At 35.2% G+C, this 72,089-nt stretch overlaps 1 protein-coding gene and 1 non-coding gene across 2 annotated transcripts; one reads left to right on the top strand and one right to left on the bottom strand.

The window, feature by feature from the left end:
- Nucleotides 1-25,936: 25,936 nt before the first annotated feature.
- On the bottom strand, nucleotides 25,937-26,974 carry LOC135969673 (small integral membrane protein 30). Its single transcript, XM_065540206.2, has one exon. It carries the CDS (start codon nucleotides 26,822-26,824, stop codon nucleotides 26,645-26,647), a length of 180 nt encoding a protein of 59 aa, XP_065396278.1. The 5' UTR covers nucleotides 26,825-26,974; the 3' UTR covers nucleotides 25,937-26,644.
- A 390-nt stretch (nucleotides 26,975-27,364) lies between these two features.
- On the top strand, nucleotides 27,365-27,472 carry LOC123572009 (U6 spliceosomal RNA). The gene has a single exon (XR_006696361.1). It is a non-coding gene; the product is annotated as a U6 spliceosomal RNA (small nuclear RNA).
- Nucleotides 27,473-72,089: the final 44,617 nt, after the last annotated feature.

Raw genomic sequence — 72,089 nt, 5'->3', positions numbered from 1 at the left:
AGCATTTCTATATGCAAACAATGAACTAGCTGAAAAAGAAATCAAGAGGGCAATCTGATTTACAATAACTATAAAAAAACTTACGAATAAATTTAACCAAGGAGGTAAAACACCTCTACAAGGAAAACTACAAAACACTTACTAAAGAAAATTGAAGAGGATACAAATAAATGGAAAAAAATTCTCATGCTCATGGATCAGAATAATTAATGTTGTTAATATGACAATATTACTCCAAGCAATCTACAGACTTAATGCAATCCCTATCAAAATACCAATAACATTTTTCACAGAAATAGAAAACAAATTCTAAAATTTCTATAGAACTACAAAAGACCCTAAATAACCAAAGCATCCCTGAGCAGAGAACACAGTAGGTCACCTTACCAGACCTCAAAATACTATAATGCTGTAGTAACCAAAACATCATGGTACTAGCATAAAAATAGACACTTAGGCTAATGAAACAAAACAGAGAACCCAGAAGTTAAATATATATGTCTATAGCCAACTGATTTTCAGCAAAGGTGATAAGGACACTCATTGAGGAAAGGATAGCCTCTAATAAATGGTGCTGGGAAAACTGGATATGCAGAGGAATGAAACTAGACTTCCACCTTTCTCCATATACAAAAATCAGCCCGAAAGAGCTTAAAGACCTAAATCTAAGACCTGAAACTTTAAACACTACTAGAAAAAAACATGGGAAACACATCTAGACATTGATCTTGAAAAAGATGTTATGAATAGGACCTCAAAAACGTGGCCACAAAAGCAAAAACAGACATATGGGAGCATATCAGACTAAAAATCTTCTGAAAAACAAAGAAAATAATCAACAAAGTAAAACCACAACCTACAGAATGGGAGAAAATATTTGCAAACTACTCATCTGACTATTAACATACAGAATATATAAGGAAATCTAACATCTCAACAGCATAAAGGTAAACAATCCAATTTTAAATGGTCAAATGATCTGAACAGACATTTCTCAAAAGACATACAAATGGCAGACAAATATAAGAAATAATACTGGGGGAAAAAAAAAACAATGCTGGCGAGTATGCAGAGAAAAGGGAACTCTTACACACTGTTGGCAGAAATGTAAACTAGTACAGCCACTATGAGAAGAGTATGCAGGCTCCTCAAAAAACTACAAGTAGAATTAACCTATGATACAGCAATCCCACTAATGGGCATTTATCCAAAGGAGAGGAAATGAGTATACTGAAGAGACAGCTATACCCCCATGTTTATTGCAGGACTATTCACAAGACCCAAGATATGGACTCAACCTAGGTGTCCAAAAATAGATAAATGCATTTAAAATTTTTGGTATATATACACAATGGAATACTATTCAGTCACAAAAAATTAAATTTTGTGGTTCAAGGCAACATGCATAGAATTGGAGGACATGATGTTAAGTGAAATAATCCAGAAACAAAAAGTTAAATGTCACATGTTCTCACTTATATGTGGAAACTAAAACAAGTGGATCTCATGGGAGTGAAAAATATAGAACAGAGGATACTAGAAGCTGGGAAGAATGGGGGAAGGAAAGGATAGGGAGAGATTTGTTAAAAGATACAAAATTACAGCTAGATAGAAGGAATAAGTTCTAGTGTTCTATACTAATGTACAATCGATGAGTATAGGTAATAATAATATATGACATAGTTTCAAATAGCTAGAAATAGGATATGATAGGTGTGAAGAAAATGATAAATATCAATGAAATGATCAATTTTTGAGATGATGTATATGCAGAGTACCTAGATCTGATCCCTATACATTATGTGTGTTGAAACATCACTAAACACTCCATGAATAGATATAATTATTTGTCAACAAAAAATAAATGAGAAATTACAAAAAGATGGAAGCCAATAAAGAAAGGCACTGACAGAAAGCTTTTATATCAACATAAGTCATCATTAAATGTTAGAAATCAACATGGGATTTATATACACAAGGCCAAGAACTGAAAGTTGAACATTGGATTTTCCTGTTTCTGAGCCCTTTTGTTTAGCCTGCAACTGGGTTTTCACCAAATATGTGAACCCATGGAGCATCCAGTTTTGGTGATATTGCTGACTCTCTTCTCCCTTAGCCCTCATTTTTTTTCTCCTTTGCCCAATCCATCCTTCTCAGACTATTCCTAACTCCAGCTTCTCACTATAATATCCAGCACTCTTTAGCTCCCACCTTATGAACTCAGCCCCAGAAATGCCTTTGAATATACAAAACTGATCCAAATGTTTAGATGAAGGAGCCCTATTAGATGCTCAGGATTAGCAATGACTTTTAGATTTTATTTTGGGGTTTCAGTTTGCTTAAAAGGAAGATGTGCTTTTCGATAATAAAATTTAGAAAAATCAACAGGCAGCTAGTAATATTTATTTCCAAAAATTAGAATCTTTACTCAGAACATGGCCCTTAACAATCAGTCACTAAAAAACCAGACTGTTAACATTAATTCACATGGCACAATACATAAATAAAAACCCTAAGAAATATTAAAATAATCCATACATAAGAATAGTAGCTATTAGAACATTTATGTTTAATCTTTCCGTAAGCTAATCCACATGTAAATGCCATGCATCCAAATAATTACAGAGGAAAAGTAAAAATCACATTGTTAAGTCTTTAGTTGACCAAGATAACTCTGGGATGCCAATCTGCAGAGGAAGAATCAGAAGAGCCATTTTATTTATTCACAACATATATTCGTTGGTAATATTTTTCTGCCTAAAAACATAAAATAACATATTTATTCTGTTAAACACTATAAAACAAAAATTTCATCAATGATATTTGTTTCAGTGTTTCAAATTTTGATACAGATCAATCCTTTACATTGTTCTATAAAGCAAACCATTACTTAAATAAAATTTGGAATAAATATTTTCTGTATTTTTCACAATAAATACTATTGTAAAACAAGTGTTTGCTTTCTGTCCATGGATCATTTGCTATCTCTAGGGAAAATACCAAATGGCATATTATTTTGCTGCGGCACAGGGGAAAAGAAAGTTCAGCTAGCCTGTGCTCACAGGTCTTATATTTTTCCATCAAGCAGCAATTATTCTTATGTCTCCATTCCTCTCTCATCCTGACCAGCAGCTCGAGAAAATTCTAGGACCCAGTGAAAGAATGATAATGGAGTGCCTATATTATTGTCTCTCTTTTCATACCATCTTCAATTTTGTGATATTCTTCACATTTGATAAACCCAGTTTCAACTAGTGCTTCTGAGAATTATACTTTGCATACATTATATGCATAGTAATAAAATTTCATTCTTATGAACACTGTTGCCTTCTATGACGTTGCATTGGGATTTGGCCATATTTTTATTTGTTTCATTCATTAAATGTGGGGGATCATTTTCAAGTAACTTTTTGTTAAATAATCAAGTAATTATCAATTAATTAATTGGTACTGGTTGATTTTTTTTATTGTAACATTACGCGAAATGTAAACAAATCCTGGGCTGTTTTCCTTAATAAAGTCTGTAAGTAAAACAATATTTTATTTACTGAGTGACAAATTAAATTCTAGAATTTAGAAAATAAAATATCATTTATTGTCATATCTATTTAACTATTCAACTATAGTTGTGACAATTTGTATCCGGTGAGTAGAAAATAAATCTTTTTATTCATCGTATGGTAACATAAACGTATAGACAATTTATACAAGCAAGTGAGTAGGCAATTAGTGGGATGAACATGGGGAGGATCTATTTAGTTGATCAGTTATAATGAATAGGCAATTAAAATGCAAAACTCTGGTCTACAATATGCACAAAATTAAGTATGAAGCAAGAATACATATCCATTTTATGCAAACAAACCAAATTTTATTTTGAAAAAGATTTGTCAAGTACAACTAGCTAAAAGATGATGCTAAAAGATTTCTGGGATCTAGTAACTGAGAATAATTCAACTCTATCTTCTTTATATCATGCATGGTGAATCTTTTAGGATCCATATGTCAGAAAATAATACTGGTAACCACAAGTGGCAATTCATTGATTGTGATGGTAATAACCCGTTTCATTGTATTTTCTTCATGTCTAGATATTCAGCCCGAAATAAGAAAATGTGTGAATCTTTAAATAGAAAAATGAACAACAAATGACATCGAAAATTTCTGGGAAAATATGTAATTGTGATTAAACAAACCAATTATGCTAACGATTCTATTTCATTAAGCTGAGTGTGAACAAATCTTCCTTGAAGGCTTTTTATAGATCGGTACCAATATTTGATTAGACTGATGTTAAATTAAGAGACAAATGAGGATCTTCCAGAGAAGAACCAATCTGTTCACTAATAAAGCATCCAATGTAGAAAACAGCCCTGACCTACATAAGTAGAAACAACTCTTTTGCCCAAATTTGAAGTCAGTCATGTTTTAATCACATTCAAGTAATGTTTTCCTCTTTAAAGGGTCTCAGGTTATTTTTTCAACTTCTAGATGCATACTTCTGTTCTAGGTCCATAGGGAGTAAAAACATACCTTTTAAAATCAAGCAAGGCAACTGGACTCATTTATTTCATTTTTCATGGAGAAACTCAATGTCTACCAGCTGCTTTTACCAACAACGCCTTCCAAATTCTTTCTTTCCATTACCATGATAGCTCTCTGTTAAGCAACAGGGTGTGTAGACCATATTCTAATAAATAAGTTGAATGCCACTACAATCATCTCCTTTGTAAAGGAGACTTTATTCAGAGGCTGAATTCACTACTTGATAAGGTGTGGAGGAGTTTAGCAAAAATAAAATTTGTGAAAGAATGAATTCTGGATTATATGTAAAGTTAATAAAATCTATTGGAGAGGTAGGATAAGGAAGGTTACACCATAGAACATTTGCATTTGCAAAAGCGGGATGCTCTCAGCACATAGATTTTATGTAATAAAGAGGAAAGCCTGACTGAGCATGAAACGCTGGTGTTATCTTCCTAGTGACTATGGGGATCCTTATCCATTATAATGATAGCATGTTTGGATATTATAATGAGAAAAAGCATATACAAATAGAAACAATGAATTCGAGGCAATAAAATACTTGGCTTCATAAACTTCTTCATGAAAGGTCGGAGGAAAGGTATAGAAGGGATCTGTGCCACAGGGAATGACATCATGAAAAGTAAGAATTTGGTGTATGTATAAAAGGGTTGAGGTGAGAGTTCAGCTCTGGGTACTGCTGACCTCCTGCTTTTTCCACTGATAGTGGTCAAAATGGTATAGGAAATAAATTGTGAAGGTGTTTAGCTAACATGTCTGGTATATTCTACTCACCCAGTTGGCTGCCCAGGAATTGAGGACTGGGGGAAACAGCTGTTCACTTCCACCTCTGGCCCCCTGGGTAAGTCAGCTCTTGATATTGTTCTCAGTGTTGTTCAGAAGGGTTGGGTGCATCCATAAGGGTAATCAAACATATGGTCAACAGAAAATAATTCAGAAAGTTATCTTTCCCAAATTAATTAAATGCTGAAATTTTTGCTGAGAATATGAAGTTTGATTTGTTTATACCCAGACTCTCCTGAAGCACACAACTGTGACCACAGAGCTTTGCAGAGCATATGGCACCTATGAGGAACTCAATCAAGGCATCCTACACAAAATAATATCATTGTATTTCCCAAACTGTCACTGGCTTCCTATTGCTTATGAAATAAAATCAATGCACTTTATCCCCGTGGATTAAATTAAGCACTAAATTGACTTTCGAACATTGTCTCTCTCACTTTTTGGTCTTGAAATTTTGTTCACAACTCTCCTAAAATAATGTTTAAAAGCCATGTATAACCTCATCCATTTTTAAGTTGGTATTGAACAAATTTTACTGTGGGTTTAAAAAGTTACAAAAATGTAATTCTAAATATTTATGTCTTTAATAAACATTATAATAATTTACCATATTTTTATATTACTTTATAAGTACTCAATGAAATTTAAATAGTATAGTAGTTTGATAACCACTATAACTTATTTTAAATGTTCTTAAACGTTTATTATCTTAACAGTCAGAATTTTTACATAACTCGTTTTTCTCCTTGAACTCACATTTTCATTATTCTCCCTCAGAATTTTGTCTTAATGTAGTTTTCTACTTGAAAGTCTTTTATTGATCATTTCATATGCTTCTGAAACAACTATCCATCCAGATGTATTTTTCCCTGTGGTCACAAGAGACAAAGCATTAAATATTAAAGTAGTCAATAATCTGAAATTTTTTGGCAAAAGTAAATGGCAATAATCTTCTAGAAGTCTGAGTAAATTTTCAGTGAAATAGAATAGGCTAAATTGCCTCTCATATGTGTTTCTTTTACTCAAATATGTAATAAGCTATTGGAAGTAAAGTTTTAGTTAGTTCTCCCTTTTTTTGAAATCATATAAAATATGTCCCTGGGATACAGAGAGAAACACAGGTGGCTGAAATCATCTACCAAGTTCTCAAGACAGATTGTCAAAAGTGTGAAGAAAGCACTTTAAAGAGACTGGTATTTACCAGCATGTTTTTTATGAATCTTAATTATTCTAACTCAAAAGTAGAGAAATATATTGAGCATTGTCATGACTTTTTTGTCTAGATAAAATAAGATGTCACAATCTTCAGTACTTCTTACCATCAGAACCAATCCTCAGGAGAAATGCAGTATTTAACAACATTTAAGATGAAAGAAGCTTGCTTATTAAACAAAATGTGCCATCAGCAACTCTGTTGGCCAATTACACAACATTTTTGAATTCCTATCATCTTCATCCAAGTCATCATATCCTGCTTCCAATGCCAAGCTTTGCCTCAACCCAAATATGTATAAGATGGGAAGAAGATATGGAGCCCAACCACAGACCGAAGATACCTTGATTACTGGAGGCTTTGCAGACCTTGGTTATTTCGAACATTTTTGTTTTCTGCTTGGTATCACAGAGTATTTTTACCCCAGGGCAGCATACTAGTAAATCAGAGTGAAAGTGATGTGACCTTTCTTGTCAAAATGGAAGAAGGGTGATTGTTCAAGAGGAGGTAAGAAAGGAGAACCAACACATTTTCAGGTCAGTTTCAGGAAAGACATAAGTGTTAGGTATCTGAGAAATGATTCCATAAAATCTGTGGCTGTGAACCCTTGGAAAGCCTCAGTCTACAGCAGGAGCACATGTATTTCAGTTTAAAGGCCGTGATATAATCTATATTTGAGTGTATTTTTTGTTGTTGCTGTGTAACAATTTAATACATACTTAGAAGCTTACAACACCGCCCACTTATTATCTCACAGCTTCTGTGGGTCAAGAGTCTGGACACACTTTAGTTGAGTTTCCTTTTCAGGGTCTCTGGTCAGAGTTGCAGCTCATCTAAGATTCAGAGTCCTCTTTTGAATCCACATGGATATTGGCAGAACATATTTCCCCTCAGTTGAAATATTTATGGTGATTTGCTTTTCCTAGATCAGCAAGAGTGCTTCTGTACTGCTCTGTTTCTGATTGTTAGACCCACTTTTATGGGACTCACTTGATTAGATAAGACCCACACAGCATAATCTCTTTTGATTAACTAAAAGTGAACTAATTAGGGACTTAATTATCCCTTCACTCTCTCCGTATAATACAAACCAATCACAGAATGGCATCCATCATATTTGCTAAGTCTCTGCTGATACTCAAGGGATAGGATTACATAGGGTATGAACCCTAGAAAGCAAAAATTTTGGTGCCCAGTTTAGAAATCTGTTTACCATGCACAACAAAACAGAACTTTCTAAACGCCAAAAATGTTCTCTTCATTTACAAACAGGTTTCACATATGCTCTCTTTAAGTAAGTGCCGCTTTTCTATTTGCTTTTAGGACCTACTTCAAGTCCCTTCTTTACAAAGCATTGCAAAACTCTCCACCCAACACAGGGAGATAGAAGTCATTTTTCCCTTTTAGAAAATTAAAATACTAGTTTTGTTATTTGTATGAATATTTAATTTCATTTTTAAACAAGTAACTCCTTGAATCATGTCTAATTTATCTTTGCATTGTTTACAAGATCAATACATTGTCCTTACATAAAATGCACACAAATATTTGATTGAGTAAAGGGATAAATTAAAATGTGCCATTGTTTTAACTTGATGATGCTTCTAGCTTTGGCTTCTCAGCCTTTCTCTATTCTTATATCCAGCTGTGCTTATGAGTAGGTTATAAATGAATAGACTATAGAGCCAGTGTCTTCTCTATCTTTTCTCATACATTTTGTTACAAATCTCTACATGTATGCATGCTCATAACCGAACAGCCTTATCTCACTGGTACAAACTGACCCTAAGATCAACCAAGCATTTGTTTGATGTAGTTTATGGTAACATGCTTTGTCATTGTTTCATTTTGAAATGGAGAAAATGCATACTGGCCAAGTTTCTGAAGGAAAAGTTAAAGGTGGCTGGGATTCCATGTCTCTAATATTTGGTAAGTGTCTTTCTACTACCAGATTTTCAAGGGAAATCTGAATATCAGACATGCTACTACAAAATATCATTCTCTGTGTTGCTGTGGCCACAAATCCTTCCCTAAATTTCCCAACTCAGGTGAGATGGGTCAAATCACTTGCAAGCCACAATAAAAATATTAGGCCTTTAGTCTAAAACCTAGAATAAAAGGAAAAAAAAAAACCTTTCTTAAACACTTTATGACAGATCCACATCTTAATTTTGGCCCTCAAGATCTTGCCAAGGGGTGGCCAAAAGTAATCCCCGGTGGGGGAAAGCATCAAAGGAAAGAAAGAATTTTCCCTTTGGGCTTAGAACAGAGTTCACCTAATGAACACACTGCTGAGCCTTCCTAATGCAATAAGGTCCCCTCTTTTGGGGAGTAGCCCAAAATTTATATGTCATACAAAACGAGAAGCCAACAATCAGATCAAGTAATGCCAAAAGGAAGATTCCAAAGGGAACGAGTGATGCAGACATATATACTTTGAGACTCTTTTTCAGGAGAGAAAGGTAACCTACTTGCCCTGAATTTATGGGTTGATATAAACTTGAACTTGCCCCATAGCATACCTCACGTCCTGAGGCAGCAAGCGGGTCTGAGGGACATCTCTGAGAGGTCTCCTACTTGCCTACTGGCCTGGAATAGCAGGAAATCTTTCTAGCTACTTTGTGGATCATGCTTCATTAGAATACCTACTGATTTTGGTGATTGGTTCCCTCTCTTTTCTCTTTTCTGAAATACCTGTCAGATATACATTAAAAAGTGAATACATCTGGCATTTAAAAAGCCTAAATTGAGATCCTTTAAATTAAAAAGGCCACTCTGCTAAAGGAAGGAAGTTGCATTACAAGTAACACTCCTTGAGGAAAAAAAAAAAAAAAAAAACAGGCATGCATGCAGAATTTAATTTCCAGAGTCTAATTAGTTTTAGACTAGTGCTACAAAACTTAGAGAGGAGCAAAGATAAATATTACAGCTAATTTCCCTATGTACTGTGAATAAAAGAGTGAAAATGATTCTCAAATTTGAATGTTATGAAGTTATTTGCAAAGTATATTAAGTCAGTTCTTCCATGTAATGAAGTGTCCTTTACAGTTTAAGAGACTTTCTAGGAGCTGACATTTCTGTCATAAAGAACAAGGCTCTTGTGGATTCATTATGACTTCTTGAAACAATCTGAACTATAGACCTTGCTGTCTGCCAGCCGAGGGCACATCTGCACACTGACTGTGTCTAAAAGCAGCACAGTGCACCAAGGCTCAAAGTTATTTCCACTGTCATGACCTAAATCTCCGACTAGGTGATACCATGTTGAAAAGCCTCCTTAATAATACCTAATTTCTTTTTTCTCTTCACACTTACCTAAAGAATTGCATTTTTTTTAAAAAAGAGATCATATTGCATGATAGAAGGTCACTAGATATATGAATGTCATTATGAAACCAATCAATGTATCATTTTCCCTCCTTTGATCAGCTTGAATCCCTTCATGGGAAGCCCCATAACTCCTTCAAAAGTGGTCTCCTGTGCATGATTACTTTGATACAATCTAGATGATGCTGTATTAGGGAGGTGAGGAAGAGCAAGTATCAAAACCAAAATTACTATGTGTAAGTTTGAAAATGAGTTGATGATGCCCGCTTTGCCACTTTCACTAAGAAGGGAAATATATTGATTTGGAGTTGCAGAGATTCTGTTGCTCCTACTTTTACTTTAGTGGCTGGTAAATCTATCCAACACATAATTTCATTTTAAATAATACCTATTTTTTAAATTGGATCTTTATGGCTTTTATATTAGTTTGTAGGGTTTATCCCTATATTTTTTTTTTTAGCAAAAAACTGTTTTCTCCTCTAATTCAAAAGGCATCCATGGTTTATTTTATCCTAGAATAATATGTTTGCTTCATAATGAAAGCATTTTTAAATTATGTATTTATACATTAATCATTGGTTGAGACCATCTTTCTTCCAATGCACAATTTACTATTTTTGTCTGAGGAAGAAAACAGAAGCACCTCCTCCTAGGCTACAAGTTCCTTGAGGGGCAGGAATCTAGTTCCTAGCACAGTGCTGGGACATAGCAAGATCTGAGTAAATTTTTGTGAATAAATAAGTGAATTAGTGTAATAGAAATACTTAAGATAGCATATATGAATATATACACAATGTTAACAAAGTGAGTTTCTTCTACTTAGGAATTCACTGCATAGATTAACTACTGATAGTAAGTGACCCAAGATTAAGCCCTCATATATTTGGAAATATGAAATGCGGTTTAGAGACAATCATACGCCATTTTCTGTGATTTTTTTTTTAAATAGAGAAAAAGTTAAGAAAAATATGTATAACTTCCAATAATGGAAGTGTATAAAGTCATGGCATTTACTTCCTAATACATATACAATTTCATTTTTATAATTTCATACCTATGGCTGCTTTAGGCAAGTATTAATATAAAAATTACCATAAATCCTGAGATAATATAATTAAAAGATTTCATGTTAACAGCATTCATTCATTCATGCAACATTTGTTTAAATTGTATCAAATTGATTAAATCATATTAAAACAAGTTGTTTTGAACTGCTCTTCAATCTTGAGTGACTGTAATTCCAGGGTTCTGTGATTACTTTTCTCTCTGAAAGACATTCTATCATAAAATAATGAACTTTTAAAGACCTGGAAACACATGTCATTCATCTTGGTATTGTTTTCATCTTCCACCAAAATGTTTACGGAATGAAAAACCGTGAAATGTTAATTTCTAAGAATCAATAAAAGTACTCTAGCCTTGGGATATAAATGTGAAATTAGAATTTTTTAGCAATTCGTAAATATGAAATCCATGTATCATTATTTATTGGTTACCCAGAGCAGTATAAGGGTTATGACCACTGTTATTTCATTGTTATGGAAACCATTCCATGGAAGGCAGCCTGTGGGTCAACGGGAAGAGTACTAGCATGGGGGCCTAGAGTCCTGCAATCTGGTTAGAGATTTGACAGTAACTGTGTGACTTTTGCTTTCTTGTAATCTTACCACTTAATCTCTTTGAGCCTCTATTTCCTCAAGGGAAGAATGATGAATTGAACAGATCCACTATTGTCAATATTTTAAAAGTCACAGTCATTTTTGTTCAACCAAAATCTTTCTTGGAACTTACATAAGCAAAACAGATAATGGCTGAGATTCTGCTGCTTAAACAGGGTGAGTGTTCTTCCACTTCTTCCAACTCACTCCATCTTTACTCATCCATCTTTATCCTACCCCAACTTCCTATGGTAGCCCCTTGAGGAGTCAGGGATCTCAAGGAACCCTCATGAACCAAATACTAGACTAGTTCACTGAGTCACTAAAATTCTTCTTGTTCTAAAAGCCTGATTTTAGGAATTAGTGTTAATGTTAGGATAGACTATATCTTCATTAAATAGAATACAGCCAATAATACTACATGATTATCCAAGCAGTTTTTTTCTGAACCATTTATTCTTACACACTACATTTTGAGTGTTGTTAGTGGAATAATGAAGGAGTATTTAGTAGAGACAAGTGATAAAACTTAGTTCCCTTTTATTAATTCAATTCACTGGTCAGCAATGACTGAATATCTTCTCACTTTTATTATTGTAAGAATGGCTAAAACTCTCCAAGTCAGGTCACCATTAGGGGATGTTCTGTTGTAATAATAAGCAGAGTCTGGCATCCACACCAAGAAATAAGAGACACTAAAGCCAAAGGAATAAATAAGTATAACTGCAATAGTTCCAAGGTCCAAGGTGACAAGAGAGCAGGTCAAAAAGATCAATTAACTTTGTGAGACCAGAGGCTGAAATCCAAGAGTAAATTATGAAGTCAACATTCAGGACAATAGAGAAAGGAGTAAAATAAAATAATTCAGAAATAAAAGAATCAGAAGAAGTTTTCGAGTTATTCCAAAGTCGTGATCTAGCATTTGTGTTACAGCAGGCTGGGCATGCCTGAAAAGGACTGGTTTGAAGAACCAGGAATGGAAGAAACAGAATAATTTTTTTCTATGGCTAAAATGATTATCAAGGGATTCTAAGTGTCTTAATTTTCCCCTTTCCCTGTTACCACTGATCCTCAAGAATTAGTGCTCATTAAATATGCCAGTTTAAAGCTCAACCAAAACGAAGCCATTACCAGCGGACTTCCAAGTGGAAAAGGGGAGCCTGTGGCTTCACTGTTCTTTCAGAGGTCTTAAAAGGCAAAAATGCACATGGTTCTCTGGAAATTCTGTCTCTGGGATTTGGAGAATGAAAGTAGCTCAGTACTGATTCTAAATTAGGAAACGCAAAGTCTGGATACTCTGAACTTTTGCAATGGATTCAAACCTAACTTTTCACTCTTTTGTTAATAACGACTCCATAAAATGCGTATAGGACTTCACCACTCCTCAGACATCCCTTAACATTGCAGAAATTTGACCAGCTCTGTTAAAAGTGTATATTTTAGACTGGAATATGTATTTCGCCCCTCAAGTTATAACAATGTATTTGAGATTCAAAAGAAATAAAAGTGGATTGCACAAAATATAGCTCATTTCCCCAGAAGGTAAATGTTAAGGGATTTATTTTTTAAGCAGACCAAGTGGTCCTATATATATATATATGCTCTGCAAGAGCTTTTAATCTCTTCAAGCCCGAATTTTCCTGGTTGAAAAATAAAAAATCAAAATTAAAGTAGTAAAATCTTTGCCTCAATAAGATGTGGAGGTTTCTGGCTTAATTTGGTACCAGGCTAGCATGATGACTGCCTTTGCCTGATTCAGTCTAGGCACACACCCACACACAGTCTGCGATGGTATCCAAATGCAGACACCTACAGGCAACCACCAGAGTCATTCTTTCCAAGAATAAGGCAAATGTCAATGGAGAAAAAAATTAGTGCCTATTTTCTTTCTTTTTTTTTTTTTTTAACTTCCTAAAAACAGAGCATTCTCATATTCCTGAAAGAAGGTAGAAAAAAACACCCATTTCTCTCTTCCTAGATAAAAAGTCCAAGGTCTCTCCTAGTGGCTCTCCATCCTAGCTATATATTGGAAGCCCATGGGGCTGACCTGAGGTCGATAGACTATTCTAAAATTGCCTCCCCCTCCACAACATTGCCATGCCTGGTCACCTGATCAAACATTAATCTACATACTACTGTGAAAGGATTTTGTAGATACAATTAAGGATAGCTACTAATCAACTAATTTCAAAGCAGAGTGATTATCCTGGATTATCCAGGTGTGCCAGTGTAATGACATGGGCCCTGAGAAGCGGAAGATTCAAAGATAATGTGGTAGAAAAAAAAACAGGAGAAGTAGGGCAGAAAAGGAGGTCAAGGAAACCTGAAGCACTGGAAGAACTCAATCCATCATTGCTGGCTTTGGAGACCAAGTGGCCATGATCCAAGGAGGCCCCAGAAGTCGAATATGATTCTCAGCCACAGCCAGGAAAGAAACAAGGACCTCCCTTCTACAGCTGCATGAAAACGAATTCCACCAACAACCTGAATGAGCTTGGAAGCAGATTGCCTCTGAGAGCCTCCAGGAAAGAACACAGCACTGCCAACAACGTCATATGGACCTTGAGAATGAGCAAAGAAACCAGCTGAGTCCACTGGACTTCTTGACTTCTGACAGACAGAGACGTGATATAATAAATTTGTATAGTTTTAAGCCATTAAGTGTGTGGTAATATGTTACAGTAGCAATCCAACACTAATATGTAGCTTAACTAAAAAAAAAAAAAAAAAAAAAAAAACCTTGGTATAAGGCTAGGCATCAATGTTTTTTCAAAAGTTCCCTAGGTCAGTGCTTATCAGATTAAGATTAATGTGCATAGGAATCACATTAATTTGATAAGAATCTGCATCTCTGACATTTTGTGAAAATGCAGATTCTGATCAGCAGATCTGAGATGAGGCCTGAGAGTTCAAAGAAACTACAGGTGAATGCTGATGTTTCTTGTGGACGGACCACACATGAGTAGAAAGAAGCTAGATGATTGTAAATTAGCCAAGCTTCTCACTACTTTGTGAATATCACATTCGGAAGTGACCAAGGTACTATCATTGCAGTATTCCCATCTTTCTACATCCATATCAAGACTACAAGTTGATGGAGTGGGTCTGAAAGCTGAGTGGTATAGAAAATGCAGACAAAATATACCTCAGTGGCTGTGGCTTCAACAAGCAAACCATAGCAGGTAGGACTTTAAAAACTGACTTCTAGCAGGGTGCAGATAATTGTTTTCTATTTTTTAAGTCTTTAAATTGGTATATAACATCACAGAAAGAGAGAGTAGAAGTAGTGAAAAAATCTCACCACTGCAGAGCAAGATAACAATAGACTAACAGTTAAATTCTTTAGATAATCAGCTGAAGACCTGAGAAATGGATTCAGGTAGCAGGTGCTTATGAGAACTACAGGAAATCTGCCTAACCTATCTGAGCAAACTGGCTTTAGATGATTGTTGCCTCATATTCTCAAAACAAGGCAGGGTGGGAGCTGAGGCTATGATAAATTACTGATGAAAGAAAGGAAGGAAGAATCATGAAAATTTAGTAAAAGAGCATAACTCTGAAGATAAGAGACTGCAGGACCCTGGAGAAAATTCAGGAAAAATATTCTATATGCCCCCCCAGGATATGATAGACATGGCACCTATATTTTTAAAAAATGATATAGGAAAATATTATGATATGTAAAAACAACAAGGTAACTTTTGAGGGGAGCAGTGATTGGAAAGGAACATAAAGGGTGTTTCTGAAAGATGGTGATGTTCTGAGTTGATTTCAGAGCTGTTTACACAGGTGTGGGCAGAATGTAAAAATTGATCAGAATGTATATTTTGATAAATACACTTTTCTGTACTTATATTTTAGTTCAATATCAAAATACAAAGGGACAAAAATGACTAAAAGAGGCAAAAACGAATCAGCAGACAAAAAATAATAGGAAGAGGTACACAGAGGACTCAATGTGGGAATGAAAAATTGCAATGACATGAACGGCAACAGCAAAAATAAAACCTGAAAATAAAATATTGAATAGTAAAATTAATATTCAGAACTCTAGTGAGTTTTATAAAGTAATTTTTAGAGCCCTCTCAGAATGCAAAAACAAATGAAAACCTTACGGTTTCTACAAATTTTGTTAGGAAAACTGATACATAAAATAAAAACACAACTAAGGATCATAGGTTCTCTCAGGGAGAGAGTTTGAAAAATTTAGGCATAAGTAAAAAGCACAGATCAAAGCTGAAAATACATTTGCTTTTGTCAATTTAAGCAAACTACCTCCACTTTACTCTAGGCAAAATTTATGAACAAATAGCTCAAACAAGTCATGTTCAAGAAGAAAATAAATATAATAATCAAATTTAAAATCATGTAGGCATTTAAGAGAAAAACAAATGTAACCCCTTGAGGACTGAAATGTTTGTATGTTTTTTTCCCTCCATGTCCCCAGTGACAAGATTAGAGCTTGGCCTGAGGCTTACACTAGTCATTCAGTAAATGCTTGTTGAGTAAAAGTTATATTTTAAAAATTGCCTACTATTTTTAAAAAACAAAAAGGAACAAAGCTTCCGATTTTTTCTTTGCATAATAAATAGAGAAGAAAATAAAGTTATATATACTCATATTTGAAGGAGGGAATCTCTTTGCAAAGAATTTCATCTGCAGTTAAGTTTTTCATCATAGATGAAGTCAGTAGAGACACACTTTCAGATATAGAATGACTCAGGAAATAGATCACTCGACTCTTCTTGAAAAAAATTATTGAAGGTGTATTCAACTCACTGAAAGGTGATCAACATAAGAATGCGAGGCTATGCTTCTGTTCAAAAAGACTGTGATAAACACTCAAGCATGTTAAACATAGAGCTGAATCTAGTTACAATTTTAATATATGGTATAAAGTAAATATCAATGGATTTCTTAAAATAAAAGATGGGTAATGTAAGAGTGATATTCTATGATAATTATCTGGGTCCTAATTATAACACATAAACATATTATAAAGTGAAGCAAGGGAACCATCAGGAGAGCAATGGTAGAGAGAGGAAGAAGGAATTAAAGTAAAATAAATTTCTTATTTTAATTATATAATATTTTTAAATGTATCATTTAATTCTTGAGTTTGATGATTTCAGAAATATAGGATGACAAAAGGTGACTTGCTTCAAAATTATAAAACATGAAACTTTAGCAAGTCAAAATCACAAAAGAAAGTAAAACTATACAAAATGTAATCCATGTATAAAAAGAAAGTAATAAGGAAAGAATATAAATTATATAGCATTTAGAAAAATGAACAAATTAACCAAAATATCAGCTAGACAATAATAATTGTGAGTCGACTGAGCAACCTGTATAAGAGATAGAACTTTCCCCACTGGAAAAAAATCAAAGCCTCCTACAAAATGATATGTAAAAATTAAAGTGAGAAAAGAGAAGGAAGGCTGAACACGGTGGCTCACTCTTATAATCCCAGCACTTTGGGAGGCCAAGGCGGGCGGATCACGAGGTCAGGAGTTCAAGACCAGCCTGACCAACATAGTGAAACCCCATTTCAACTAAAAATACAAAAAGTAGCTGGACATGGTGGTGCACACTTGTAATCCCAGCTACTCAGGAGGCTGAGGCAGGAGAATCGCTTGAACCCGGGAGGCGGAGGTTGCAGTGACCCAAGATTGCACCACTGCACTCCAGCCTGGGCAACAGAGCAAGACTGCAACTCAAAAAAAAAAAAAAAAAAAAAAAGAGAGAGAGAGAAGAAGAAATAATAAAATATTTATCAACAAACTTAGGAAAAAAAAAAGGTATAGGGAGGAGACATTAATTGAGACAACATGCAATTCAAGACCAAAAGATAATTAAATTTGAAAACAGATTTGATAAATAGAGTAACTGTGAATATTTTAAAAGCAAATAAAATAGCAGCAAATTTTATAATTTAGAAACTCAAGAACATGTTGAAAGGAAACAATTGTACCAAACATTAAGTTGAAAACAAGTAAAATAAATTTTGGTTTACTTTGCACACTACAAATTGAACTCAATCCCACACAAAATTTATGGTTGCTCATGGCCTAGATCTTAAAGCAAACCATCTCTCCACTTCAGACTGATAATTTGCCTTGAAACATGTTGCTATTACTGCCATAATGGGGTTTGACATTCTAGAACCTTCTTCAATGCATACTAATTTTAAGGATGAATTTGCTACCCTCATTAATCATTGGACATTCATTGAGGGCCTGGCCTAAAACCCAGAGCTATGACACCTTCCTCAAACACGGTTCCCTTAGGATTTCTTTCTTTCCTATTGGCTTATGCAGAGAGCTCCATTATATAGATATATATATAGATATATAGATATATAGATATATATAGATATATAGATATATAGATATCTCCAGCCTGTGTCTGCCTGTGTCATGATCAAGATATAAGAGGCTAGGGTTGTATATTTCTCCAAAGCAGACATTGAAAGATGGGAAAAGCCAGTATAAGAATAAGTCTGAAGAGGTGCAATTGCCTCAAAAAGAGAGTATACTTAACAAGAAGACACTAGAATTGCCAGAAATAAGTTTACTTATAACAACAACAAAATCTACTTCATATTGAATAAAACACAACTCCTGCCCTCAAATAACTTCCAGGAGAAAAATAAAACCACTTAACCTTATCACTTAAGGTTTATAAAGCATTCTTTTTGTTTTTGTTCTTTCATTTATTTAGAAGTTGCCAGCACAGGAAACACTGGAAGATCTGAGTGTCATTGTCATTATTTAATATTTTATCAGAGCATTATTCTCAATGAAGTGAAAAATATTTTTAGGAAACAGAATGCCAGTGAATTAATTGAAAGTAAGAACTATACCTAAGACTGCAGAGTTATATTTTAACTTCATTCCTTTAACTATTAATTTTAATTATTTCTCATCAGAATTTATATGTCATGTCTATGTGCAAACTGTAGTATTGACCATTTTTCATTTTCCTTTCATCACTCTATATACCTCATTTTCATATGGCTCATAATAATTGTATATTATGTGTTCCATAATATAAAATAGGATACATTTACTATTATTACAATATTTACATGGAAATACCGTAGGAGAAACTACATAGCATTGTGTATGTCTCTGTTTCTTTCAAGTTACAAATTTCATTTCTGGGAACCATAAAGCATTCTTAAGTTCATGATAGGTAGGTCAATAGCTATTGTTGTTCCCATCTTATAGATGAGGAAAACTGAGGCTCATGATGGTCGAGCGACTTATTCTGATCATATAGCTAAGTGCAGAGACAGGAATTGAACTGAAGTCTTCCAAATCTAATATCACTGCCGTTTTAATTTCTTCGTGCTGCCTCCTAAAGTATACCTCAGGTACATTGGTTGCCTCATTCATTCCTGTTTGATTTGCATTGTGGTGAATCAACTTTTGGAGCGAATTCAGTGTGGCTGCTGCAGACAAATGCTATAGCAGCAATTGGTCATAGAGTGTTAACTTTGTAACAGCTCAAGTCAATGACAGGCACAGTACCATGAAATAATTTCCCCAATCTTTTAGAATAAGTAACCTTCCCCTGAACTTCAGGGACCACAAGGGATCCCACAAAGATTCATTCCAGGTAGGGATTAGTCTGCTGGCCTCTGGAGCAGCAGAACCAATAGTTATTACCTGCCTCTTTGCTTCAGTTGAAAGGACTAGCTGTGCTTGTTACTTGTTCTGTCTACTACCGTGACAGTAATATTAACTCCAGGTTCCATTTCTGTCTCAACCCCCGGCTCTCAATCCAGCAGGAGTCTGGGCACATGAATACTGATTTTCAGTACACATTGGATTCTGAGTATTCTGAACTTTTTCAAATTAGGAATAATATTATAAATTTAAAATAATATAAGTATCGGCGACTGAACCACCCAGTGAGTCTGCAGCGTGGAAAAAGGTAGAAATGGCAGATCTCTTGGAGATTTGATTCTCAATCAATATCAGTCAATCCTTTTAAGCAGTGACTCATTTATAAATATCACCAAAAGTGGAAACTGTTTAATTAACTGTTCTAGATAGAAGAGAAATATTTGAAAGATATAAGTCCCAGCCAGGTGTTTGAACCCAAATCAATGACCGCACTGTGTAAAGGTCCTAAGAAATAATGAACTGCCTTTAATCTTGCCTTTCAGCTTGTTGTCCTGAATATATCTTAAGTAAAAAAGGAAATTTAATTTTTGAATTTTTGTCTTTTCATAGTTCTTTAGAAGAGTAAAGTGGTTCAGTTTTTATATAAAGTCTCAGGGAATTTTGAAAGAGAGAAAATATCAATACATTCTTTGTTTTTATTTCTAAGCAAAGTAAGTTGCCTAGTTGATACACCTTTTAGATCAAGGGCATGAAAGTAGCTCAGATTAGCTAATAAAATATTCCACAAAATATTTGTTTCCAAACTACTGTGTTAATTATCAGAAAAGAAAGAAACATTGATTGTTGAATATGATTTCTTTCTCCCAATATTCAAAGCAAATGTACTCACATTTGCTACAGGAATGTAATCTAGTGAACGAAGATGGCCAGATGGGACTAATCCTGCTTTACATTAAAGAGGGCTTGGGTAAAATGGGAAGAACAATTATTCAAGACTCACTGTGATAAACATATGGTATTAATAAAGTATATGGAGTCAAAATAATCCTGTTAATATTCTTTTCCCTTTATACTTCAAGATGAGGCTTTGACCCAGGTGAGAGGGGCCCTTCTCAGAGTCCCACACTTCAGGGAGCACTGCGACATACAACAGAAATGTACTAACCTGTAACACTAAGGCTAAAGATCTGCTCCTGTAACGCTGCTCGGTCCCAGAGAATGCTTCTCTAGGGCTCTTCACCTTGGCCTCAAAACAAAAAGCAAGTGGGCTTAAATTCCATGAATGTTTGCTGTGAGGCAGAGGTAGGGAACAGACCCTGCTAGGGAATACCAGGAAGAGTTGAGTGGTGGCAGCACTCAGATAAAAGACAATAAAAATTCATTCTTCCCCTCAGATAATGTGAATAAAATAGATTCTGGTAGAATGTGAAATAGTTTCCAACTAGCGCCAAGTGTCATTTATCAATCTCTCATGTTTTTCTAAATCACGTTTCTGTAATTGCCATCAAATCATCATGGTATTTGCAACAGGTGCATATAGTGTCTGAGAAATATTGAAATATTTTACAATATTAAATAATTTATATTTTTATAAATTTTTGAAAATATATGTATATAAAAACAGGTTACTAATTCTTTATATGGGCAAATAGAATTGCAAATAGTTTTATTTATAAAAATATTTTATAAGGTTAAATTTTAAAATTCAGGTGTTAATCATTTTGACTTAAAATTCTAACCTATATTAAATATGAATTTTATTTTACTTTAATGGAAATTTGAAATATTTTTGAAAGAACAATTTTGATAACATGAAACTCCTTTTACAATTTCAACTTTTTGCATTTGCTTTAACTTACATTTTGAAGAATATATATTCACATTCCGTATACTTTGAATTAAACCATATTACTATTTTCTAATTTTTGCGATCAATGTGAATTAATACATCGAATCATAATTGAAATAGAAAATACCTTTGAGCTGAGAGAAGGAAAAAAACTAAATACTTAAAACCCCAAAGAAATTACCTGCTTAACTGTTTAAAAACTGAAAACAATAAATTCAAGAGGCTTCTGATGAACATAAATTATATAACATTTTTAAAGCAAAATATTACAAAATATTTTTAAATGAAAAGTAAGGATCAAAATAATGACAGTGAGAAGGAATATTGTTTTTGTCAAACACAAAACTTGAATTGATCATGTAATTTCTTTACTAAACGAAGATTTTGACTACTGAGCAAAACAGCGGGAATAAAAAAAAACATTATTCATATCAATTTCCCAACTCAGAAGCAACAAATACAACCACGGCCTGCCCATTAGGACAAACTGCATTCATGAAATCAGAAAATTTTACTTTTAAAAAACTTGGGATATTTACTATTTTTTTAGAATATTATCCCAGATAATTACCATTGCATCATTCTGACGATATGAACATTTTCTAGAAAAACACAATATGATTCATATCATTTATCTTGATTTTCTATTGGATGAACATTGCAGAAAATTGTGTTTGGCACTACAGTTTCTTCAAATGGAAAAAGAGACTATGAAAACTGCCCTTTCTCTTTCTTTTTTTTTTGAATGACAACAAGATGCGTATTCTTTTGACTGCATACTAATACCATGGGAGCATAGTATTCCATGTTGTATATGTGCCACATTCTCTTTATCCAGTCTATCATTGATATGCATTTAGCTTAATTCCATGTCTTTGCTATTGTGAATAGTGCTGCAACAAACATAGGCATGCATGTGTCTTTATAACAGAATGATTCATATTCCTTTGGGTATGTAACCAGTAATGGGATTGTGGGGTCAAATGGTATTTCTGTACATGGATGGAGCTAGAGGTTATTATCCTTAGCAAACTAACACAGGAACAGAAAACCAAATACTGCATATTCTCACTTGGAAGTGGGAGCTACATGATGAGAACACATACAGAGGGGGAACAACACACACTGGGGCCTTTTAAGGGGTGAAGGTTGGGAGGAGAGAGAGAATCAGGAAAATTAACTAATGAGTACTAGGCTTAATACCTGGGTGATGAAATAACCTGTACAATAAACCCCCATGACACAAGCTACCTATGTAGCAAATCTGCACTTGTACCCCTGAACTTAAAAGTTTAAAATAAAATAAGATAAAATTGCCCTTTCGATTCTAATTTCACAAACAAAACATTTTGCTCTTATTCTTACCCACTTCACAACCAATCTTCTCAGATCGGTTTGGAACAATGTAATATTTGTGACTAAAAACATGTAGGTTGTTGATAATACAAACACACACACACACACACACACACCACAAAAACATGAAACATCATTTGCATCATTTGCACATAAGTATTTGTGCAACTACTAGAATGGAAATATTTGAATAAATAGCAAACAATTGATAGTTTTAAATAAAAACAAGTAAATGCTGATATAGAACACTGAAATGATGTTTGAGGCATATTTCCGTGTCCCTTTTAGCACAACATGACATGAAATAGTGGAACATTTCTAGATTTTGTAAAAATTATTTCAAACAGTGGTACTAGAATGGCCAAACACAGCAATGTAAGAAATAATGTAACAAATGTCACTACAATTGCCAATGCCTATTGATGGAATTGGCTCAATTTATTTTCCTCCTCTAGGGCTCGCTATGAATTGTGGAAGTTAAGATATATACCTTTAAGATGTATCATTCAATAACAAATAACAAATCATTATTCACAGTTCAATTATATAATTGCTGTCTTTACAATAACTGTGAAATGTATTTTATGGAGGTAGAAATCAGCATATAGAATTTTGCAGTATATTTATCACACCTGGGAGGAAATCCCTGGAATATTCAGTTCTTTATTTTAAAAGATATCAATTCACAAGACAGATATAAAAATAACCTTTAAGCATATGAATAGATGTTCAACCTCACCAAGGATATGAGAAAAGAGAAATGCAAATTAAAACAAAACTGTGATGCCACCTCTCACCTACCAGATCAGTAAAAATTAAAAAGAATAACAATACTCTTGCTAGACTGTGGGAACACAGGCACTCTCATATATTGCTAGTGGGAAAGAAAATTGGTGCAAACCTTAGGGGATAAAATTTGGCAATATCCAAATGATTACATATATATTCACATTATGACCCAATGATCCCACTTTTAGGATTTTTTCTGAAGTTGCACACCCAATGCTATGACGATACATACACACACACACACAGACACACACACACGATCATTCATTGTCATCAAAACATATTAGAAGCAATGTAAATGCCCATTTATAAGACAGCAGTTGAATAAACTATGGTAGATCTACACAATGGACATTCTTTCCTTTAATAGAATAAGGAAGTTATTTGTTGAATAATGTGGAGCAATTTCTAGGATATTGTGAAGCACAGTGTTGCATTAGGCAATTAATAATGTTTGTGGTAGGTTTAAGCTTCCTTAAAATGTATAATTTATTGTGATTACTTTTCTCATCCTTAGTAAATATTATTTTTTAAAAACTAATTTCATCTTCATAATTATGTTCTCTTTTTCTTAAAAAAAAGAAAAAAAAAAAAGTTCCCTGATTGGTATAAACTTCTGGCTACACAAAACCTGCACTTCCTTCAGAACTGTGGACTATGGTATGTAAATACATTATGTACTGTCTGCTATTTGATTGTTCTGATAGGTTTTCCACCAAAATTACTCTAAAATATTTTTCTAAAGCAGCAGTTCTCAAACGTAGCTAAGCATCAGAATCAGCTGTGGACCTTTACAAAAACAGAGATTCCTGGGCAATACTTCCTTAAGTCTGGGGTGCCGCCCAGAAATCACTGTCTTCCAAAAGCCCTGAAGCTGATTCTGAGCATCATCCAAGTTTGAAATCTCTGCTGAGAGTAGGTTTGCAAAATAGAGAGAGAATAAAGTTATTATTATTCTGCAGTTTTGAAGAAATTTATGATTATTATCAATAATTTCTTACTTTCTTAAATTCTTCATGATTTGGCCAAGAGTGTCTCATTCTGAAACTGGAAGGACTTTAAGGAAAACTAAACCTTAGGGAAGAATTCTACTTGTCTCATGAAACACAGTCTAGTAGGATAACATCTGGACTTGGAGCTATTCCACAGAAATCAGTTCCTGACGCCGATGTAACCACGGCCTGCAACTCAGCAAGGTTGTTAATGTTGGTACCTGGTTTCTCTTCTGTAAAATGTATATAGTTTGGCCTTTTTTCACAGAATCGTGGGGACCAAAGAAGATACACAATGTAAAATGTTCTTACAGACTGCTAAGTGTTATAGTTCTGGACATAACTCTCATTATGTATTTAAAGTCTAATTGTATGTCCATTTACTATAATTTTTGAAGTTTTAATTCTATATTTAGGTGTTATTATTTTACATGTATTAACTTTCCATCTATCTATCTATCTATCTATCTATCTATCTATCTATCTATCTATCTATCTATCTATTCATCCATCTATGCCACTATTCTCTCTGTGAATTAACAGGAGACATAAGTAACTTCACTTATTTGGGAATATTATGGTCTTTTTTTTTTAAGTAAGTTAATTTTAAGTTCTAGAATACATGTGCAGGACATGCAGGCTTGTTACATAGGTAACGTGTGTCATGGTGGTTTGCTGCACCTATTAACCCACCATTTATGCATTAAGGCCCGCGTACATCAACTATTTATCCTGAAACTCCCTTCCCCAGCCCCTCGGACAGGCCCCAGTGTATGTTGTTCCCCTCTCTGTGTCCAAGTGTTTTCATTGTTTAGTTCCCACTTATAATTAAGAACATAGGGTGTTTAGTTTTCTGTTCCTGTGTTAGTTTGCTGAGGATAATGGCTCCCAACTCCATACATGTCCCTGCAAAGGACATGATCTTGTTCCCTTTTATGGCTGCGTGATATTCCATGGTGTATATGTATCACACTTTCTTTATCCAGTCTATCATTGATGGGCATTTGGGTCAATTCCATGTCTTTGCTATTATGAATAGTGCTTCAGTGAACATATGTATGCATGTATCTTTATAATGGAATGATTTATGTATATACCCAGTAATGGGATTGCTGGGTCAAATGATACAGCATGATGCAAGTTATAGAGGATTTGAAGTGGAGTCATACACAAAAATCTAAGACACTTTGGAAATCACTCTTCTGAGGAAGAACAGGAATTCTGTAATCCTTTAAAAGGCATATGAGAATTATATTCCATATGATCTAATATAAACATTTACATATGTTAAACATATATCTTTCATAAAATCTGGCAGAATCAAATACAGTTCACAAACAGTTATCATATAATTGCCTTATTTTCTGATACATATTGTGTGCTATCATTTCAGAAAACATACTAAGTAAAATTATGTTTATCTTAGATAAATACATCCTGTATATTTTCAAAAGAGTGATAAAAGTCACCACAATAATTTTAAAACTACATATGGTTGAGAAAAATGCCAAAGGGGGAGGAAATTAATTTTGATTGGGATAGTATGTTTCCTGAGTTGGAACAGAATCTTGAATTGCTGGTGGCATTCACACCTCTCCATTACTGCTGTTAGCAATTCTTTATCTACTTCTGAAGTCTATAAAAGCTTAGTGTATCAAAGTGATGCCAAATTTATATATAACTCCTAATACAATGTTATGAAAATGATTCATGAATAAGCAATACACAGACTTCTATGATGAAGCATGGAGTCCACATCAGTCTATAGAAGGCTGTTCTCAATCTTATTTTTTTTTTATAACATAATGGGTTTGTATTTAATATAGTACTTCTCATCAGGAGGATGTTACTCGGTTAATATAAAGTTTTTTTTTCAAAACATTAAATCTCTTCCATGTCAATGTCTATAGTTTTTTTTTTTTTTAACATTAGATTTTTTTCTGCATTTCAGTATTAGATACACTGAATACACTTTTCTAAATGTTTTTTTCCCCAGAGATAAAAGTTTTCCTTTTTGGCTGACTCTCTGATACCTAAATATAATATTAACTTGGGAGACAACAACAACAAAAAAAATCTAATAAAAAAAAGGAGAAAAGTCTCCTCCACGATTCAGGAGGCAGTGATTATAACCAAAGAGTGGTGATTTCCTAAGATTCTGGGCAAGAACTTCCTTCTTCCTATTTCACATGCTTTGAGAGAATTCTAAGATTATGAAATATTACTTATGTAAATTTCAGCCATTTTACTTCTTTGACCTCCTTTCTAACTAGCAAATTATAGGCTGCATTTTTCTGTGCATTATTTGTTGGAAAGAAAACATTTTTTTTTTCCATTTATAAATGTATGTTTGTTCCCATTTCATGGAAACAATGAAAAATGTGAAACTCCCTTATTTACTGATTCTTGGAACCTTTCACACACCAGAGCTCAGGTTTAGCCTCTATAGCACAAAGGTTTTCAAGGTGAGGTTTGACTCAGTAGGCCTTTCAAAGTCACATTTGTCCATTTCTTTTTCGTGCATATACCCCCAAGCAGGCACAAATGCCTGTAATGCTGAGAACCACACCTAATAAAAGGGCGATTGCATCACCGGCTTCTACTGCTTCCACAACAGGCAGCACCAAAAGCAGTGACATGAGGACTAAGGACAACTGTGTTGAAACTGAGGTCATGATGTTGGAATCTGGAGGCTGAAGGTTCCAAAGAAATGGTATATATAGAATTCTATCTGACTTGAAATTTTCCCGTCCTGGAGCTCTGGATGCTGAGATTAAGAGGTTCCACGTGACACGACCTTCCAGGAATCAGCCTTTACAGGAATCCTCAATCTTATTTTTAAGTATCTTAAAAGTAAAATCATGACTATAGTACCTCTACACATTTTGAGCTGAGAGCATTATGTTAATTTACATATCATCTAACTAGATTCTACATTCTAGTTCTCTGGACAGGTGGCCTTTATACTTTTTAAATCGAGAACAGCTAGTATGTCCTGATTTAGTGCACATAACCCCTCTCTCCCACAAAAACACACAAACAGAAATACAATACTTAAAATAATACATTTCCCTATTATTACAATTTTTACCTATTTTATTTTTTTCTATTCCATGTCTTTAAAAAATACTGGTCAACAAATTAGATTGATTTAATGTCCCACCAATGTGCATCTGAAAAAATTGCCTTATCAGTGATTTCAAACATAATTTGGAGTCCTTGGCTTTGGCAGTATGTGTTCTCAAATTGGAATGATATAAAGAAAGTTAGCATGGCACCTGTGCAAAAATGATATGCAAATTTGTGAAGTATTTCATAGTTTAAAAATGACTTGGGGAAGAGTAATCACCAGATAAATGGGTAAATTACACGTGATCCATACATACAATGAAATATCATTCAGTCTTAAAAAGAAAGGAAATTCTGACACATGCTACAACATGGATGAACCTTGAATTCATGACGTTCAGTGAAATAAACCAGTCACAAAAAGACAAATAATGTATGCTTCCACTTATATGAGGAACCAAGCATAGCTAAATTCATAGAAATGGAAAATAAAATAGTGGTCGTCAGTGGCTGGGGAGAGAGGTAAACGGAGAGTTATTGTGCAATGTAAATCGAGTTTCTGTTTTGTAAGGTAAGTGTTCTGAAAATGGATGGTAGTGGTTGCACAGCAATGAGAATTTACTTAACATTGACTGCACACTTAAAAATGGTTAAGATGGCAAATTTTATACTAGGTTATTTTACCATGATTACAGAGAATTTTTTAAATCACTTAGGGAAATACAAATTTTAGTAATATACTTCATATTTACGGAATCAGGAATGGGGACCTTAAATCTGGGATTGTTTAAGAGTCTTCCAGGTAAATCTGATTCAAAGTGACTTAAGAACCACTACTTTAAAATACAACTATGACTTTTCCTCCCAAGCACCTAAATTCTTTTGCTACTTTGAAAGGAACAAAATTGTGAGACAAGAACTCACAGAAGCCTAACCTTATCCTTAATCAGGATTTAAAAGAAAACAAAAATAGGCTAAGAATTTTTCAAGAGGGAAACTAGTCATACAATACATGTTTATGATGTGGATATTGACTACAGAGAAAGAAACATTTCCAGATAGACACAAGATAATATTAAAATACACAAGGTCTAACACTGGTTCTCATACTTTTTTGTAGTCATATTCAGGGTCTTCTCTCAATTAAAAAAAAAAAAGCTACCTTATTTTGCCTTTTATATGCTAAGATCTTTGCAAGTATTACTTCATCTAACATGGCAATGTCCCAATGAGGATTAATGTTTTTATTTTATTCATAAGGAAACTGAGGCTTATAAATGTCAATTCCTTGCCCAATGTCACGTAGCTCATATGTGGTGAAAACTACATCTACCTGACTCCAAAATCTTTAGTCTTTCCAATGCTACCTTGCCTCTCTGAATGATTTCCTTCCATTCTTACACAGCACACTGGAGTACACCTCATTATTGTCATTTTAAAAATAAGAAAAAAACCTCAGGGAGATGACTTTATGAAGGTCACAGTAAGCCTTCCACATTTTGATTCGATTTTCATCCATAAAATAGAGCTATTTCACCTCTGAGAAATATATTGAAGAAACCAAATAAAATTGGATGTCATAAAAATAATGCGAGAAGGAGTAAAATCTTGATTAATAGAAAGTACCAGGCAGCTATGGTTAATTGAAGGTTAACTAGAGGCTTCTTTTTGTTTTAATCTTTAATGCTGAAAATCCTTTCAAAATAGATTGAGCCACATCCTGGTTTATGTAAGTTTACTGTGATGAACACAATTAAATCTTTCTTTGAGAGTTTTTTTTTTTCTAACTTCTTTATATCCTCGTTGATGTAGATTATACAGGAAATTAATTTGAATTTTTATGGAGGCCAGGAAAAAACTTAAATGCGATTCTTTTGACCAAATCTTTAATAGGAGTTTGTATGATCTCTTTCATTAAAATAATGCACCAAAAATAGTTCCAGGTTTGCTTTTATGACAAGAATTCAAAGAGGTTGGATTGCAGAAGGTACAGATCAATATTTAATGCCTATCTTTCTCCAAATGGGATTTTAGGCTGGAGAACTATTAGTATTTTTTGCTTTTAGTATTCCCTTACATCAAGGAAAAAGATGTATTTATGACTTATATAGATTGTTCAAAGGCAATAAAGTCCCTAAACTTCCTCATTTATTAGGGAAATATGAAAAGTGCAGGTTCCTCAGAGGATCCAGTGAAATCCCCACTCTAAAGAGCTGACCTCAATCTACCTTTGCCCAGACTAACTGTTACCTGCAAGCCTTCCTTTTATCCACCACGCATTACGTTCACTATTTTCAAAGACAGACACTTGCTGAAATAAAAAGATGAATAATTTGAAATGAGCATAAATCAAGGCATAATTTAAGGGACACATGCTAGAGGTGGCTACTACAAGTGCTTTAAGTATCTTTACTGGCCAGTCAACACCGTAGCCTTTGTAGGTTAACAAAATATTAGCAATAGATTTCCATTGTTGAAATTAGTGATTAGTGATTTTTTCAAATAAGGGCAAAAACTATGTTAGAGGCATTTAGTCTGTTGTAAGACTGTAGTTTAAGAATCTAACCAGCCTTTCAAAATTTAGCTATAAGATTTGCACCCTAGATTTGATTTCTACAGAGACCTCTGTCCAGACATTAGATTGGGGGATGGTTGGCCACCCAAGTCTAACTAGAACATCAGCTGAGTCCTACTGCTATAATCATATTGCACTTGCTACATTTGCCTTCAGGGGAATCTACCGTCCTTGGTACAGTCTTAGCACACACACACACAAAAGTTAAAGCCAAGAATTGGTAGAGCTTACCAATAAAGCCAAGAATTGGTAGAGCTTATGTTGTGTATACTTGCTATTAAATGTCTATATTTGAAGAAGAATTTTATTTTCAGTTACTTAGAAAGATGGTATAAGAGCAGGTAAAAACTATTGGCTATTAATTTCTACTCAAAGGAGGCTAATAGTTTTACATCTAATTTTTTTAGGTCAGTTCACAACAGTAGATATCAAAATAGAGCTTTCATGGTCATTCCTAAAGGCTAGATGATCAATAAAAATCCCTTCCATGCTAGACACAAACCTCTCCATATGAGCTCACATTTAGAACATTCCTAGAGAAGTAATCACTTATCTGGAACATTTTGATAATTAGAAATGACTTGCCAAGGAGAATTTGCTTGCTCCTATAGTCTTGGATTGATGATCCCTTTAGAGAAATTGATTTGCTGTAACTCAGGCAGAATGTATGTGAAACACAGAAGCTGTGATGATAACCCAAGCCCAGTATTTCACATGGCAGCTCTTGTAAGAAGAAAGTCCACCCATGAGGCAGTGATAGAGCATGTCTCCCTAAAGACAAGCTGAAGAGCTTCCCCAGGCAGGGTGAAAAGAGACCTGAAGTTCTGATGTATAAAATCCTTTTAGATAAGGAAATAAGTCTGACCTCATTTTGCCTCTTGACATTGCTCTCAGTCTCCCTGGCTGCCCTTTCAATATTTCTTCTTTCAGACTAAGTTCAACATTTACATGAATCTCTCATTTATAAGATTAAAAAATTGTGGATGAGATGCCAAATAATCTAGTAGAGATTCACAACAAGGCAACAAGTTCAAATAGGTTTGGCAGACATAGGATTCCCATTCCTAATACATTGTCTGGGAAACGAAGTGCCCTCCATGTCTAGTTGCAAAGAGTTAACAAATTCATGTAAAACTTAAAGCTTATCTTTTCCAGGAGAAAATCCAGCTCTGTGTGTGAGTGTTATTCATGTTATTAAGAGGACTAAATGTCACTTATATTTGTTACCACATTTGTGGAGTTGAATATCAGATATCTTATTCTGCAAAACTGTCAAATTTTGTGGTTGAAGACATATTTTACCAAATCACCCCTTTCTCTAACACATGTGAAAGTGATGACAGAGAGAGAGAGAGAGTCGCCTAACCTAATGGCAATTTCCCAAATTATTCTACATCATATAAGTGAGGCTGAGTCAACACCTACCTTTCCTGTTGTCTTCCACCTGCTCTTCTTTGGCACTTGCCCTATTTGTAATTTTACTGATATGCTAGCTACCTACTACATTGTCCAAAATAGAAAGAAAATATTTTCTATTTACATTTTAAATAAAATAGATTTAAGTAAGTAAAACTCAGTGTCTTTACAAGTTTATAGTTCCGGCTATATGAGGCACAGAGCCTTCCTCTACATTTTCCACTCACCATCTGGGCAGTGTTTCTTCTGGCAAGACTTTAAAAATGAAGGGGAGCAAAAGCTTTAGGGGAGGAGTTGGGGGGGTGATTGGGCTAGAGAAACAGTGAAAACATGGTTTCAGAAGTTTGTTAAGCACCTGCCAAAGTACTGGCATTCACTTCAAGATTGCTTTTCTTTAAAGATGTTAAAAGATGCAAAATATTGCTCTTTTCCTTAAAAAGGAAAGCCATATAATCTACAAAATGTTGACTTTTCTTTGGCCCATCAGAAAACTGAGATCGCAAGGTATCTTAAGTCCATTAGGACTGTTATAACAAAATACCATAGATTGGACAGCTTATAAAACAAGCATTTATTGTTCACAGGTCGGGAGGCAGATAAGTCCAAGACCAAGGTGCTGGCAGATCCAGTCTACAGTGAGAATACTTTTCCCGGTTTGCATATGGCTCTCATTTCATTGTATCCTCATGTGGTGGAGAATAGAGGAAGAGCAAAGTGTCATGTCTCTTCATGTAAAGGCACTAATCCTACTCATGAGGACTCCACCCTCATTACCTAATCACCTCCCAAAGTACTTACCTCTGATACCATCATGTTGAGGGTTAGAATTTCAAAGTATGAAATTTTGGGAGATACCAACACTCAATTCATGATATAAGACAATCAAATAAGTTTAGACAAGCATATAAGTTTAGAAGAGCTGGTAGAATCAGATGTAGGGAAGCCAACACTCACATTTTCTATTCCACAGACTTCTATCAGATGCTTACAAGAAAGACTGGAGGATGAGCAAGTTACAGGGCAGAGTGCCACTTAGTGGCACAGGCATAAAGGAGATGATTGGCAGTTACTAGTGACCAGGCCAGAGCTGTGCCTACTTCCCTGAACTGTTCTTTCCTACAAAACAAAAGCCTTACTATTTTAGAGAAGGGCAATGAATTCTCTCACTCTCAGCTAATAGGTAAAGATGCATTGCTTCTGGTATAGGAGTAGAATAAAACCAACCTTTTTTTGGGAAAGGAGTAGAAAAGCTTATCATCCTTAGGACATAGCCTCCATTCTTACTGAGATGGAAGTAAAAGAAAAAGTCCTTCCAGTTGGGTGCCATACACTGAATGTTTGTATCTCCTCAAAATTCATATGTTGAAACTTAATCCTCAGCATGATGGTGTCTTTGGGAAGTAATCAGATCATGAGCGTAAAGCACTCAGAAATGGAATTAGTGTCCTCATAATGAAACCCCAGAGAGGTCACTCAACCCTTCCGCAATGTGGGGATGCAGAAAGGAGATGACCTTCTAGGAACCAGGAAGAGGACCCTCACCAGACACTGATTGTGATGCCACCTTGATTTTGTACTTCCCAGCCTCCAGAACTGTGAGAAATAAATTGTTGTTTGTAAGTCACCCAGTCTATAGCATTCTGTTATAGCTCCCCAAACGTACTAAGATGTTGGGGAAAGGCAAGAAATGTCTTGAACCTAGCATCCTACACTCATAACACAAAGAGATCTGTCATTACTGGAAGAAGAACAGGAAACTCCTGCCTAAGACCACCAAAAAATATAAAGCAGTGTTTGGCTGGGATGAAAAAGAAGAACAGGGATGTAGAGAAATCCCCACCCCTGAGGCTCAGGCACACAAATCCTGCCTAAAACTGACCAGGAAAGTAAAACAAAACAAAAATGCCATCATTTCATTACAAACCTAGCACTGACTAACATGCAACAACAGTATCAAGAGCTAGGAGAGAATCGCCCTTTGTGGCACAGCCATGCAGGGTCGTTCTACCAAAACTGGAGAGTACAACTCAAGCCCTGAGAAAGATCCTCCAGGACCCCAGGCACTACACTAAGCACAAGCTAATGGAAGCCAAATGCTGGAAGATTTAAAGCCAGTGCTACATTAGGACAGCATTTCCAAGGAAAATAATCCAAGCCCAGATCAACAACTAACTATATTAAATCCACTCACCATGCTAAGAACTTCACCAAAGAAGACGCACATCCTTTTCCAGACATAAATACTATTAACCTCAGACCCTATAATTCCTTTTCACACAATGGAATCATTCAATTGAAACTGCAAGGCACACAAATGAAACCCAACAAAAGCTATAAATTGTTAATAGTAAAAGCAATCCACAAAACCAAAGAAATGACCCAGATTTTAAAGCAATCAGATGAATAAAATAGCCATTATTAGTATGTTGAGGAATCTAGTAGGAAAGACAGATTATATATAGGAACAAATAGTAATTACAACAGATAGAAACTACCTTTAAAAAATCAAGTATAGGCCAGGTAGTGGTGTAGTTCTAGCACTTTGGGAGGCCAAAGTGAGAAGGTCACTTGAAACCAGGAGTTTGAGACCAGCCTGGACAAGATAGTGAGACCCCATCTCTACAAAAAATTAAAATAATTAGCCAGTCATAGTGGCATGCACCTGTAGTCCGAGCTACTCAGGAGACTAAGGTGGGAAGATTGCTTGAGTTCAGGAGTTTGAGGCTGCAGTGAGCTATGATTGTGCCACTGCACCCCAGCCTGGGAGGCAGTACATTCTTGCACTGCTATAAAGAAAAGAGGCTTGGCCGGGCGCGGTGGCTCACGCCTGTAATCCCAGCACTTTGGGAGGCTGAGGCGGGCAGATCACAAGGTCAGGAGATCGAGACCATCCTGGCTAACACGGTGAAACCCCGTCTCTACTAAAAATACAAAAAAATTAGCCAGGCATGGTGGCAGGCGCCTGTAGTCCAAGCTACTTGGGAGGTTGAGGCAGAAGAATGGCGTGAACCCGGGAGGCAGAGCTTGCAGTGAGCCGAGATCGCTCCACTGTACTCCAGCCTGGGTGACAGAGCGAGACTCCGTCTCAAAAAAAAAAAAAAAAAAAAGGAAGAAAAAAAGAGGCTTAATTGGCTTACAATTCTGCAGGCTATACAGACTTCTGCTTCTAGGGAGGCCTCAGGAAATTTGTAATCATGGCAGAAGGGAAAGGAGGTGCATTTTTTTTTTTAAGGAGTTTTGCTCTTTCCCCCAGACTGGAGGGCAGTGGTGTGATCTTGGCTCACAGCAACCTCCACCTCCTGGGTTCAAGTAATTCTCCTGCCTCAACCTCCCAAGTAGCTGGGATTACAGGCGCCCGCTACCACGCATGGCTAATTTGTGTATTTTTAGTAGAGACAGAGTTTTGCCACGTTAGCCAGGCTGGTCTCAAACTCCTGACCTCAGGCAATCCACCTGCCTCAGCCTACCAAAGTGCTGGGATTACAGGCGTGAGCCACCCTGCCCCACCAGGAGACACATCTTACATGACAGAAGCAGGAGTAAGAGAGTGAAGAGGGAGGTGCTTTACACTTTTAAACAACCAGATCTCCTGAGAACTCACTCACCATCATGAGAACAGCAAGGGGGAAATCAGCCCACAGGATCCAATCACTTTCCTGCAGACCCCTTCTCCAAAACTGGGGATTACAATTTGACGTGAGATTTGGGTGGGGACACAAATCCAAACCACATCACACAGTGAGACCTAGGATTTTTTTTAAGTCAAATACACATGCTAATAAAAAGAGAAAATGCTATCAAAGATGAAGATTTCCTTTACAGAACTTACCAGCAGACCATAAACTACTGAAAAACCAATCAGTTAGTTAGAACATAGGTAAATAAAAATTGCCCAAAATGAAACAGAAAAGAAAGAAAACAAACAAAGAAAAACAAGAACAGAGCACCCAAAAGCTGTGAGATAGTATCAATTGGCCTAAGGTACGTGTGATTGGGGTCCCAATAGAAGAAAGACAGAACGAGGTAGAAGACATATTTCAAAAGGTAAAGACTGAGAACTCTTCAAATTAAATGAACAAAGCAAACCATAGGTCCAAGAAGCTCAGAGGACACACACACCTAGATATTATGTCAAAAATGCTTAAAATTAAAGAAAAAAATATTGAAGGCAAACAGAGGAAAGAGAAGCATTACATGCAAAGAAACAAAGATAGGAATGCAGCAAACCAGAAGACAAGACAGAAGAGTGACATCTTTAAAGTGTTTTAAGAAAAAATTGTCAACCCAGAACTGTATACCCAATAAAACTACCTTTCAAAATGAAGACAAAACAAGTATTCTTCTTACATACCAAAATGAAGACAAAACAAGGATTCTTCTTACACACCAACAAACACAGAGAGGAATCTTTGCCAGCTAGCCTGTGCTAGAAGAAGCGTTAAAGGAAGTTCTTCAGGCAGAAACTTTGGTACTAAATAAAAACTTAGATTTCCAAAGTAAAGAGAATCGTTAAAAACAGTAAAAATGAACACAAATATAAGATATTTTTCTTTCAAAATTCACTTTAGAGGATACTTGATTGCTTAAGGCAAAAAGTGAAACAATATATTGTACCATGTGTAGAAGCAAAATATGCTAATAATAATTCATAGGATCAAAGAAAAGAACTAGAATTCGATTATGGTAAAGTTCTTACATTAAAAAATGTGATGTTATTTGAATGTAGAGAATGATAACATAAAATGTATAATATAAACCTTAGAGCAATCGTGAAAAATACATGTAACTATTAAGCCTTCTTATGAATGAAGGTAAGATGGAATTAAAATAATCCAAAATAAGGCAAAGAAAGGAAGAACAAAGAATGGACAAGACCAGCAGAAAACAATTATCAAAGTGGTAGATTTGAATCCAACTGCATACATAATTATGTCAAATAAAACATTCCAAAAATCACATTTTAAAAGCAGATATCATCAGACTGGATACAAAGGTATACTCAACTACATGCTCTACAGAAGTTATCTTTAATATGAATGCATATATAGGTTAAAAGTGAAGGTTTAAAAGTAATTTCATAAAAATATCAATAAAAATAATACTAGAGTAGGTATATTAATACCAAAAAAGTAGACTTCAAATCTAGAAAGATTACAAGAGACGACGAGGAACATACATATGAATAAATAATTAATTAACAATCCATCCAGAAGATATGACAATCTTACATGCAGATATACCCAGAAACAAAGAATATAAATTTCTAAAACAAAACCAGTAGAACTGAAGGATAAACAGACAAATCAATTATGCTTGGAGACTTCAGTGCTTCCTTCTCAGAAATCAGTAGATCAAGTTGATTTTTAAAAAATCAGTAAGGTTATAAAAGACCTGAACAATACTATCAACTAATTTGATCTAATTTATAGAATATTTCCATGCAAAAGTAGTGTACATAATTTTTTCAGTGCACATGCAATATTGAGAAAGATAGGCCATCTTTTGTGTCATAAAATAAACTTCAACATATTTAAATGAATTGAAATCAAACACAGTATGTTCTCAGGCCGCAGAAGTTTTAACCTAACAACCAGTAATAAATATATGGAAAATTCTCAAATATTGGGACTTAAACAACATAATGTCATGTGAGTCAAAGAGAAAACCACGAAGGAAATTAGAAAAGATTTTAATTTAAATAAAAATGAAAATCTAACTTACAAAAATGTGTTAGATTCAGCTAAAGCAATGCTTAGATGAAAATTTATATTATTAAATGTGGACATTAGAAAATAACAGAGATTTTGAATCAAACTCTTCAAACTAGAAAAAGAGGGGCAAATTAAATCTAACACAAAAAAAGAAAAGAAATTTTACAATTTTTTCAAATAATACAAACGAGCAGAAATAATTAGAATCTAGAACATAAAAACAATCAATAAATCAATAAAGCCACACTGATTTCTTGAAAAGATCAATAACACTTAAAAATATAGCCAAACTTATCAAAACCATGGGAAAAAGAATGAGAGAAGAAAAATAAAATCAATATAGGAAATAAAGAGGGGGACATCACTATATATCCTACAGAAACGGAAAGGATAATAACAGAATACTATGAATAACCTTGTACCAGTGTATTAGTCAGGATCTCTAGAGGGACAGAACTAATAGGATAGATGTATATAAAGGGGGGTTTATTAAGGAGTATTGACTCACACAATCACAAGGTAAAGTCCCACAATAGGCCATCTGCAAGCTGAGGAGTCAGGAAGCCAGTCTGAGTCCCAAAACCTCAAAAGAGGGAGGCCAACAGTGCGGCTCTCAGTTGGTGGCCCAAGGTTCAAGAGTAGAACTTGAAGTCTGATGTTCAAGGGCAGGAAGCATCCAGCATGAGAGAAAGATGTAGGCCAGGAGACTAAGCCAGTCTAGTCCTCCCACGTTCCTCTGCCTGCTTGTATTCTAGCAGTGCTGGCAGCTAATTAGATGGTGCCCACCCAGATTAAGTGTGGGTCTGCCTCTCCCAGTCCACTGATTCAAAGTTAATCTCTTTTACCAACACCCTCACAGACACACCCAGGAACAATACTTTGCATCCTTTAATCCGATCAAGTTGACTCTCAATGTTAACCATCACAACCAGTCAATTTGATAACTTAAACTAGCAAATTCCTTGAAAGACGAAAATTACCAAAACATTCTCAAGAAGAAATTGATATATTGAATAGTTCCATATATCTTAAAGACCTTGAATTCAGAGTTAAACTCTTCCAGTAAATAAACTGCTGGGCCCAGATGGCTTAATTGGTAAATCTTACCAAATATTTGTTCCAAAACTTAACAACTTTTTCAGAGTATAGAAGAAGAGGAAACATTTTGATATTCATTTTATGAGGCCAATATTAGTCTGATATCAAAACTTAACAACTTCAAACTATTAAATATTTTATTTAAAATTATTAAAGCAGCTTAAAAATAAATCTAACCATAAACCAACATAAGATGGTTAAATGGCAAGCAGAAGTGAAAAATGCTAAGAAAAAGTAAATTAGGAAAAGACTATAAAGAGTGCTGAAGGAGCAGGTGTTATTTGGATACGGTTTTAGGGGAAGCTTTTCTGTGAAGGTGAATTTAAGCACAGACCCTAAGTCAGATTTGAGGATCTGAGGAAATCACCCAGAATGTCGTAGAGAGAGATGGAGAACAGAATCAGAAGTCCAAAATGTATCTAATAGGAATTACAGAAAGAGAGAATAAATAGATGGATGCAAGATAATATTCAATTAGATTTTGGCTGAGAATATTCCATAACTGATTAAATAACTTATATCCATGTATGAGAAAAATACAAGCTCTACGATACATCATATAAACAGAATATATAAAAATAAGGCCCTACCTAAACACATTTTGATGAAATTACAGGACACAAAAGACAAACTTTTAAAACAGTAAATGATATACAAAGCATTGGAAAGAGCATATAATGTACTCTTTCAAAAAATTTAGCTGCAAAAGAAAGGAGAAAGTTAGGTGAACTAGAATGGGAAAAGGAATTAGTTGCCCTTTTTGGCTTTAATTGAGAAATTAGAATTGGTTAAAGGCAGTTGGGGAAAATACTGGTAAGAAGAAATGCTTAAAGATGGGTGAGAGAATGTGATAGGGCTAATTTTAGTGGAAAGAAATGTGATTCAGACCCACAGTGACTGAACTAGTCTAATGTTGGTGAACAGGCACTTTTTCTATCTTTATTGAAGGAAAGAAGTAAGTATGGGAATACATACAGATGATAGTAGGTGAGTATTGTAAGCTTTCACATAGCTCAATATTAATATCTGCCCCTCAAACCTTATTTTTCGTTGCTTTTATGTTTCATTGTTTCATTGCTTTTATAAAATAAAAATGTTTCATTGCTTTTATAAAATAAGTTATGAAGAACTGAAACCAAAATAGAAAAGTTGCTCAGTAACAGCACATAATAATAACAAGCACTCCATCCTTTATAAGGCAAAGATCTGAGAGAGACAGATACTCTTTATGTTAACTGACACCCATCAGAACCAGAAACATAACGTTTCTTGGTACTCGGAGAAGCATATTTTTATAATCTTAAAAATATATATTTCTTGAAAAAGATAAATGGTTTTATGTACTTTGTGGGTCAACATCACAATGTAAAAAATTTTACATTTTACTTTTAGGTTTTAAAGCCCACTCACCCAATCAAATAAGATACTTGTGGCTAAGCTGTGTTCATAAAAACCTCCAAAGAGTCTACTATACTATGTAATGGATATTTTTAATTCCTTTCTTCAGATAACCTGATTTCTTTTTCAGATTTTCCAAATGAAGAATGGCACATCATTGTTATGGCACAATGAGGTAAGGCTTCAAAGTGTGAGTGGGTGTTAGGCAGAAGAATACTGCTAACAAATAAAAAAAAAAAAAAATGTAGGTTGGAGTCCCACATACCATTTTTTTAAAAAAGCCATGTCTGTTGCTCTCAATCACTTATTGCTAAAAATGAAATATCACAGGATATAAAGTGTCAGAAAGGCAGTCAAGAGACTTCCTTCAGATTTTTCATTGCATAAAATTAATTGGTTCAATTGAAGTTGGAGGATTGTCTAGGGGTTTCTGATAAATGCTCTTTAAAAATCATGTAGCAGTAGTTTTTGAAGTGAAAGGGAGATTTATCTATTAGTATAAGCTGTTCTATTAGAGGCATTTTTAATTTGGTCAAACTAATCCTAGAAATAAATGTTTCCATCAGAAGTTGCATGCAATTGCCAATAAAATAAATGTGAGATAGAATTAGTGCACAGAGAATATTGCCCTTGGTAGAAATACAATTTTTAAGGTAATATCAGAAATTCTAAGTAAATCTACTTTTTCTCTTATGGTACAGAGTAAATATAAGACTTGCACCCTGGTCACAGAGGTCCCATTAAGAGTAAATTAATGACTGGGCATGGTGGCTCACGCCTGTAATCCCAGCACTTTGGGAGGTCAAGGTGGGAGGATCACCTGAGGTCAGGAGTTCAAGATCAGCCTGGCCAATATGGTGAAACCTGCTCTCTACTGAAAATACAAAAATTAGATAGGTGTGGTGGTGCATGCCTGTTATCGCAGCTACTCAGGAGGCTGAGGTAGGAGAATCGCTTGAACCTGGGAGGCGGAGGTTGCAGTGAGCCGAGATCACCTCACTGCACTTCAGCCTGGGACACAGAGCGGGACTCCATCTCAAAAAAAAAAAAAAAAAAAAAGAGAGTAAAGTACACCCCTAGTGTCATGTGGTTCTCCTTCTTGTGGCAGAGTTTGATAGATGCATGTTGTTTGTCTTCAACTCTTATGCCAATGACAGGTTGAACATTCCAAGACATGTCACAGGAGCAAGAAATTTTAGGAGTCATGATTTTACCCTCTCACCAATAGTTTATAGTGTATTATACTACAGTATCTAAAATTTAAACAGTCCTTTGGAGTTTGACCACCACTGCCACAGCATGAGTTGCTTGGTTTCAGTGTTGATTCATGGAAAAGTGCCCTCTTTCTGGAATCACCTGTCTTAGTTTGCACCTCAACACTAAAGTTTTTGAGTCAAGTGGGCCAAGCTATCTTCTGGAGACCTTAACCTGTCCCTGTACAAAAAGGGAATGATTAAAATGACCTCCATCAAAGAGGTGTTGAGTGAGTTACCCAAGAGAATGTATTTTAGAGCAATCTGTAAACTGTCAAGATCTGTATCACTTTAAGGAATTTTTATTATTGGGTAAGAGCAGGCAAAAGTCAAAGCTACTCTAGATAGCAGGGCCAAAGGTGAATGTGAGAAAAATCCCTCTTGGTCTTGTTTTGGGAAACTTTTTCCATCAATCAGAACAGTTATTTATTTAATAGCTTTAATTCTGTGTGCTTCTCCTGAGCGCTTGACCAAATAATATGAATTCTTTTAAGAAGCAGATTTCCCATGTTAATGACTTGCTAAGACTTAATGAACCACAGTGATCAAATATGACTGATCATTATCATGCTCGTATGTTATTGTGGGTGAGTGTCTAACAAAAAGCTTATTCACTGGGACAAAGAGAATTGCACAAGCTTACTTATCAGACCTTTACACCTTGGTTAGGAATGGAGCAGGAAGCACAACCAATCAGGCCCAGTAACTGAGGGTGATAGCCAGGAAATTACAAGGGTGCTGTTGTGTTGTTTTTCTAATAAACATTAGGTACATGTCATCAAATATTAACAACTTTTAAATACATTCTATAATTCTTTTTTGCACTTTTTCTTTTTTAACTTTTATAAAGTTACATCCTTTTATTTATATATATATATATATATATATATATATATATATATATATATATATTTTAACGTTTGTCAAGACTTTGCTAGGACATGACAGAAAAAAAAGAAAACTCCACAATTTTGTAGTGTAAAGACAAAGAGAGATATTCTTTCATTTCCCCCCATTGAGAAGTTATGTATTGGCATGTGGCCGTATTCCTACACAAAGATTTAGTTGCAATAAAATAGTTAACTAACTTAAAAGAATGTGCTTCAGTCTCCCTCTGAGGGAAAGATAGAGCAGGTACATTAAATAAACATTTGTCATTACCAAAGATCACTAGCAAGGGTCCAATGTTGTAGAGTTTGGAGCATGCCCTGGGCGGTTCAGACAAGCGTTCAGGGAAAAAAATGAATTTACTTCTGACTATTTTGTGTTAAATGGGTTACTCCAATTTAATAAGCCTCTGTTGTGCCTTGGCTATGTGTCTGCACTATTCTGGGCACTGGGACCTCACTGTTAAACATGACACAATTCCTGCCCGCCAAGAAGTGATATCAACCCTGATGGAGGTTAATAATATATTATGATCTGGACACTACTACAGAAGATGGAGTGATGGAGAAACAGAAAATGGATGTCATTCTCAACCTGAGTGTGAGGAATGCGTAACTCAAGCTAACAACAACTGAGCTTGCTATTAAATGGTAAGTGGTCATTAGCTATAGTATAGTCTCCAGACATATCTAGGAAGCACTGATAAAAGAAAAGTAGACAGACAGCGTGGCATAAACAAATGCAATTAGCATTAGCATTGCAGGAACCCAAAACATGAGAGGGAATATGACTAGTTAAAACTATGTAACTAGATATGCATATCCAGAGATAGGCTTGTAGAAATAAGCAGCAGACTTTATGAAGGGATTGTTTTTTCTGTTAAAGAGTAAGAGTATTGAACGTTTTTGTCTTTTGTGTTCTGTGATTTCATCAAAATGTGTCCAACGAAGGCTTTATTTTTATCATTAACTTTCACTGGAAAGGTTCTTTTTCTGAATACGAATTTCTGCCCCATCCCTTACCCTTTAAGTAGTTAGGTCCAGTTGCCAGGTCGGCTTTGAAGCTCTCATTTTTTTTTTTTTTTTTTAAGCTGGAGTCTCTCTCTGTCGCCCAGGCTGGAGTGCAGTGGCGCCATCTCAGCTCACTGCAAGCTCCACCTCCCGGGTTCAAACCTTTCTCTTGCCTCAGCCTCCCGAGTAGCTGGGACTACAGGCGCCCGCCACCATGCCCGGCAAATTTTTTGTGTTTTTAGTAGAGGCAGGGTTTCACCGTGTTGGTCAGGATGGTCTCGATCTGCTGACCTCATGATCTGCCCTCCTCGGCCTCCCAAAGTGCTGGGATTACAGACGTGAGCCACCGCACCGGGCCTTGAGGCGCTCATTTTAACATCACCACTACTCATTCCAAAGCTAGTGCCTTTATCTCATGACACTTCTTTCTTAGTTTTATCCTCTATTTTACTGATGTACCCTCCTCAAATAACTTTCTCAGAAAGGGTAAAGGAAAAGTAAAATTTATGGATTCTTACAGTCTAAAAATATCTATTTTGCTTTCACTCTTGATCAATACTTAAGTCTCAAAAATTGGGCTTAAAACTGTTTTTCCAAATGGATGATTTTTTAAAATTTATCAACATTATCAACAATGATGCTACTGGTAAGCATGATTCCAGTAGCATCATGTCTTTTTTCATTAATAGAAGAGTTAAAAGTAGATGTGCAGGGGAGCAACTGTCCAAAAGACAGCATCAATTAGCCGCATGCTTTTAGTCTTTTAATCTCTCTTGCCTTTACCCTCAAAGGTAGACTCTTGCCTCTGCTGAAATTTCATTGTGCATGTTGGGAAATATAGTTTAGTTGGCTTCATTTTGCCTTTAAACATGTCAATATATTTCCAACTGCTTTCAGCCTTCCAGAAATGTATTTATCTCTCTCCCTTCTCATGCCCCAATTTTGTCTCATGGTTCATATTGTTATTTAGGGTTTATACTTTAAAAATCTCAATGCTTATTTCTACACAGAATCAGAAGGAATGGAAAGTGAATGAGTTTTCTCCACTTACTCTCTGAAGTAAGAACTCCATGCCGCTTTTTAAATGAATAAATAAACAGATAAGTAAAGGACATTTCATTATAGTCACCTACTTATTTTAGGTATCAGTTGTAACATCATCATAACATGTCCCAACTTTGCCTTAAGATTTCTCACTCTGCTTTTTTTTGAAGCTATTTTGGTTTTGGGTTCTGGATATATAATGAATGCAGGTTTTAAAAAGATGGTTTTGTCCTGATGCTTTCTATACCTACATTTATAAAATATAATCCACACCAGAAGCTTGTTGTTTTTCAAAGAAGTTGTACTAAAAGGTATTGACCGGAGACTCGGCAGCATAATTTTAATTTTTTGAATCTCCATAAATTCTTCAATAGAGATGAATTTCTAATGCCTTTAATGATTGGCACCACAGGATTGCAAGAACTTCAGAAAACCTACTGTCATCAATCTTGCATGGCAGTTCTTTATCCAGGCACATGTTAAAGGACTTTACGGATTCTTATGATGTGTGCACCTTGAAAGTTCTAAGTTTGATTTAAAAGAATGCACTAGGATATAATTAACTCAGAACTTAAAACCTTGTGCATAATTTAGAGGCAATTACAGTTCAAGGAAATAATAAGCTAACTTTTCAAATTCAAACAAAAAACAATCTAGGAAAAAAAATAGAATTAATCACTGGCAATTACTGAGTTAAAATATCCAACTTATTACCTGAAATACTCCCACATAATCATGCATTCAACTTTAACTGAGCCCATAATTGTAATCGTAATTAGGAATGTGCCAGCATTAAAAATCCAAAAGATCATTAAACACACGAAGCTACTATTTAAAAAAAAAACTACTTAAACTTTCCACCTACAAAATTAGTTTAAAGCTTTTAATTATACCTTACAAATCTGAAACTTATGAAAATTTGAAATGGTTCTTTGACAAAATGTAATTTTGTGTGATATTGAAAAATAGGTCTGAAAAATCAATAGTAGGAATTCTATTTGTTTCTATGACTATTTTAACACGTCTTCTGAGCTCGTGTTTAGATATTAATGGCATTTTAAGGCAATCAATATGCTAACTACAAATCCTTTGCTATATCTCATTAACAGGGCATGGAGTTAGCCTGATTTAGTCACCACTACATTTGGAAATAATAAAAATTATTTCGGACTCTTATTAAATTCAAACTAGCTTCCTCTCCTTGTTTAGTCCAAATAGATGGACATTTTACTATACCTAACACTAGTTTTAAAGCCACCTCTCAAATAAATGAATACTCATTAACAATATGAAATGACATTTCTTCCTATTATCTAATGGCAAGGAAAATTAAAAGGTTTAAGTTAATTTGTGAAGGTTTATTCATAACAAGGCAACATTCATTTTATTTTTTAAAAAATTCAATTCTGTGACTGACCATGAATTAAAGAAAGTAGCATCCGTGCTTTTCTCTGAGGTTCTGTGCAAGTAAATCTCCAGTTTAGGTATATCTGAAATGCTGCCACTAAGTCAGTACACTGTTTCTTGTGTTTCTCAGTTATTCTACAAACCTCCCCAAATTGAATTTTGAAAGGTTTCTTTGATTGTCATAATTAGTAAAAATTAAAAACAACAGTGATACCAACACCTAAGTAATGCTTTCTACATAAAAATTAGCCCAAAACTGAAATGAGAAGGTGTTTTTAAAATGTCAGGTTTTTTGAGCATTAGGGTAACATTTGGCATATTGTGGGCATCAGTAAATGACTCCAGAATGCTCAGGTGAGAGCATTGTTCTCAGGTGAGAACAAAATAACAACAACAACAAAGCCAAACTGAAACAAATCAGTAGAACTGTGAGAAATTTGGGAAATGCCTAAGTCTATTACAAATTGATTAAGTTGTTTCCTTAGGATTTAAATCTAGCCATAGCGAGTAGAATCTAAATAATGGTTTAGGGGAAAAAAAAGAAAGAAGATGTGAATACAAACAAGTGGCCTACATAATGTCCAGCAAAACGTGCGATCACCAAGATGAAGACTGAGTCAGAACAATCCAGGAAGAGATGTTCTGTTCATTGGTTGCTGTATCCCTAAAGTGAAGAGAGCTAGATCACAATTTCATAAGCCTGATGTCATTAATTATAAAGGCCATCCAACCGCTCCCTTTGCTTTTATTCCAGGATCAGTGAATACATTTCTTATAATAATTTGGTTTTGCATATACTTTCCTAGAAAGGAAAGGATGTGCTAACCAAAATATGAATTGTTTTTCACATTGTATAAATATCTCTGCCAGGTGCAGTGGCTCAGGCCTGTAATCTCAGCACTTTGGGAGGACGAGGTGGGCGGATCACCTGAGGTCAGCTGTCGGAGACCAGCCTGGCCAGCCTGGTGAATCCTGTCTCTACTAAAAATACAGAAACTAACCGGGTGTGTTGGTAGGCACCTGTAATCCCAGCTACTCGGGAGGCTGAGGCAGGAGAATCGCTTGAACCCAGGAGGTGGAGGTTGCAGTAAGCAGAGACCGTGCCACTGCACTCCAGTCTGGGTGACAGAGCAAGACTCTGTCTCAAAAAAATAAAATAAAATAATAAATATCTAATTTTAAAGAAAAACAAATATTATTTTAATAACCATCTCTTGTGACGCTAACTGTGGAAAACCATCACCAAATCAGCTTAATCAGAATACTGCCAAAATTTGTGTTTCTTGGCCTGCGGGTTAAGGATTTACACCTAGATCATCATCTTGTAAGGCTCCAGAACAGAAATTAGCTGGACTCCCTTGTCAATATTTCAGATATCCATACTATAGCTTTAATTTCATAAGTATTACATGGTGTAATCAAATGTTCACTTTTATGTTTATATTCCTTATTTATTTAATCGACAAAGCGTTATTGAGGAATTAAACAACTGTGTTAGGCATTATGCAAAGCACTGATATGCCAAACAAATTTTGATACATGTATTGATAGAATTTACATTCTATAACTAGTAGTTTTATCATCTATTGAGCATGTACTATGTGTCAGGCACAGTTTTAAGAATTCTTGCAGGTATTAGTCCATGTAATCTGTAACCACTCAATGAGAACTTCTTTTTTTCTTCTCCTCCTTTCAGATCTTAAAACTAGCGATAATGTTTAAATAACTCTGAGAATCACACCACTGGGGCAAAGAATCAGAGTTCACAGAGTATGTATATGGATTCCCCTGGTAAGAAAGGGAGAAATTGGTCACACAAAAATATACAAATGTAAATGGTGATTAGTCCTGTGAAAGAAATCATATAATGATATAGGAAAATGGTGTAAAGTAAGACCAGATTTATAGGCAGGGAATAAATCCTGGAGGAGTTTTATACCATGTTAAGGAGAAGCCTCTTGCAAGTTTTAGCAAAAAAAAAAAAAAAAAAAAAAAAGATCGGCTATTTTAAAATATCACTTTGGTTGCAATGTGGAAAACATAATTGAAAGAGCATGGGTGGATGTGGAAGAAGGAATTTTTAAAAGTCAAAGTGAGAAAAGACTGCATTGGAGGTAGTAAAGATGCAAAAGAGTGGATTGTTTAGCAGCATTAGGACATAATATCAACAGAGCTCATGGAAGCCTGGAAAAGAGGGGCCAGGGGCCATTTCTAGGAATCCCACTTGCACAGCTGAATGGATGGTAAAACCATCCCCTGAGACAAAGAAAATAATCATATCTTCTAAATTATGTCTACAAATCCTTCTGAACACCACATTTCTTCAATGTATCAAATAACAGCCAATTGTTTCTTCACTAGCTGACCATCAAAACATGTATTTCAATTAAGCTTTCTTCAAAGTCTCACTACAGGTGTAAGTTCTTACTAGAAGGAGTGAGTGAGCAGCGAAGGATCTGTCTCAGTCTGAAATACTATCCCCATTTGTCGTTTCCTGAACCCTGAAACCTTCTCCTTTCTTTTATTCCCGACTAGATTTTTAACTTCAGTCATATAGCCGATATTTCTTGGGGACTTAATATTTGCCAGATATTATACACTTGAAGTCCAGATCACTATTCAAGATTCTACTCAATAGCATCTCCTTCAGGAAATCCTTATGCTTCTTAACCTTACTTTCTCACAGATTTTTCTTTCGACATATTTTATAAGCATTACTTCATTTGTTTTGAATTATATTGCTTGGTCTACTCGCCCTCTGCCATTCTTAAGGATCTGTTGTCTCTATTTTTCTTGTACCAAGTGCTTGTTTTACACATAATAGAGGCTATGTTTGTTGATAAAATTATATTGATTAGAGGTCCATAGTCAATACCATGATACTTGGGTAAGAATGCAGGAATCTTACCCAAGTATCGTGGTATTCACTATGGACCTCTAATCAATATATTGGTTATGGGTTCAAATATATAAGAAATCTCTACCAAAAAAATTGTAATTGGAAAATTGTAATTGTAGAAATGAAAGATAGACATTTTTCTAGGTGCTGATGCCCCTTGTAATATGTTTCCTTTTTGAACATTCTAAATATTTCCACATCATTAAGTGGCTCAATTTCACAATGACTCAGGGAAGCATTCAACCAATGCACAAAATTATGATTTAATAAGGAAAAGAGGAACTTGATCTTTATTTCAGATTTATGCTCTACGTTTCCTAATAGAATGACTGTTTTCATGGCAGCTATTTTCCACGGTTTCATCAGTTGATCTTAAGTAGTACAATTTCTTGGGGAAAAAAAAAAAAAGCTACATTTCCTGAAAACTATAAAAATAGGATTAAACATCAGTCAAAACTAAAACAATCATATGTAAGAGTGGTATCATCTGCCTGGCACTGGAACTATTACTGGTCTTTGAAATACACAATTACATTAGTAATTCATGATTATCCCTGAGGAGCTAGCCATGTTCCCACAACTGATTGAAGTGGAGCGGAAGCAAATCAGAGAGGGCTGTGAAGGACACAGTTTTCTGCAGTTGTACTTTATATTTAACTATAGTCTTATCCAGAATCTCTTGCTAATGAAGCTGTGTGACTTCAAAAAATCAACCCATTAATGGACATGAATCCTGAAACTAAAAAGAGCAGGAAAAACTATAATGATGTTGCAAAGGGAATAGAAAGTATGATGTATACATAAACACCACTTTCCAATTTAGAGACCTTGGGCAAGTTCCCTAATCTCATTGTGCCTCTATTAACTCCTCTATAAAAGGGACTCTAAGAGTCCCTACCTCACAGTGTTGCTGTGAGTTTTAATGAGTTAATACGGGCAATTACTTTGGACATTGGCTAAATTTAGCAAAGTAATGATCGATACTGTAACATCAATAAGTGTTTCTGTTGTAGTTGCTATTACCTGAGAAGCCTTCAATTTAATTTAAGTAATTGTCTTTTACCATCATCCAATCCATGTAGGGCCTACAGTAAAGTAGAGGAGAACGGCTCCTCTACTCTTTCAACTCATCCTCCTCCATGGCTCCTCAGTAATTGTGGGTGCTTTTGTCTCTGCTTTTCATGGCTGCTGTTCTGGGAGCATGTCTTTCCTATTCATTACAAAACTATCCTATTATGCATGTCTTCTCTTCCCTTTAATCCTTCCAATCCCTACTCTCCATGTTTGCTCCTCACTTCCTACTTTGAGGTGATACTCATTTGGTTCTATGGGTTATTATCATCTATCAAAATAAGCCTGGTGGTTGGAAGTGGGGAGGGCAGGTGAACATCAATTAGAAGACTTTCCCTACTGTCAAGATGCACTTTCTTTTACTGTTCCTAGAAACATCTCTGGTTCTTCTTCAAAATAAAAATTCTTTCTTAATTTTGTTGTCCTAACTTTAGGGCCTGCCAAGCCCCCCAAAAATGGCCCTAGGAAAAAGAATAGCTTAAGGGAGCAAACAACCCCTCTTCTAACAAATCCAAAGTAATCCTGAAAAACTCAAATCAAATTATGCCACTCACTGTTTAAAACACACCCATAGCTTCTCTGCATTTAGAGTAAAATTCAAACCCCAACTCTGGCAAATCACACCCTGCATGACCTGGCATCTACCTACTGGTCCTGCCACATGCCTCATCACTCTCCTCTGCATGTCACTGGCCTTTCCTCAGTTCCTGGGAAGTTTAATCTCTTTGCTGCCTTAATGCATTTGCCTGAAATAATCTTTCCTTATTTCTTTTCTTGAATAACTTTGTCTTCATCGGGTTTCAACTTAATTGTCACTTCTGTTGCAAAGCCTTTCCTCTCATAACCTCTCCATATAAATTCTTTTATGCATTTCTATAACACACTTTGCATTTTCCTTTAGAGCATTAGTCATAATTTATGATTATATATTTACTAATTTGATAGATTTCTAAATGTTGTAACAGAAACACCTAAGAGTATGATTTTAAGAGTTCAACAGACCTTATCAGCAGTGGGATCTGGAACTATTGTTTCTCTGAGCCTCAGTTTTCTCATCTGTAAAATGTAGTTGCATTCTTCAAAGTCTTATGATTGAATCTGATGCACAATCTACAGCATTGGATCAGGAGCTTAGTAAACCCTCAGTAACTCTCATCTGACACTCCTACTGCCACTTTTGTCTCCCATGGTCTAGTTTTACAGCCATCATGTTAAAAGGGAAGTTGAATCACATTATTCTTATACTTGAAACTCCCCAGTGTCTCTTCATTTCATTCCACAGTCCTTGGAAACACACAGCCCTGTGAGCTGCCCTCTCTCCTCCTCCATCTCTTCCCTCTGTCATCTAGTCTCCTCTGCCACCACCCACTGCCTCCCTCTCTCTCCTCCAGCCACGCCAATCCTCTTATTAATCTTCCATACTTGCCTCCATCATTTGCATTGGCCATTGCTTCCATTGGGAAAGCTCTTTTCAGTTATCAGAATGGTTGGTTTTCTTACCCTCTCCAGTGACTATTCTATGTAATTACAATCACTCCTTGCCCCCAGCACTCCAGACACTCCTAGCCTGCTCTACTTTTTGCCATCTTACTTATTCACCCCTCAAACCATGCTATAAATTACTCATTATGTTTATTGTCTGTCTCACCCCACTAGAATGTAGAACTCTGAGACCAGACATTTTTGTCTGTTATATTAACTGCTATAGCCTCAACACCTAGAGCAGAACCTCACGTTATAGTAGGTGCTTAGTTAACACTTTTGAATAGATAAACATAACTACCATATTAGGATTATTATCATTATATGGAGATGAAATCTGTTTTCCTAAGATACCTTCCTATTGGATTCTAGTCATATTTTTGCAATAGGAAAAGTCCGATTACTTGTTATCATGATACTTTCAAAACAGTTCATCCCTCTCAAGAGTTAATTAAGGGCAAATAGAAAAAAAAAAAAAAATCGATGACCTTGCATTCTGAGACAACTCTGGCTTTTTGCCATTTGGTCACTCTTACTTGAAATACCCAGTTTTGCAAAATATTTTTTGAATCCTCACTTTCTAATTTGGCATTCTATTCTTTCCCCCAATTTCTATATGTTATCAAAACTAAACATTATTTGCATTAAACCATCATAAAGAAAGCATCTACACCTTTTCATTTTCCCCTGCCCACCAATCCTTGTCTTCAAGTTCCATTCTGTGATTAAGGGGCTTCTCTCCTTTATCTGGGTGTCTGGTCCACTGTGCCTCACTAGATTTTGATTTCCAACTTTGCTTTACATAATCCTTCTGTTTCTTGGTTACTTTCACTGATTTAGTCACTTGACCTGATTAAGACTTTGATTGGCATCAATATTTGTCTTTTAGAACTCTATTTGTTCTAGCTTTCCCAATCTGGTTCTATTATATTTGATATAATTTCTAATTCCTCTCTATAGATGTCTTGGGGCTTGTTATTGGGAGAAGGAGCCAGGAAGGAGTCATAATTGCAATGATGTGGGTGATGGGAAGATAACTTTTGTATCAAGGAATTAATTTAGGTCTTAAAAGACCTTAAACTCTTCCCTGATGGGATTGTCACATGAGAGAAATGAGACCCTTTGGGGATACAAATTTATAGAGCAGAGTAAATGTTGGTGACAAATGAAATGAAAAGTTGGTGTTTTTTTTTTCTATTAGTTCCTCCAGGTCAGGGAGACCATATATTACTTTACTTTTTTATCCTAAGCACTTAGCATGCTGTCCAATACACAGCAGGCATTTGAACAAATGTTTTTTTTGAAAAATACAATAGGGCAGCAGTGCTTATAAATCTGCAGTATGTTATTATTCTCACTCTGTGGTTATTACTTTCCACAAGAATTATGTTATGACTAAGCACTTACATATTCTTCGCATATGAGAAAAATGTGCAAACAATGTTCACAAGGTCACTTACCTTCTATGGCAAAGAGAAGTGGATGTGAGTGAGATAGAGCAAACTACCTCCCTGGTGGGTAAATCTTTAGAACGAATCTATCATGGTTCCAATGTTGTAAGGCGGATTAACTGCATTAATCTATTCATAGCACTTAGAAAGGGACTGCCAGAAGTGTTTGCTAAATGTTAGCTATTGTAAATGTTATCATTTTTGCCACCTATAGAGATTTGGAAGCATACTCCTGATCCTGATACCCAAGTATCTCATTTAATAAGTCCAGACTCAGGCAGCCATAACTTGTAGAAGCTCCTTTGTTGGTTCTAAAGCCAATCTTTGACTTACACCTCTATGCCCCAGTGGGCCTGGAGGACTGACAGTGAGAAAACGCATGGCTGAGGAACCCTCAGCCTGGTCCTACCTGGTCATCTCTTGCACGAGTCCCAGGGCCAGAGAGAAGCAAGAGCTATATTCCTTTTCATGTTCTATGTCATTAGTCTTAAAACTCTCAATGATTTTTGTCCTTCATGTATTCCAAAGGTACACAATCCTAGTGTTTACAAGCATTTTTGTTCACCTCACTTCAGACAAGTTTCCCTTTGCTTCAGACATCAAGTTTAGACCATGGAAAATGAATCTAACAACATTTTCCTGATTCTGAGTAGGATGAGCCAGAAAGATAGTGAGCCTAAAAAAAAAGATATCCAAATGTTAACTGCCCCTGGTGCCTCATAGAAATTTCCAATTCAATGTATCCAAAATGAATTTTACTTCTTGCTTCTACTGCAGTGTTCCCTTTCTTGGCTAACTGTCCCCATAATCCATCTCCCAAAAACATAGGGTTTGTCCCCATCTGCTCTACCTTCCACCTTAATTACTCCCAATCAGTAGATTATTCATATATATGTGAATAATTCTTCCACATACATTCAATCAAATTGCCACCCCTGCTCTTATGATTAACTATGATACATAATATGTCTCCAATTTATCTTTCTAGGCCTATATTTCTACCCCTACTTGTCTGTGTCTCTCCACTTCTCTGCCTATCCTCCGTAGTCCATGTACAAGAAACTTCTCACCATTTACTGAACATGCCCTTCTCGATCTCAGTTCCAAGACTCTGCCTATGTCATTGTTTTTGCCTGGATTTTTCTTTTCTACATACTCTGGTTAGCAAATTCTAATTCATTGTAAAGACTTAGTTCAAATAGCACTTATATGAAGTTGTTTATCTTCTCCTTCTCTTTATAACTGTGGTCAGTTCACATTCCCATTGCAGGTATAAAGACAAAGTATGAGGCTGCACTGGGCATGGTGGCCAGTGCCTGTAATCCCAGCTACTTGGGAGACTGAGGCAGGAGAATCACTTGAACCCAGGAGGCAGAGGTTGCAGTGAGCCAAGATCACACCATTGCACTCCAGCCTGGGCAACAGTGCAAGACTCTGTCTCTAAATAAATAAATAAATAAATAAATAAATAAATAACCAAACAAATAAAAAGTATGGTGTTGTCAGGGATGCTCTATTTTATCAAAGGTTATTTAACTTCTGAGGCCGGGTGTGGTGGCTCACGCCTGTAATCCTAGCACTTTGGGAGGTCAACGCAGGCAGATCCCCTGAGGTCAGGAGTTCAAGAACAGCCTGGCCAACATGGTGAAACCCCGTCACTACTTAAAATACAAAAATTAGCTGGGCATGGTGGCATGTACCTGTAATCTCAGCTACTCTGGAGGCTGAGGCAGGAGAATCGCTTGAACCCGGAGTCAGAGATCATGCCACTGCACTCCAGCCTGCATGAGAGAGCGAGACTCCATCTGAATAGAAATAAACAAATAATAAAATGAAATAAAATAACTTCTCTAAGTGATAAGAAAAGTAAACATTTCAAAAATAAAATAGTCTATAGAATTACTATAATTTCGATTGCAGTTAAGGAAAGACCTCGAAGAAAAATAATGATTGAATACAAATCCCATCATTTTTACTGAATCTCAAAAAGAAAATTATTCCATCCCCACCCATTTCATTTTTGTAAGAGGGTTTACGTGGGTTTGTGGGCTATACAATATCTTGGAATCTGATTCATCAACAAATACTCTGCATGTATTATCTGCAACACACTGTTCAAAGTTCTAGTCAGATCATTAAAAGTGCTATGCCTAGTAAAACTGCATTCTGTCATATCACACTGACAGATGGTTTTCTCATAGGAAATGATGATTTTCAGTAGCATTCTTCATAGACACACATTTTGGATAACAGCAATGTGTCAGCATATCCATTAATGATTTTTTCATGTGTTGGCATGATGTCATAATTTGGCATTAATAACAGATTGGATTCTATGAGGTATTCTCCAAAATCTTTGCTCATAAGTGATTGATGACAATTGTGAAGAAAACATTTCATTTGGTTGTTTGCCATTTGTAGCAGTGGATAGAACAAACTCAGCTGTATATATTATTTTTGCTTCCTTCACCTGTACCTATGGACAAGGGATTGCCTTCAGGAAACCAGCAAAGGTGGGTGCTCATCAGTATAGTACAGAATCCCCGGTACAGACAGGACCTTCTCAGTTATCCAACAGGCAGAGTGATGGTTTAGGGAAGTTCCACTGTAGACAATTTTCCCTCAATCATCATCCTAATATAAGTGCTTGCCTATTTCTTCCCTCTCTCCCTCCCTCCCTCCCTCCCTCCCTCCCTTCCTTCCTTCCTTCAATAGAAAAGAAATGTCTGCCTAAGGAATTTAAAAATAAATGATTTTCAAGATTACTAAAGGTCATTTTCTCATTTCTTGTCAATCTGTGATAGAGGAAGACCATTTTAAGGAGTTTCCATGTGTTGAACTATTTTTCAATTGTCAAGGATTTAAAAATAATTTCTGATGTTTTAGTAGTATCTACCAGTAGCTGATTATTATTATGGCCTCAAGAACAAGCTTGGGCTTTCTGGGTTGTCAAATTTGCACATGTAATAAAGTGACTCTGGAAAAGCTACTGACTCCATAACCCACTGTAATATGAGATTTTATGGCCAGCAGCACAGTTGCTTCAGAATGGTCCACGGCCATAATAGCATAAATATCTGTTCTACTGTTATATTTATTTAAAACAATAATAGCTTTTTTTAATTAAATACCTGTTTTGTGCTAAAAATTATATTATATACTTAATATGTCTAATATTTTCAAATATTTACTATAGCTCCATTGAATAGAAACTGAAGCTTCCTAACTTAGAAATCGGCTGAGGTCACACAGCTAGCTGGTAAGTGATGAAACTGAAATTAGAACCCAAGTATACTGGAGTCCAAATTCCCTACTTCTCTTCCTGGCTTCCTGCCTCCTAAGGTGAAGGGAATTTTACTCTATTCTAACAGGAATTATTTTATTTCATTTAAAGAATCTATTATTTTATGTTTTGTTGTAGCCAATATTCATTCATTTCTTTCTCCATGAATATTTTTCTGACGTTAATTTCAGGGAAATAGAGATTAAGGACAGAATATAAATCAAGCAGCTCTACTTCAATAAAACAAATGTTTAAGATCTCTATTTTTTACAACTTTTGTTTATGAGAAAACAAGAGCTTATTTATTCATAGTTTAGCTTCTGTGCTTTATATTGTGAAATGAGGTAGAAATCTAGGAACTTAAAACCCGAGTATGTTTCAAGTGGAGAGCTTTATGTAGTACAGAATTAACAAATGTTTGTGGATGATGATAATAATGATGTTTTGGTGCATGCTGCCAGAAAGGACATTTATTGAATAACACTATTTTAAAATGCCTTGATAAATACAATCTCTTTTAATATTGTAATAAATTTAAAAACAAGGTATTACTATTTCTGTTTTACATATAAGAAAACTAACTCAGATCAGTAAAATGACTTGCCTCGGATCACATGGCTGATAAGAAGCAGAATTGGAATTCTAATTCAAGTATGTCTCACTCCAAAATCTCTTTTTCCATAATATTGAAATGTTGACCCAGTCAAAATGAAAATTAGTTTATCAGTTATCAATGCCTTCAGTTAGTGGTAACAAAATTTATCCACAATGACTCAACTCATTAGGGGCTTATTATTTACCTAGACTAAGAAGTCCAGAGTTGAGCAGTCCAGCACTCATATGGTGGATCAAGGAAGTCATTACAGAGTGAAGTATAATCTCACTCTGATTCTTTCTCTTTAGAATGTGGCCTCAGCCCCCATGGTTCCAAAATGTGACTCCCCTCACTGGTCATCAGTTCTTTTCTCCAGGCAAGAAGTAGTGAAAGGTGAAGGACAAAGGGAATGTACTTGTGAATCTGTATTTTATTGAGTAAATAACAGCTGTCTCAGCAGTGTCACCTACTAAGTTCCACTTCCTTACCAGGACAGTGTCATATGAGCATCCTTTATTACAAGGGAACCTGGGAAATTGGTGTGGATTTTAGCTGCATACATTGAAACCACAGACAAAAAACTGGCATTCTGTTAAAACGGAGCAATAGAATTAGCAGACAGCAGTATCCAGCACAAAAACAGAGACGGGAAAGTGAGAGCTAGAGCTCAGTTAAAAATTAAGAGGAATTTATGAAGCCTAGAAAGAGATGATTCATTATTTCTCATAGAAAATACATTGGACAACTAGATTAAAAGGATCATAAGGGAGTCATTTGCTCAACAACTTAAATATATTTTCTGTTAACCTCCCTATTGGTCTAATTACTTGAACACCAAAGAGTAGTATCCTACTGGTGTCTAGGCTATCTCATTTACTGTGAGGAAAGACACACTTAGGATACCCAAACAGCATAAAGATCCAATTGAAGTAATAGTGGCCTTCTGGGTGATTTTATAAGTAATCTATTGCTCTATCCATATCCAAGCCATCAATAAAGCAGAAACATCAGGGCTGTAGACCTTAGATATTTTTGCTTTGGTGATCAAATATTTGCAACGCTGGACTTTGGAAAAAATAAAACTTTCAGATGACTGAGTTCATATAAACTCTTGCTAAACTGGACATGGTTACACTGACAAACATAAACTCCTGAGCCATCGATTTGAAACATGTTGGACTTTTCCTGTTCATAAAAATAAGTCGTTTTTTCTCCCTCTCAAGTATAGACTTAGAGATTCATTATAATTATTGTTTACCTGTTACAGACATAGGCAAACGTATATCTATATGCATATGGAATGTTATTAATAGAAGTTAATGAGAAGAAATTACAATCCCTTTCCATCCCAGGATCAAACTTAACAACACAGAAAGAGCAGGCGTTATAACACATGTGTTAAAATTGGAGATTTGCACAGCCCTGTGTATAGAGCCTGTGCAAATTCATGAAGCTCTCTAAGTTTTTCCAAGATTACCTTCTGAAGCTTTGTCTGACCCTGTGCCCTCATGGCAATTAGTACATTCCTGTATTAACATTTGTCTTGTTGTATTTAATCATTAGTCTATTTATTTAGCTTCTCTACCAAGCTGTGAGTTTCTAGAAGACAGAGCCACATCTTGTATATCTTTACAGCTGCATTTTCTGGCATATAGTGGCCTCTCTGGAACTGCTAAATTAACTCAATAATGTTCTCTTCTCTTCCTCCTAATCTGTTTTTAACTGTGACTTTCTCAAAGAGGCATTCCCTGTAGAAGTATTTTCCAACCATTCCCATCATCCCTAATATTTCTCTATCACTTCATTTCGAGCACTTTCTGCAAGCTTTATTTACCAGTACAATGCTTGACAATGCAAACATGTTCTGGCTTAATGTAGGCACAATAAGTCAATGTTAAATGAATTAGTGAAAGACAATAATATATATAATACATTTACATTATGATTTAAATTATCATAAATTATGGTTCTGAAAAGAAGTTACCTTTTTGTAGTCAATGAGGATAGTGTCACCTAAGTCAAAAATAGGGGAAAGATAAACTATAAAGGAGATATTAAAACTGTCAAAAACACTTGGCACTTGATGACAGTGAGCAGTTCTCACCTTTCAGTGCATGGAAGCTTTCTAAAATACTGATGGCCGAACCCACCCCTAGAGATTCTGGTTTAATTGGTCTGAGGTGTAGTTTGAGTGGAACGATTTCTATAGCTCCCACATGCAGTCGTGATGCAGTGTCCTCCCATGCACAGCGATTCTCAGTTCATGGACCCAACATTGCTATGAGAGACCTTTCAGTTGCAAGGGTTTTGTGATGATTTCTGGAAGTGAATAGTGAAGAGATGACAGGGTCTTCATTTGAAACTTCAGTGTTTGCAGGATCACCTAATACTTCCATTCCCATGAGAGTACAGCTTTCAGTAAGCCTTGATTTATTTTTTCTACCCTCGCCTGCCACACCCAAAACCAAATTGTACTAAGGCTTAAGGATTGTTCACTATGTAAGTGAACACTAAGAATACCCCCAAATTGCCTAAATCTGGTCCACCTTCTAAGATATTGGATATTGAGTAATTATCCAAGAGGGTTGAGATTGGAATTGATATCAAATAATATTATAATTCCTAAGGCAAATAACATAAGTAAGGGGCTGCTAATTGGGCTTTCAGCTGAAATAAATAATGCAGGCTTGAGACTATTTTTTGTCTCTATAGAGCACTTTGAATTCAATCTTTTGCTTCAGAAAGGCATTCATAAAAATAGAACAACTCAGTTTGGAACAACAACGACAACAAAAATAAACTATGAAATACATTGCATGATGATGAAAAACAAATACTGGCTTGCCAGTCGGAAGAGATGAGTTCATGTATCCACATCACCACCACAGTAGCACTGCAAATAGGGGAAATTTATTTTCTCCAGGCCTCAGTTTCCAGAGATTAGATGAGCTATCAAGTTTCTTCTTTTGGCTTTTATTGATACACTGACAAAAAAAAACTGGCTTACATAAAATTGGCTTTTCCAATTTTATGGATTTTGTTCTTTGTCTTCCAAACAAGATAGAAGCAGGCTAGAGGTGGCCAAATGCAACAGGAAAAGGCTGGAACAGAAATCATCCCAGACTGCTAATGGTGTTGTTCTAAAAGTCTGGTGGTACTGTGATCTGTTCATGGGAGCTAGGTGTTCAGTGCTCAGGAAGACAGCCTTCTACTGTACCCTAGAGCAGTCACCCCTTCTCAGGTGAATTGTCCCCATCATTGATCTCTGTAATCTAAGGTGGCCCAGAGCAATGAAAATGATTCTGGGTTTAGAAAAGTGTAATATATCTGGAAAGAAAAGGAAACTAGGGTTATTTACGAACAAAAAGAGAGGGCTAGAAAACAACTCTCAAATTTTTCTCAGTGCAATCAGCACTATTACAAGAATTGAAGATTGACTGTTCTCCAAAGAAAACTGAAAACAGAACAGAATATAATCAAAGCAAGAGAGAGTTTAATTAGACCTAAGGACCATATAGGAGATTGAACCTAAAAACAATATACAAAGGACATTCTGAGTTCTTCATCTCTAAATCTTCAAAAATAGTTTTGTAGGCATAGACATATTTAGAGACAGGAGGCTAAACCAGATGACTCAAGACTCTTCTGGAAAAAAATGTGTAGATCTTAAAGTTTGCATTAAAAGAAATTCCTTTAAAAATAAAATTAAAAAGCATCTATTCGGTTATCCAGAATGAATTAATTTCATTTTCTTTTTCTAATACTTAATTGGCTCTTTTGCCCAAAGCATATGTAAATCCTGAGTCTCCATAAAGTTACAATGGTAATCATAAAAGATTCAAGAGTATTCATTTCTCATTTCATTACTGTAAAATTACTGCCTAAATTCTACCTATTTTTACAGGCTAAAAAAAGCTACTACAGGAGCAGTATCTACTGTACTAATCATCACTAATAGCTCTTGACAGATTTGAGACAATTGAAACACCATCACTGCTGAGTACACTGAGTAATGTTAAAAGGAATGTGTTAAAATGTGTATTTCAGAATTCCTATCTTAAACAGACATAGAAAAAGAGTTAAAACTCTTTCTGAAGGTTGTGAATTCAGGAGGCTACAAAATGATGCCGCCCAAGAACTCGAAAATGAGAGACGAAGACTGGCTCTGAGGGTTAAGCTGAGAGATCAAAGTACAGCAGAACAGAAGTATGCAAAGTTACCTCATAGGAACAGAATGACTCCTAGGCCTGCAGGGTTTGACTAAGGCTGGATTAAATGTATGAACATTTCTAAAGATAGAATATTTTACTAACAAGGAGGTTGATCAGTTACAGAAGCACAGAAAAAGGCAGAGCCTGGGGGTCGCTAGGGCAAACTGGCATTGCCAGGTTATCCTTAGCTTCCCTTGCAGATTAGTAAGGTGAGAAAATGTGCTCATTGTCCCTATGTTGATTAATCACTAAGTCCTCACTCTGGTGTGCATTTCAGCCGTGTGCACTTTTAGGCCAGAGTGAGTTTGTCTGATTCACCTCTATCCTATTCACCTGTGATACTGCCAGTGCTCAGCGTGGTGGTAAATGCAGTGAAAACACGGTAATTTTTTTAGTAAAGTTATTAGCCCTGAGAACTGATAAGGGAAAACCAATGGACTTTTGAGTTCAGGAATCTGGATTTCAGAACCAAGGTTGTGCTAATTATTAAGATTGCCAATAGAATAATTTGGGCAAGACCTCCAGCAACCCCATTTTATTGGAACAATTAAATTTCTATCTTCAGAAGAATTGTCTTACCAGAAGAGTAGCTTCTTAAAGTGAACAGTTCGCTATAAAACAGAATGTAATAATTTGTTTTTTAAACGAGGGTGACTCTACATTAGAAGTAAGTAAATCTGGGTTGAATTCTTCCCAATAATTAGCCCCGTGAGCTCTGATGTATTTTCACCACAGTTTACTCACCATTAAATTCAGGTATTGAAATAGATCATCTCTGATGTCCTTTCCAGGACCAACCTATTCTTATTTAAGGAAAACAAAAAGAGAGCTACAGCAGATCTCAAATCAAGATCTCCAGCAGCAACTAGGACAAACTGGCAACAAGATGTCTAATGATGTTAAATGAAAATTTTGTCATATGAAAAGCTTGATGATGGTTCCATACATATTCAATGAGTATTTTAATAATTATACTTAAGTATATTTATAATTAAGTATATTTATAATTATCTTTAATTAAAATATGTATATTTAAGTAGTATGTATTTATATTTAAGTATATGTAATAATAAAATATAGATAATATGTATCCAAAGACATTGCTTTATGTACACATAATATATATATTCTGGCTTCTGTAGGCTAAACTATGCTAATACCTTTAACATTTTCTGATCATTTTGAATGTTTATATTTTGAATTATTTTTGTTGCTGAATACAAATATTCCAGCTTTTTAAAAAATTATGAAGTTCGGAGCTAGATACAATTTTTGGTAAGAACCTACACAGCAAAGTACGGAAACGAAGATACAATATTTTATTGTTGTTCTTATATGCTATATTTGTATCAGAGTATCCAAGTGCCATACTAATTTACATCTTGTGACTGTTTTAAATGTTATCTCTTGTACTTCCAACCATCAATGGTAGATTTTAACCTAAATTTTACATTAAGTGTTATAAAAGAAACATTTTCCCATATTGTTATAAGTGTCTAATTGTTTAAATGGCTTAATATTCCATTGTGTCAATGCACCATAATTTACTAAACCATATTCCTTTTTTCTTATTGATAATTTGATTGCTTTCTTGGTCTTTGTTACTGAAAATAAATAAAAACATAAAATAGTATAAACAATTTGTGTAGAGCTCTTTTCAGTTGTGGATTCGTAAGTGATAAGAAGGAACAATGCTGTAAGCCCCTGTATAATTACTGACAAAATTATCTCGAACATGTTTTACTTACAAAGGTATTTATGATGCATTGTTAAGAGATAAAAGTAGTTTATCAAACATCTTTGTATGGTTCCAGTACACACTGAGGAATGTACTACTAGGTAGTGGTAATTATCTCTTACTGGTGAGATTATGGGTAATTTTAACAGTTTTACTGAGGTATAACTGATATCATACAATAAACTGCACATATTAAAAATATATAATTTGATAAATTGTGACATACATATTACTCATGAAATCATCTCATAATAAAGACAAAAATTGGCCAGGCGCGGTGGCTCACGCCTGTAATCCCAGCACTTTGGGAGGCCGAGGTGGGTGGATCACAAGGTCAGGAGATAGAGACCATCCTGGCTAACATGGTGAAACCCCGTCTCTGCTAAAAATACAAAAAATTAGCCGGGCGTAGTGGCGGGCGCCTGTAGTCCCAGCTACTCGGGAGGCTGAGGCAGGAGAATGGCGTAAACCCGAGAGGTGGAGCTTGCAGTGAGCCCACATCGCGCCACTGAACTCCAGACTGGGTGACAGAGCGAGATTCCGTCTCAAAAAAGAAAAAAAAAAAAAAAAAGAAAAAAGAAAAAAATTAACATCCTCATCAGCCTCAAAAGTTTCCCCTGCTCCTTTGTAATCTCCTCCTCCCATCCCTCTTACCACTCACCAGGAAACCTTGATATGTGTCTTTCACTTTAAATTAGTTTGTTTTTTTCCATCATTGTACATAAATGAAATAATATAGGATATACTCTTTTTTGGCCTGGCTTCTTTTACTTGGAATAATTATGTTGCACTTTATCGATGCTACAGCATATATCAATAGTCTGTTGATATTGTGTCCATTTTATGAACACACCAGTGTGTTTATTCCTTTGCCTGTTGAACTTTAGGCTGTTTCCAGTTTTTGTCTATTACAAATAAAGTTGCTTGAACATTAATATTGAAGTCTGTATGGACATATGCCTACATTTTTCTACAAAAAATGAATGTGAAATGGTAGCTCCCATGGAAGGTATACTTTTAACTGATTAAGAAACCGACAAACTGCTGGTGGGAATGTGTACCAAATGGTAACTCAGAAATGTTCTGTGGAGGTCTTGCGTAACTGCCGGATTTATCACTAACCATTTCATAGTTCGGATACTGTTAAAAAGATTTTAAAATTAGAATTTCTGATTATTCATTACTAATTTATAGAATATAAAATTAGAATTTCTGATTATTCATTACCAATTTATAGAAATATTGATCTGCATGTTGATATGGTATCTTGCAAAGTTGCTAAACTCATTCATTAGTTTTAGAGAGGTTTACTGCATAGGCCATTATGTGATCTGCAACTGAATACAGGTTTACTTCTTCCTTTCCAATCTAAATTGTATATCCCCTATTCCATGGGCTAAGAAAATGTTGAATGGAACTGTTGAGAGTGAATAGATACCCTTGACTTGTTTCAGATCCTTGGCAAAAATATTTAGTTTCTCACTTTATCAGATTGAAGAGGTTCCTTTCTATTTCAAGTCTGCTAAGAATTTGCATGAGGAATGCATGTTGGATTCTTTCAAAAACAATTTCTATGTCTATTAAGGTAATTGAATGGGTTTCCCCTCTTTGGTAGTCCATTAATATAGTTAATTACATTAATTAAGTTTCAAATATTAAACCAATTTAGTTTTCCTGAGATGGGGTTCATCTGATCATGATGTATTATCCTTTTTACATACAGATGGATCTGAATTAGTAAAAATTTGTTAAGAATTTTTTTGTCAAATTTCATGAGGGATATTGGTCTGTACTTTAATGTTCTGATGTCCTTTGTCTTGAATAAGAGTAATGCTAGCCTTATAAAATGAGTTGGGAAACATTCTATCTTTTTCAATTTATGGAAAAAGTCATATAAACTGATATTGGCTCTTCCTAAAATATTTGGTAGACATCCTCTATGGAGCAACCTAAACATGGGATAATTTTTAACCGGAAATACATTTATTTAATGGACACAGCTATTCAAATTATTTATATCAGAGAGGTTTGGTAATTTGTAACTCTCAAGGAATTTATTCATTTCAACTAGGCAGTCAAATTTATTTCCATGAAGTTTTTCATACTATCCTTTTATTTTTCTTTCGATATTTATATAGTCAAGAGTGACAACACCACTCTCATTTCTGATATTAGTCCCTTCTTTTATTTATGTTTTCTATTTTTTTTGTTCCTGATCAGTCTGGCTAGTGGTTTATCAATTTTATTTACTTCCTCAAAAGTCAGATTTTGTGTTTAATTATTTTTCTTTATTGTGCTTGTTTTCTGTTTTATTCATTTCCACCTCCTGATTTTTATGTTTATTTCTTTTGCTTACTTTAAGTTTTATCTGTTACATTTTCTCTGGATTCTTAAGATAGAAACTGAGAAATTTTTTTCTTGTGTAATACGGGTGTCTAATGCTAAAAAAATTATCTCTAAATACTATTTTAGCCATATTCCACAAATGTTGATATATTGTTTTTCTCTTTTAATTTAGGCCCAAATATTTTCTAATGTGCTGTTTTATTTCTTTTATACTCAAGGGTCATGTAAAAGTATACTATTTAGTTTCCAATATTTATGAGTTTTTCAGATATCTTTGTTTTATTTAAGTGTGGTCATAAAATACACTTTGTATGACTTGCTACTTTTTAACTTATTGAAACTTTTTTTTAATGACTCAGAATATGACCTACCTTGGCAAATATTCATATACACTTGGAAAAAAATGTGTTTCGTGGATATAGGGAGGGGGACAACACACACCAGAGCCTGTTGGGAGGTGGGGAGTGAGGGGAGGGAACTTATAGGATGAGTCAATAGGTGCAGCAAATCACCATGGCACACGTATACCTATGTAACAAACCTGCATGTTCTGTACATGTATCCTGGAACTTAAAGTAAAATTTAAAAAATAAATTAAATAAATAAATAAATAAAATAAAAAATGTGTTTACTGCTGTTGTCAAGTAGAATGTTCTATAATATGAGTTAAGTCAAATTTGTTGATAATGTTTTGCAAGTTTTCATTTGAATTGATTGATAGTGCTGTGATTTTTTTCTATGAGTTCTATTAATTATTGAGAAAAGGTTATTGAAATCTCTGGCTATAATTGTGGATTTGTATCCTTTTCTTACAGTTGTTTTTGTTGTTTGGGGTTTTTTTGTGTGTTTGCTTCATGTATTGTGATGCATTTTTATTAAGTGCATGGATATTTAAAATTGCTATGCACTCTTCATCGTTGACTTCTTTATTTTGAAATTACTCTCCTTGACTTTGAAAATTCTTTTGAAATCTACCTTATAGCCACTCCAGTCTTCTTTTCATTAGTCTTACCACGATATATCATTTTTCATCCTTTTACTTTCAGCTGATTTGGTTCTTTATATCTAAAGTGGGAGTTTGTGTAGCATTTGGTTGAGTTATGCTTTTCTTAATCCAATATGATAATCTAGTAATTGGATATTGAGATCATTTATATTTCATAAGATTTGTGATAAGGTAGGCTTAAGTTTACTATCCCTCTATTTGTTTTCTATTTGTCCATTCTGTTATTGGTTTATTTTCCCTCTTTTACTACCTTCTTTTGGATTTTTATAATTCCATTTTATTCCTTCATTTATTTATTACTGTAACTATTGATGTTTGACTCATTGCTTTAGAGTTTATGGAATACATGCTTAACATAACAATCTACCAGTAAGTGATATTTCACTGCTTCACACATAGGATAAGAGCCTTAAGTAGTATACTTTGATTTCTCTCCTCCCAGCCTTTGTATTATTGCTATCTACATATTACTTACACAAGTGTTATAAAACCCACAGTACATCACTATTTTGTGCTTAAATGTTAATTATCTTTTACTATTTTTATGCTATTCATTTTTTGTACATCCAGATTTCCATCTGCTATGACTTTTTCTCTTTTACTTCATGAACTTCCTTTAACATTTCTTATAGTGCAAATGTGCTATAATAAATTTTTTCAGCTTTTGTATGTCTAAAAAAGTACAGGGCCTTCCTTTTGGGAAAAAATTTTTTGCTTGTTAAATAGTTCTAGGTTCTCATTTCTTTTCTTTCTGTATTTCAAAGATGTTGCTTGACAGTCTTTTAGGTTGCACCATTTTTGACAAGAAATTTGTCTCCATTATCTTTGGTTCTTCAAAATGTAACATATTTTCTCTGGTTGCTTTCAATTTTTTTTTATCACTGTTTGTAATCAATTTGATTATGATAGCTCTTGGTGTAATTTTCTCCAGGTTTTGTGTTCATGGGATTGGTTTCTTAATGGATCTGCAAGTTTATAGTTTTATCAACTTTAAAAATATCTTAGCCATTATTTTTTCAAATATGTTTTGCTGCATTCCCCCTTTCAGAGATCCAATTACATATATATTAGGCTGTTTAAATTTTCCTATCCCTTATTGATTTGCAGGATGTTCTGCTTATTGTTTGTTTCTCTTTTAATGTGTTTTATTTTCAGTGGTTCCTATCGTCATGCATTTATGTTCCCAATGTATAAATTGTGACTAATTCCATTAGTGTGGTCTTCATCTCAGATATTATTATTTTCATCTCCAGAAATTTAGTTTAAATCTATATTTTTACCTTTAATTTTCCTCCTTAGCATAGTCTTTTCTCTTGCTTCTTGAACATCTAGAATTCAATTATGATATTCTTTTAATGTCTTTGTCTACAAATTGCTTCAACTGTGTCAATATGTGTTAATTTTTATTTTCATCATCGGTCATGTTTTTTATGATTTTTGCATGCTTAGTAAATTTTTTTATTGGATTCCATGCATTGTGAATTTTACTTTGCTACATGTTCAAAATCTTTGCTTTCATGAAAACATTTTTCAGCTTTGTTTTGGGACAGCAATTTGATCATTTCAGGTCTTACATTTAAGTTTATTAGGTTGAAGCCGACCAACATTTATTTTAGAATTAATTTTTTCCTATTACTGTAGCAAAACCTTTTTTAGCACTCAAACCACCTCTGCGTGAATAAAGAGGATTTCCACTCAGAATAGCACTGATGCCAGCACTGGGCAGGTTTATGAGATTCTCCCCTTTGATCTTTGCAGAGGTCCTATCACCAGTATTGGGTCATTTCTTCCCCATGACTGTGTTCATCAGTTCTCAATATTCAAAAGGACCCATCTACAGATCTCAGACTTCTTCCTGTTTGAAGTTGCCTCCTCTCTGATGTTCTTCTCTGCGAAGTTTAGCCACCTTTACTCAAGTTCTAAACAAAGATAGATTGTCACATTCATCCTGGGTTCCCTGCCCTGTACGGTGCCCAATAAGCTGGGCAGTTATAGGGCTCGCCTAGTTTGTTTCCCATCTCTCAGGGATCAATGAGCTTCATTACCTATTGTCCAATGTCTTGTGAGTCATTGTTTTACATATATTATCATTTTTTTGTTGTTTTTGCTTTTGCTTTAGGCATTTCAGGTAAGAAGGTAAATCTCCTTGTCATCAAACCTTGGAAGAAAGCAAAACTCTGAATTAATTTTTAATTTTTTTTGTTTTTCACATTAATTTTACCTTTTAAATATACATTATTCAAGTAATTTATATTGATACCAACTACTTTACAGGAACTGGCTACTGGGGATACAATGGTAAATACAGCAGCCAAACACTTTGACTTTTTATTTTTGTTTTTGTTTTTTAAGAAATGGCTGCTTCTTTTGAAGAAATGGCTGGTTCCTGAAACATCTTGTTATAGGAGAAAGGAAAAAGTCTACCACGATCATTTCAAAAATATTCATCAACCAACTGAAGAATTTTCTACTTGCCAAAGATGGCATATTGGAGTATTAGTAGAATAATAATTATGTGATGCATTGATGAACATCAACAATACCTAAATCTATGAGTTCATGAATGAGACAAAGAAAATAATTCATCAGTCATCTTTGGCAGATACTGTGGGACTACATTTCATTTTCATAACCAGGAAATATATGGAAAATTTTAAATAGACTTTCTGCCTTTCGTATAACCAAATAGTAGATAAGGGAAGTTTTTCTTTAGAAAATTATTTCAACTGATAAGCAAAGATAGACTAATAGAATTAGAATATTAATTTTTTTCTTTTTTTCTTTTCTTTTCTTTTTTTTTTTTTAAGACGGACTCTCCCTCTGTCACTCAGGCTGGAGTGCATTGGCATGATCTTGGCTCACTGCAACCTCCACCTCCTGGGTTCTAGCTATTCTCCTGCCTCAGGCTCCCGAGTAGCTGGGATTACAGGTGCCCGCCACCAAGCCCAGATAACTTTTGTATTTTTAGTGAAGACGGGATTTCACCATGTTGGTCAGGCTGGTCTTGAACTCCTGACCTCAGGTGATCCACCCACATCGGCCTCTCAAAGTGCTGGGATTACAAGTGGGAGCCTAATGAAATACTGACTGTAGTCCATGAATACTAATGGCAACTAAGATCACACAACAAAAAAATGAGAACCACGTGTGATGTGTCCCCTTCTGGCAGTACACAATATCCCCTAAGAAGTATTCTTACCAAAATCTCAAATCTGAACCTGGTGAAGATTCTACAGCTACTACCCAATTCATAGGATAGAGAATACAAGAACATATTAAACAATACCATGGAAACATAGTGAAAAAATCACTTGATTGAGGGAAACTACAAAACAAACATCCTGGTTGATTCAAGAAATGAACAGCATGAAGGAAAAACAGGATGAACCTACACACTTAAAAGATATATGAGGAGGGTCGGGCGCGGTGGCTCACGCCTGTAAATCCCCAGCACTTTGGGAGGCTGAGGCGGGCAGATCACGAGGTTGGGAGATCGAGACCATCCTGGCTAACATGGTGAAACCCCGTCTCTACTAAAAAATACAAAAAATTAGCTGGGCGTGGTGGCAGGCACCTGTAGTCCCAGCTACTGGGGAGGCTGAGGCAGGAGAATCGCAAGAACCCGGGAAGTGGAGCGTGCAGTGAGCTGAGATCCAGCCACTGCACGCCAGCCTGGGCGACATGAGGAGATGGGAGGTTTCAGAAGATGCAAATTCCCAACCTACTCCACCTGGAAACACCAGTGCTGCTTTCATACATCTACTCGCACTAAGCAGTTTAAGCCAAAGAACACAGGAGGTGTCAAGAAACAGCACCGAGAACTAGCTCAGAGGAGGGGAAGAAAAGGTGCTGTGGTATTTCCTTAGAAATGGCTGGAGAAAACGGAAAAACTGCCCAGAGATAATCTAATCCAGTCTAGGTTCCTGGGCCCAGGGAGCTAGTGGAACAGGCCCTGAAGAAACCTAGAAAGAGGACAGTTAGACTCCCAAAGACAGCCCCAGGAACTGAGAGGTCTCCAGAGAATGGGTCAGTATGCATAGTTTCTGAATCTCTGCCCATTTCCTGCTTTCTTTCCTTTTCTCTTGCTATGACCTCTTCCTCTGGTACTGGAAACCCAAAACATTCTGTGGTCCTTTCTTGCTGTCTTTTGCATAAATGTAACGTTAAAAATAGAGAGAGAAAGAATAAAAGAGATACCTAATGGCAAAACCTCAAGGGAATCTTGATTCAATCAAATAAACATTAAAAAACGAATTATGCATCACTTTGAGAATTTGGACTTTGTAATCCATTATTTTAAATTTTTTAGACGTTTTAAAGAACCTCCTCAAATATGTATGGTTAAAATGATATGATATCTGCAATTTGTCTCGAAATAATTCAAAGTATGAGAAGGGGTGAAGTCAATAATCACATAAATGGAACAATATTGGCCATGACAGGTAATTGTTTGAGCTGGATGACAGATACATATTCACTCTACTTGAGTGTTTTAAATTATCTGTAGTAAAATGTTAAAACATCATTAACTTTATGTAAAATATACAGCAGGATCTCAAATAATGTTTTTTCTTTATAACGTTGACAGAAAAAATTTTTAAAAAATTATTTCCACAGGGCCTGCTGTCTGTGTGGCATTTGCACGTTCTCCCCACATTTGTATGGGTTTTCTCCAGGAACTCGTTTCCTCCCATATCTCAAAGGTATGTTAGGTGAATTGGTGTGTCTAAATTGCCCCAATCTGAGTGAGTGTGGGTGCAGGTGTGAGTGCACTCTGTAATGGTATCCTAGCCAAGGTTGGCTCCACCTTGTGCCGAGCTGTAGGGATAAGCTCCAGCCACCTGTGACCTTGAATGGGAATAATTGAGTAAATAATGATCTTGCTTGTTTTTGTTTTAACCTGTCTTAAATGTACGTAGAGTAGACATTTATTTCAATGTTTAATACTTAAAGTATTTTGGTCATTCTTTAGAAGATTGGTAATGTTTTTGTGACCAGAAATATGCCATAGAAACTAAACTCTTATTTATATCAATTAGCCTATAGTAAAATTGGTTTCATTATGTGTAGGTTTACTTAAAGTTGCAGTTACCAAGAACCTATCAACTATGTTAAGTGAGAAATTACTGTATTCTGGATTATTTATATTTTCTAGACATGTATTATAGTTGTATGATTTTTAAAATGGATTTTTACTTAAAATTTCAATAGTGGATAATAATCCTATCTAGATAGAATGCTGGAGAGTGCCCATAACCTCCTCTTAAATCCTACTGATTTTGTTTTGTGGTGGTTTTTTGTTTGGTTGTTTGTTTGAGAAGGGTTGTTACTATCTTTCTTAGACTGGTCTTAAGCTTCTGGGCTCAAACAATTCTCCCACTTCAACATCTCAAGTAGCTGGGACTATAGGCACATACCACCATAAGGCAAATCCTAGTGGTTTTGATTTTTAAAAGTGTGTTCTGCTATTTATCGTTTTGTATAAAGTCGAATATACCTTCAACTTTTCCCCATGATAACTACAGATTTCATAATTTATTAAATGTCTTTGCTTTTCCACAGGTGTTAGTACCTTCAGCATAAAAAAAATTATGTAATTGTTAATGCTTGATTTGTTGCTAAAACTCTATAGTCATGAGCTATAGAACTACTTTGAGTGCTGTGAAATATTTCATTGATAGTTAATGTTGGTCAAATCAATGCAATTCAATTCAAACTTTCACAAAGCACCTGTTACAAGAAAATACTTTGGTGGCGCATGTAACACCAAGATAAATAAAATAAGGTCCCTGCCTTGAATTCTATTAAATAACAGAGAATAAAGACACATTGTAATGAATACCAAAAACAGGGAAATAAAAACGCTGTTTAAAACCAGGTGCAAGTGGGGAAGAGATAGAGGGAGAGGGACAGAGTTTCCAAAGGATAAATGTAGGAAAGCATCAATTGCAGCAGGCAACATGTCTTAAATGTCATCACTCATAGCCTTAAAAGCTGAGCTGGACTTCAACATTTGGACAAAAGTCTGCAATCTGGGAGAGATGGAGGATGATTTCAAAGAAACGACTTTTTTCTGTGCTTCTATAATAAAGAAGAAACTTCACTCCTTCTCATGTCTATTTGAAAAACAAAAGATTAAGGATGATATATTTCTTATTTTGTACTTTGTTGCAGTAATATTTTCATTTTCATGGTAATTCAACAACATTTCAGCTTAATGGCAGTCTAATTATTTTGTAAACATCACAAATACTTGAGTCAAGGGTGACATTCTGTCTTTTGATATTTTATATTTGGTTGCCCAGAAAAAGAGAGTTTGCACCATTAAATGTTGCCTCTTGAAACATTCTTAATAGGGAGTGGGGGCAGAAATCCTATGTTAATATGAGAAAAGAACTATCAAATAAATCATAACTTTAATTTTCCCAAAAGCATTTTTTACAATTTAAATATATTTTTGCATTTATTTTTATTTCTCCGTGGTATTATAAAATCTTTTAGAATGTACTGTAACTCACTTAATCGCTAGTATATTCTAAGCAGCCCTTCTGGGAATTCTTAACAGAAACAGCATGAAGTGGGTGCTAAGAACACTGCAGCTTGCTTTATAATTTACAATGTAGGTGTAAATCCTTTCTCTTAAGAATAGCACAAAATTGCCATTTAATTCACTTCAGGAACATTTAAGTTAGGAACATTTATACTTTAAAATAACACTGTGTTTTCCTCAAGTCATAGCCAAGTGAAATGTTCACCCAAAGTGCTGCACATGTATAATGCGTAACCAGTGTAATGTTACATGGTGATGATTATATAATACGTAAGATAATAAATAGGAACAGTCCTGTTACTTAATATCTTGACTAAGCCCAGAATTACATCTATTGAAATATCTTATGTCTCCAAGATATCTGGTTCAAATTTTCAGTGTTAACCACCTAAGCTTTCTTTCAAAAGATGAGTCCATCCTGTGAAAGGCTAGAAAGTCA

This window comes from Macaca fascicularis, chromosome 2 (genome assembly GCF_037993035.2).
Source record: "Macaca fascicularis isolate 582-1 chromosome 2, T2T-MFA8v1.1".
In the NCBI taxonomy this organism is placed as follows: Eukaryota; Metazoa; Chordata; class Mammalia; order Primates; family Cercopithecidae; genus Macaca; species Macaca fascicularis.
Note: the sequence above shows the minus strand (reverse complement) of the source record. Positions and strands in the feature narration are given on the sequence as shown.

What these genes read in the sequence shown, in the direction of transcription:
- LOC135969673 (XM_065540206.2), bottom strand. Translation starts at nt 26,824, where the DNA reads ATGACCTCAGTTTCAACACAGTTGTCCTTAGTCCTCATGTCACTGCTT.